The sequence below is a fragment of the Lissotriton vulgaris genome, chromosome 2_1 (genome assembly GCF_964263255.1).
Source record: "Lissotriton vulgaris chromosome 2_1, aLisVul1.2, whole genome shotgun sequence".
Classification (NCBI taxonomy): Eukaryota; Metazoa; Chordata; class Amphibia; order Caudata; family Salamandridae; genus Lissotriton; species Lissotriton vulgaris.
Genome location: NC_141687.1, coordinates 1,624,257,705 through 1,624,329,793, shown reverse-complemented (window position 1 = coordinate 1,624,329,793; position 72,089 = coordinate 1,624,257,705).

Here is a 72,089-nt window from a genome sequence, read left to right as displayed (position 1 = left end):
GATTAGGCCAGTAACATTACATACTAACCGCATCAGGAATTACACATGACTCAGGGTTACAACCACGCAGATGTTTCCACCTCAATGGTTTGCCTGCTCAATGCCGGTGAAATATCTGAGTGAAATAGCCCACAAATGAGGAATAACATGCAAGAACCGAAGGCATACTAGTAGTGTGCCTATATTCCCACAACCCAGATGACTGTTATCTGTGGTATCAGTAATTCTGAGAGCAGGACTACAGATGCAGGGCCTTTAATGGAGCCTTCTAATTATAAGATTAATGAATTCAAGAACCTGTTATTAAAACACGAATTAAAGTCAATAAATAATTGACCATAATAGGAGACCATGTGTTTCAGCACAAAAACAGGAAACACCCCCAGAAATGTATCAGGGCCTATTTACATTCATTATGCCTTGCTTGATCATCTACCACCCAGCTGTACTCGCGCTGCACCAGCGCTGCGTTTTTAAACTTTGTTTAATTATTATTTTGGGCTTGTGCCGTATTTGGGTCTTACCTTTGTTTTTAACTGTGGTCTTGTGTAGCTTCCGCGCTCGCCTCCTGCCCCCTTACTGCATTTAAAAAGTGCACTTAGGTGCCTCCAATCACCACCACTTTGGTGGGTCCGGGCTCATGGGATCTTTGTAGGCGCCATCTTGGGCTGGGATACTTCATCCTGCGGCGGCCGCCATCTTAGAGCGGACTTCGCGCGCGCAGGGTGACGTGAGAGCCTATTTAAGGCGGTCTTCGGTGGGGCTGGATTCTTGATCATCTACCACCCAGCTGTACTCGCGCTGCACCAGCGCTGCGTTTTTAAACTTTGTTTAATTATTATTTTGGGCTTGTGCCGTATTTGGGTCTTACCTTTGTTTTTAACTGTGGTCTTGTGTAGCTTCCGCGCTCGCCTCCTGCCCCCTTACTGCATTTAAAAAGTGCACTTAGGTGCCTCCAATCACCACCACTTTGGTGGGTCCGGGCTCATGGGATCTTTGTAGGCGCCATTTTGGGCTGGGATACTTCATCCTGCGGCGGCCGCCATCTTAGAGCGGACTTCGCGCGCGCAGGGTGACGTGAGAGCCTATTTAAAGTCGCTCTCTTACGCGCAGCGTGACGCGCAGGTTGACGTCCTCGCTGTGCCTGAGTCGTGCCGGAGTCCTGCCCGTCTGCGCCCGTCAGCGTCCCGGAGGCGTCGGGGCGACGGGGGACCCTGACCGGCACTACTCAGTCTGCGATGATTTGCTATTCTTCTGCGTCACTGCGGGATTTGCGGGGCCATTTTAGCTCCTGCCGCTCCGTTTTTCCTGGGCGGTTTAGGGGCAAACGTTGCTGCCCGTCCTGCGGCTGGAGGCCTGCCTTGTCTTGTGCTACTGTGCCACGTCTGGTAACTGCTGATGCGAGGCATCTTTGCATGCTGTTGAACACAAGGTCGGTGGGTCGTCATGCCTTGCATATTCATGATCTTTTGGTCAGGGAAAATCCTCTGTGCCTGCTTCTGACGGAAACCTGGCTCGGAGAGGCTTCCCACCCGGATGTCTTCGCCGCCATTCCGCCGGAATATAACATCTTCCGGCAGGACAGAGCGAAGGGGAGGGGAGGGGGAGTAGCCGTGGTGGTGAAAAAGTGCGTCTCCTGCTCAGTACTGCCCTTGATCCCTATTGGGAATGCCGAGTCGCTTGCCTTCATGATCAGATTGTCCCCGGGTCAGGCCCTGAAGGGGCTGTTGATCTATAGACCTCCAGGTCCTGTGGGCTCCTTCTTTGAGGATCTACAGACAGTTGTTTCCGAGTTGGCGCTATCCACTCAGCACTGCATTGTGGCTGGCGACTTCAATTTCCATCTGGATGTGGCGGATGACCCTGATGCGGCCAAATTGATGGATGTTACTTCTCCGCTTGGTCTCATTCCCTACGTATCAGGGCCAACACATGAGAAGGGGCATACCCTGGATCAGGTGTTTTCATCTGTTCCGCTCGTGGAGGTTCCTACCCTGCAGATGCTCTGGACCGATCACTGGTTGATCAGCTTTGTGGTGCTGGAATGCGAGCGTCCGGATTACAGAGCGCCCACCTTGCTTAAACCGGCCTCGAGAGCGCTTCATAGAGTTACTCCTGACTTGCTCGAGCAGGCACTGCTGAAACACCCCTGTCCTCTCTCGGGTGACCTGGATAGTGACACAGAGACCCTGCAGTGTTGGCTTACCGATCGGTTGGAAGAGCTCGCTCCCAAGGTTGTCCCTCGGTCCACGGTGGCTCGGCATTCTGCCCCGTGGTTTACGGAGGCGCTCCGTGTGGCTCGTAGGCAGTGCAAGGTGGCCGAGAGGGCCTGGCGCCTTGCGTACGATGGGGAGGCTAAACTTGCCTACAAGGCGGTGTTGAAGGCTTACCATCGGGACATTCTCGGTGCCAAGAGGGTTTATCTGGCTAGGAGGATAGAGGCATCTGCGAACTCCTGTAAGGAGATCTTTAATATTGTGAAGGAGTTTACGATCCCCAGCTCCCATCCGCCCCCTCCAGCTTCGGCGGATGCTTGGGCCTGTGATCTCGCTGGTTTCTTCACAAATAAGATCAAGGCCATTCAGGCCACCTTCGTGGAGGAACCGGATGGAGGGAGTGGTGAGAGGCTGGACTTTGGACTGCCGCAGACTTCGGTGGCAGTGCTGTCCGACTTCCCCACTGTTACCAGCGAGGCCTCTCTTATGCTGTTGGCCAACCTCAAATCTAGCTCGCCACTCGACCCCTGCCCCGCCAAATTTTTGGCCGGGATGGCGGCAGTGGTGAATCCTCTAGTTAACCCTATCCTCAATGCCTCCCTGAGGGAGGGGCGGGTCCCTAGCTCTTGGAAAAGAGCGATGGTGATCCCCCTCCTAAAAAAAACGGGCCTTGACACCGAAGTCCTGGCGAACTACAGGCCTATCTCGCTGTTACCAGCACTAGCGAAGCTTACGGAGAAACATGCGCATGGCGCTCTTTCTAGTTTTTTGGAAGCCAATAATCTGCTCCATCCATCTCAATCGGGCTTCCGACCTAATTTTAGTACGGAAACAGCTCTGATTGAGGTGACTGAGATCATCAGGGAGACTCTTGATGCCGGCGGCAGGGCCATGCTGGTCATGTTAGATCTCTCGGCGGCTTTCGACACCGTCCCCCACAAGACGCTTCTAACCAGGCTTTATGACATCGGCCTGAGGGGGACGGTGCTGAGGTGGTTTACTTCTTTTCTGGAAGGCCGCCGCCAGACGGTCTGGGTCTCCCAGAGCTCCGCCGAGATGCCGCCATTGGGAGTTGGGGTTCCACAGGGTTCTGTGTTGAGCCCCACATTATTTAACATCTTTATGTCCCCTCTGGCGGCCTTGGTAGAGGCGTATGGGGCCCAGATCGTCTCCTATGCCGACGACACGCAACTCCTCTTCACATGCGGGAAAGATCAAGAGTTTGTGGGAGAGAGAATCCGGGACTGCCTTGCGCTGGTCTTCGACTGGTTCCAGCGGAACGGTCTGAGGGCCAACTCAGGAAAGTCTGAGATTTTATTTTTTGGTTGCGTTGCCGATCCTGATTGGCAGCATTGGTGGCCGTCCGACATGAGTCCTCCTGTACAGTCCTCAGTGGTGGCCAAAAACCTGGGCGTCAAGCTAGACAATCAGCTGTCGCTCCGCACTCACATCCTTGGCCTGGCCGGCACTTGCTACGGATTATTGAAAATGCTCCGCAAATTTTTGCCTCTGCTATCTGAGGAGCATAGGAGGATTACAGTGCAGGCTCTAGTCGGTTCGAGGCTAGATTATGCCAATGCTCTTTTTCTTGGCCTTCCTGACTACCTGGTCCAGCGCCTTCAGGTGGTGCAGAACTCTGCCGCCCGGGCGATCTTTGGTCTAGGGAGACGAGCTCGAGCGTCTGGGTTGCTCCAGTCGCTCCATTGGCTCCCCATTAGGAAGAGGATCCAGTTTAAATCCTTGACCCTGATGCATAAAGCTCTGCATGGTTCAGGAGCGGGATACCTGCAGAGGAGACTGACTTTTTATCGTCCGGCTCGCTCCCTCCGTTCGGAAGCTCTTTGCAGAGCGGTGGTTCCACGGGTGAGGAAGGCCCGTGCGGGAGGGCGGTCTTTTGGCTGCAGAGCCCCCCAGCTTTGGAATTTGCTTCCATTTTCTCTGCGGAGTACTGTTAATTTGCTCCAGTTTAGGAGGGGCCTGAAGACCTGGCTTTTTAACTCTTAGTCTGTTTTTAACTACCCATTGTCTTTTTTCTGTTCTGTTCTGTTTGCCTGTTTTTAGCTGTGTTGTGTTATTTCAATATGAGTTGAGGGTGGAAAGCGTCGGGACACTCCCTGTGAGTAGCTGCACGCTATACAAAAGCTCAATAACATAACATAACATAACATAACGATACTTAGAGTTTGTTTGATTAAATGGCATGACTTTCAGTTCCTCGCCTATACAGGCAAGGAATTAGGATATGCATCAGCGCCATAAAAAGAATTCCATCTTTCTGACATGAGATTCACAGTTGTGTAGAAAGTTTTACAGTCATGGATCTTTGGATTGGATGAAAATAATGCCTGGTCTGGCTGGCTGCTTTTCCTGCTGGAATGGCGTCAGTATAAGTAAGTCTGTGCGACTTTGCTTGATCTCCTTTCTGGAATTTACGGGACATTCCCAATAAAATACACAAAATTACCTGAAATGCTTTTTCAGCACTATGCTCCATTTTTTATTCAACGTTCTGTTCATTCTCGTTATTTCCGTGCTCCCAAGAAAGGTTATTTTTTACTCTAAAGACATCCTAAACACGCAACGTGGTGTAATTGCGTGTTGGACATTTCACCCAGCAAGAGTAGCATGCAATACCGGAAATTACCTGACATTCCACCAGCATTATTCAAATTTCGCTTGGTCCTAGTGTTGGGGTCATTGATATTTGTTATGTTTGAGGATTGAACAGACGCTGGATAGGAAGCCTACAAAAGAGTGTGGAGGAGTTGACAGGGAATCAACCCCGCTCATAGCCCAATATCGGCAGCACACTTCCCATCACACATACAGCAATCTCCTGATGAAATAAACAGACAAGACACCTTTTTCGTGGAGAAAATTGCGGCAGGTATGCCAACATGATGGGTTACCTTACAGGCGATCCAAGAGCAGGCAACCCCTCGCCGCCTGCCCACCTGAAGAGCCAAAATGCACTGTGGCCCTAGCCAATCAGTGCTTACCAATTTTGGGGGAGGGTTTACCCCCTTCCACCTGTGGACCGCCAGTCCACCCATCTACTCCCGCCCCCTGAGGGGGGCAGAGCGTACCAGGCAGCCCCTGGTTGCTCAGGTTTACAACCGCCCATAGGACTAACGGGGCACTGTCGCTCCTCCAGTGTCCAACACGAGGATCATCTGGGGATATGTGGCCTTTGCACCCTTGTTGTGCTCCTGAAGAGGGTACCCCTATGTACCTTTCAACCTCTGGATCGCCCTGTAACTACGCCTGCAACACAAAACAACAAGTTAGCAGCCACTCCCACTCCCTGTATAACGCGGGATAAGCGATAGGGAGGGAAACCGTGTGTAGGATTGCCAGGAAAGAGGGCGCCAGGTGTGCAGGAGAGGCACTTATACCTGGCTCCCCGCCCACCCATGCGCTGGAAATGACGTGGGGGCACGCCGGACCCCCCCCCCCCCTCCCCCGGGAGTCCCAAAACAATGGAATATTGCTGTGTGCCCTCATGTCGCACTAAGGCGGCCGCCCTCTTATGGGGGTTCCCTGCGTGGACCGCAGGCAGCCATATAGTGGTTGGTTTTGAGGTAGTTATGGGGCAGCGAGGTGGTGGTAGTAGGACAAGAACGGAAACCCTCAGTGGCAAGAAATCTCTCGTGCTGAATCACTTCGCTCCATATCGTCTGCCAGATTTAAACCCTGGTGACCTGGTGAAGCCATGAGCCTGCCCCCGTCTGGTCACGCCAGAGGCTAGACGCCGGCACAGATGCCGGCTGTTTCGTGGTCTGTTAGGGCTGTGTCGACTTTCACCTTTGCGCAGTTATTAATCATGCAACGAGGCCTGGAGAAATGATTTCCTAAATTTGACATCGCAGTACTTGGGTCGTCATTCCATTCATCAATATTTATTGCTCTTCATAATTTCAAGGTCTGGTTCTCTGTTTAGGAATTAATTAGCAGCAAATTACTGTAGGAGTGTAAACTGATTAAAACATCCACACGGACATGCTTTTGGTGACCTCGGGCTCTGTGTGAATTCTTTTTTCTTTGCAGAATCCTCGGGCTCAGTTCCAACTATTGTTCAACATCTTCAGAAATGTTTATCTGTGGTTGTCAAAGAAAGCCTCTTTCTTGTAAAGCAAAGCTGCTTTTACGTTATGTCAGTCTGAGCTTTTGTTTCCAATCATTGAGGCTAGAAAGCGATAATTCATTAGTTAAACACGAAATGTGTTTTCCCACAACTTCCGTTTGTGGCTTGAATTTGGGCTGAAATCGTTGAATAACTGCCAGCATGACTGTGTTGTGTAGATCCTAATGTAAAAAGCGTCATTCAAAAGTGCAATGAACGTGTCACAACTTTTCTAAATTTTCTTCCCCCCCAGAGCTTCTATTAAAGCCATAAGAATGAAAACAAGCATTTACAATGCAATGGTTTCGCCTTTGGAAAAGTTCGAGCTATTGGCATTGCTCATGACATTTTTTTTTTTTACTTATAAATAAATGGCATTGTTATTTACATTGCCAACGGCTGACACTACAGGTGCAGGCACACCCGTCCAATGGCAGAAGTACTGAGGCTGCCATGAATCTAGAGTTCTGTACTGCCATTTACCAACCTGTGTTGAGAGTTGAGAGGTTAGATTTCTAAAAGTGAAAGTTGAAATTGCATTGCGCCTCGTTAGTCTTCCTCGCCAAATGACTAACATAGTGAGCTTCAGCTCCACGACAGAACCCTCCAAAGTAAAAAAAGCCTCCCATCCCCTCCCAACATTGCCGACCAGTCACCCCTGACCTCTATAAGAGGCGGGCCGGCCCAACCAACAGTCTGTTTTTTTTGTTCTGCGCGATTCTCTCCAGAGGCGCTGTTCAGGTAAGTTGGACCTGCTCTAGCTGGTCCATGAGTTTTGGGTTAGAGGTCCTGCCTTAGCGGACCCTGGTTCCTGGAACTTAATTCCCCCCCTTCTTCTTTCCCCCGGTCCTGTGGGGCCGGTTGGGTGCTGCTATAGCGTGCCGTGGGTTTACAGGGGGGGGGGGGAGCGGCCGGAGATGTGGTTTCATTCCTCTTGTCTTCTCCCGGTCGTTAATTTATGGGCCCTCGCCCTTTTTGGGCTCTGGTGTCCGGCGCATGCATGCCCCTTGTCTGGGGCGGCCGCCGTTTCCTTTTTTTGTATATACGGGTCCGGCCTGTGTTTGTGTGTGCTGCGCGTCCCGGTCTGCCGCGTTTGTACGGCTTGGCCGGGCGCGTTTCCGACTGTATGCGGTCTCTGGCTCTAACGCTGTGTGCCTTCTGTAAGGGGAGCCCGCGGGTGCTTCTTGAAGCGCGTCCCTGCTCCCGCGTTTGTGCGGCTTGGGCGGGGGTTTTCTTACCCGGTTTTCTGGGCGCTGCGGGCTTCCCTCCTGCCGGTCTGGTGCTGGTTTCGCTGCGCTGGACGCTGCCGCCTTTGGTGGGGTTTCCTACCCTTCGACCCACGGCTGTGTGCCGCGCTGGGATTGGTCCCGGGCGCGTCCCGCCCCTTGTGGGCGGGGTTTCACGCCGGGTGCTTGTTTTGTCTGAATTACCTTCAGCTGGGTTCCCGGCTGGCTATTTAGTCTTCCGGCGTTCTGGGTGTCCCTGTGTTTTCACCTTGGTTTCTAGCAGGGTGGTGTGTTGTCCTTGCTGTGATGGATCAGGATTCTGTTGCTACGGGGTCAGGGTCTGACTCCTTATCTGCTTTGCCTTTCACTGCACAGTCCCTGCAGTTGATGATCCAGTCTGCGGTGGCTGATGCCCTTGCTCAGCGTGATGCCCAGGGCCCTTCCTCTCCGAAACGTCTTCGCAGGGACCCCGCTCCTGTGTCTGATGCAGAGGGGGAGGAGGAGGATCTCCATGGCCGTTACATCCAGGGCCAGGAGCTTCGTGATGTTCTTTCCCACGTCAGGGATAACTTGGCTTTTCCTCCTCCTGCGGCGGAGGATGTTTCCGAGGATTTCTTTGTGCAGTATCAACGCAAGGCTCCGGACTCCATTCCTCTGCATGCGTCCATCAAGAAGGTAATTGAGGGGGAGTGGTTGGATGTGGATAAGCAGTCTTTTCCACGGTATCTGTCAAAGCGTTACGCTGTTGATGAATTCTCAAAGGATTTCCCTCAGACAGTGAAGGTGGACTCTCTGGTGGTAGGACTGTCTTCCCAGGGTTCTATCATTTCGGAGGACGCCTCCCCTTCTGACCCTGTGGACAAGCGTGTGGAAGCTGCTTCTAAGCGTTTCTATGCAGCGGCTAATTTCTCCATTAGGGCCTCGGCCTATTTATCTTGCACGGTGCAGTCTTTGTTAAAGGACTTCCAGTCCCTGGGTGAGCTCCTGGATCAGGGGGCTGATGTTGTCCCCACCCTTGCCTTGATGGAACAGCAGACGCGCCTCCTATCGGACATCTCCTTTGACACTCTGGGTGCGGCGGCTGCCGCTGGGGGTGCTGCGATTCAGGCTCGGCGTCAGATCTGGCTGGGCATTGGAAGTCGGAGGCTGCCCAGAAGGCTTTGCTCATGAAGATTCCGTTTTCTGGGGCTAAGTTGTTTGGCCCTCCTCTGGAGGTTATGTTCAAGAAGTCTGCTGAGGACCGCAAGTTGCTGGCTCCCATCAAGTCGTCTGGGTCCGCTTCCCTGGTCGCGGCCGTGTTTTCTCCTCGTCATCCAGGGGTAAGGGCAGCACGCCCTTTCGAGGGAAGGGTCGTGGCCGGGGCGCCCCGTTCTTCAGCAAATCCCGGTCTCAGCCTGCGGCTGCCGCTTCCTCTTCCGCCCCTAAATCCTGACTTTCGGCCGTCTCCCTCCGGGGTGTTCCCAGTGGGGGGCCGTCTCCGCCATTTCGTCCCAGCGTGGGAGGGGTCGGTCTCGGATCTTTGGGCTCTTCGGATTGTGAAGGAGGGATTTTCCATCCTCTTCTCGTCCCCTCCTCCGGATTTTTTCCTCGCTACGCCCCTGCCTTCCTCCCTGGTCAAGCGACGGGCCTTGCTGGCCGGAGTTCAGGACTTGCTTGCCAAGCGGGCCATCCGCCCGGTCCCGCCTTCTCAGAGGGGTTCGGGCGTCTACTCCATCCTTTTTCTGGTAAGGAAGGTTTCTGGGGATTTTCGGCCAGTTTTGGATTTGAAGTGGTTGAATTCTTACATTCCACATACTAAATTCAAGATAATCTCTCTGCAGGAAATTCTGCCTCTTCTGGTTCAGGGCGAAGTGGTGGCTTCTCTGGATCTCCTCGATGCCTACCTCCATGTCCCGGTCCATCCGGCTTCACAGTCCTTCCTCCGGTTCTGCGTTGGGGGTTCCCATCATCAGTTCCAGGTACTTCCGTTTGGCTTGTCATCTGCCCCAAGGGTGTTTACTAAAGTCCTGACTCCCCTGGTGGGAATTCTTCACCGGGAGGGGATCAGGGTTTTTCCTTACCTGGACGATTGGTTAATCTCTGCCTCTTCTTTTTCCAAGGGGATTCTGCACGTCGGACGGGTCTGCGAGGTTCTCTCCTCCCACGGCTTCCTGATCAATGAGCGGAAGTCCCATCTGTTGCCCACTCAGGACTTGGCCTTCATTGGGGGTCGGCTGGACATGGTGCTGGGGAAGGTGTTCTTGCCTCTGGGTCGCCGGGGCACTTTGTGGCGGAATCTGGGGTCCCTTCTGGCTCAGGGATCCGCTCCAGTTCGCCTCTGGCTAAGGGTTCAGGGCCTGATGTCGGCGACCATCAATGTTCTCCCCTGGGCTCGCCTCCACCTTTATCCCTTGGTCAACCATCTGCTTTCCTTCTGGGATCCCCGCTCGGAGGATTACGAGTTCCTGGTCCTGGTCTCCCCTCAGCTTCGTTCGGAGTTGGGTTGGTGGTTGGTGGAGTCTCACCTCTCCGAGGGTCTTCCCTTCTTGGTTTCCCTTTCCCGGGTGGTCACGACCGATGCCAGTCTCCTCGGCTGGGGGGCGACCTTGGGCTCAGGGTCGGTTCAGGGTCGCTGGGATCTCCTCCAGTCAGGCTGCTCCTTGATCTATCGGGAGTTAAAGGCGGTCCTCCTGGCTTGCCTTCATTTTGCTCCATCTCTCCGGGGTCAACATGTCTTGGTCAGGACGGACAACCAGGTTATGAGGAGCTATGTCAACCATCAGGGGGGGTGCAGGGTTCGCTCCCTTTGGTTGCTGACTCAGGAGTTGTTGTCTTGGGCGGAGTCGTCGGTCCTGTCTCTTCGGGCTGTCTATCTCCCGGGGTCCGACAATGTGGAGGAGGATCGTCGGAGTCGGATTTTTCCGTCTTTGTCCTGTCTCTCCCTGACTCCGGTGGTGTTTTGCCGCCTGGTGTCTCGCTTCGGTCTACCTTTGGTGGATCTGTTCGCGGACGAGGAGTCGGCCCCCCTGCCCAGGTTCTGCTCTCTCCTCCCGGTTCTGGGGGTCTGGCGTGTGGATGCCCTGTCTTTTCCTTGACCCTCCGGTCTCCTGTACGCTTTTCCCCCCATCCCCCTGGTCGGATGTATGTCGTTACAACGCATACTTTTACTCCGCGTACCATTACAACGCGGTATTTACAACGCATACCGCTACAACGCATAGCGCTTTGGGGTGCTGGATAGTGGTAAGTATAATTTACTATTCTAACTCCAGTCCCCGTGGACCCTAGGGAAGGTGTTGGATAGTAAATTAAACTTACCTCTTATCCTAGAGCGCCCCCCAGCGCAATGCGTTGTAACGGTATGCGTTGTAATGCCCGCGTTGTAGTGGTAGTGCGGAGTAAAAGATGCGTTGTAACGGGTGAATACCCCCTGGTCCCTCGGGTCCTCTGCAAGATTCGCCTGGACAGGGCCAGGGTGCTTCTGGTGGTTCCCGGCTGGGTTCGCCGCCCCTGGTACCCTCTCCTTTGCGAGCTGGCGGTTCAGGCCTACTGGCCGATTCCGGATCTTCCTCTTCCTTTGAGGGGTCCCCCGCTCCCGGGGTCGGTGTTGCGCCGGCTCCATCTGCAGGCCTGGCTCTTGAGCGGGTGACGTTGCTTTCCCGTGGTTGCTCTTCTGGGGTGGTGGATTTACTGCAGGGCTCTCGCAGGTCTTCCACCTTGTCCTCCTATGCCCGACACTGGTCTTCTTTCTCACGTTGGTGCGGTCTACAGGGTGCGGAGCCCGCTTCCGTGGATCCCTTGCGGGTCTTGGATTTTCTTGCTGAGGGGTTTTCCTTGGGTTTGGCCCCTTCGTCCCTGAGGGCCCAGTGGGCGGCCTTGCGGGCCTTCCGCAGTCCGGATTTCGACGGGCTGGATTCTCTGGTGGCTCGTTTGCTCCGGAGTTGTTTTCTCCATCGCCCTCGGACGCTCTGCCTGTCTCCCCCTTGGGATCTCCCCCTCGTTCTGCGGGCCCTTCAGGGTCCCCCCTTTGAGCCCCTGGCCTCGGTGGCTCTGCGGTTTCTCACTTTTAAAGTGGTTTTCCTGGTTGCCATTGTGTCTGCCGGTCGGATGGGCGAGCTGGGTTCGTTCCTCCGCTCTCCTCCCTTCTTGCGGGTTTTGCCTGACCGGCTGGTTCTCCGTCATGACCCCCGTTTTCTTACCAAGGTTCCTTCCTTGGTGAACCGGTCTCGGGAGGTGTCATTGCCTTCTTTCCCTCCCGACACGGATCCTTACCTGTCCTTGCTGGATGTCCGGTGTGCTGTTTTGGTTTACCTTGAGCGCACGTCTTCCCTTTCCCGGTGTGATAGCCTGTTCGTAACGTTTGGTCCCGTTCATTCTGGCCACAAGCCCTCTCTTTCCACCTTGAGTCACTGGCTTAAGCAGGCTATCCTCCTTTCCTATGCTTCACTGGGTTCGGTTGTTCCGGTGGGAGTCCAGGGTCGTTCCACTAGGAGTGTGTCTGTCTCCTGGGCCTCCTTCAAGGGTGTCTCCACTGAGGAGATTTGTCGGGCGGCGACGTGGTCATCCCCCCACATGTTCATGGAACATTACTGTGTTGTCCTGGGTGGTTCTGTTCCTGGGGATTTTGCTGGGGCCGTTCTGAGTGCTGGAGCGGTGGCTCCTTAATGGCCCTTTTGTTTCTTGATTCGGGTTTGCTGTTATTCCTGTTTTCTTTCTTTTGTACTGAATAAACCTTGTGTTGGTTTTCTACTTCACCGTGTGGTGTTGTTCTTCTGGTGGTCAATGAAGCCTTTTGGCTTGGGTATTTGCTCACTATGTTAGTCATGTGGCGAGGAAGACTAACGAGGAGGTAATGCCCCGGTTACTTACCGGTAATCTTCATTACTCCGAGTATAGTCTTCCTCGCAACATGAGTTCCCTCCCCCCCTCCCTGTCTGGCTATCGGCTTCATTTTTTTGTTTGGTGGTTCAGACTGTTGGTTGGGCCGGCCCGCCTCTTATAGAGGTCAGGGGTGACTGGCCGGCCATGTTGGGAGGGGATGGGAGGCTTTTTTTACTTTGGAGGGTTCTGTCGTGGAGCTGAAGCTCACTATGTTAGTCATGTGGCGAGGAAGACTATACTCGGAGTAATGAAGATTACCGGTAAGTAACCGGGGCAATAACTGCCAGCATGACTGTGTTGTGTAGATCCTAATGTAAAAAGCGTCATTCAAAAGTACAATGAACGTGTCACAGCTTTTCTAAGTTTTCTTCCCCCCAGAGCTTCTATTAAAGCCATAAGAATGAAAACAAGCATTTACAATGCAATGGTTTCGCCTTTGGAAAAGTTCGAGCTATTGGCATTGCTCATGACATTTTTTTTTTTTACTTATTAATAAATGGCATTGTTATTTACATTGCCAATGGCTGACACTACAGGTGCAGGCACACCCGTCCCATGGCAGAAGTACTGAGGCTGCCATGAATCTAGAGTTCTGTACTGCCATTTACCAACCTGTGTTGAGAGTTGAGAGGTTAGATTTCTAAAAGTGAAAGTTGAAATTGCATTGCGCTTAGAGCAGCAGGGTGTCCGGCAGCTTTAGCCTGGGAGCCGCCCCCTCTCACCCCTCAGCGCCAGTACACAGAGTGATGAAAACACATTGTACTACTGAAAAGGGAGGGCTTGGAGTTATTAAAGAAATGGATATGCCCAAGACTATGAAAGATGTGTGAATAAATTGTGGCTTGCAGTATAATGAGATCGCAAATTGTTGGTCTGTGCGTGGAAGCTTTCTCTGATGCTTTTCCTGCCTGTCAGGTTGGCACAGCTTTCGAACGCCACTAATCTGCGTGAATATTAAATGGGTAAACATGATCATCCTTTAATATTTGTTTGGATTGAGTCCTTCTGTTGTTTTAATAAGTGGAGTCTTCTAGAATGCTTGTTATCTGTCTGCTATGCAAACAGGATTTATTATTCACATCGAGCGGATTTTCCTTAGTGTTGTAGCTCCTGGCAGTGTGCTTTCGAGTTACTGGAACTGACTTTTTTTTTTAAATAAAATAGCTGCAGCATCATAGGATATTGATTAACAGCCCTTTCACTGCAGACCTCGTTATCTAGACAGTTTATTGCGGTTTGTTTCTGCATCCAGTCACAAACCAAGAATAGGCCATGGGGCATTACCGCTCCATACATCTATCGAAGCGCTTGGAAGAGAGCTGCCTGTCACAACAGAGTGATCATGAACCCAGGCAATCTCTGCCTTACAAACACTCGTGTTCATCATCTACGCATTCTCACGCGCACGCACTCTTCCACTTACCCACCCAAGCACGCCAACATACTTTCATTGATGTAAACACTCGTGCACCCATGCGCTCTCACTCACATCCACAGTCACGCACTCGCACTCACTCATGCATCCAGACACTCACTCGTTCACAGCAGGGCACTCACTCAAATGCGGACATGATCGTACACTCACACTCTAGGGCTGACAGACACTGGCACATGCTACCTCGTGGGGGGGGGGCGGGAAAGACACGGAAGCGGAAGGGGGGGCGGGAAAGACACGGACAGCGGGGGGGGCGGGAAAGACACGGACAGCGGGGGGGGGGAGGAACGCACTCACCTGGACTTCTTCCGGCCACTCTAGGGCTGACAGACACTGGCACAAGCTACCTCGTGGGGGCCGGGAAAGACACGGAAGTGGGAGGGGGGGGCGGGAAAGACACGGACAGCGGGGGCGGGAAAGACACGGACAGCGGGGGGGGGGGAGGAAAGCACTCACCTGGACTTCTTCCCGCAGCTGTGGTCGGCATGAAATGAGGAACCCTTATATTTGGGACCAAGGTGCACGGTAATGGATGAATGGTTTAAGTGCAACAGTTACTACGAGAGTGCCCCAGCACAGAGGGAGGCGGCCAGTAGCCAATATGTTTTGCAGGTTCCAGGGATGAGATGCTTTATTGCAAGCCTATGTAGAGTCACACCTCTAGAGAGCAGAAGGTGCTAAAAGTAGTGTTTTTGTAAAATGGCTGAAAAGGCACTTAGAACTAAAGATCGCATTTAAGAGGGTTTGCAGGCTGCTTTAGGCCCATTACTTGGAATCAGAGGGCCGTAGGTCAGGGCTGGATGCATTAACACAACATGAGGAGTTGCTGTAGAAACACCCTAGAATATATACTTATTAGGTCACAATAACAAACTCACTGCTGACTTGGATATTAAATTTAGTAAAAGGTTACAATGCAGCATGCTGAGTAAGTGTTTAGTCATACCTTGGCTGGCCTACCAAAAGGTAGTATGCTGCCCAAACAAATGAAAGATTGAGAGTATACAAGTGTGAATCAACAATAAACAGTAAAACGTTATGAAAGTAGATATCCTCCAGTAAAATTGAAGCCCGTTCTTCATTGAGTTCTTAACGGTCCCAACAATGCATGCATCACTGTTCAGGGCATAATATGTAGCACGGTGACTTCCACCTAAACTGTAAAGATAGGTCAGAATCAGGGGAGTGGAGTGAGCGCGTTGTCAACTCCGCATCACTACCCTAAGTCCAAAATAGTAATTTGTGTAGGCCAGGGTTCTTTCCTTTGGTGGTAGCGTCCCAGAGAGCACAGTACCAGAAACAGAAAGGCATGACTTCTGTGTGTTAATGGTGTTTTCAGAGTCATTAGCAATATTGCCCGTTTCCCACTGCATCCCATTTGTATATATGCCTGTATATAGTATTTACATAGCACGAACCTTGCCAAGAGTGCCTTAATCCAATTACCACATTACCACATGAAAACCAAATGACAATTATAGCAGGACTGGCCTGTAAACAGAAGCAGCCAGGGGTAGTGTAGCGTTTTAACTGGTATGTGGAGAATAAAAAATGATAAGTAGCACTGACAGAGCCACAGGCAATCAGCAGTGCAATCCAGTTCTTTACATAGTAGCACAAGAGTTGGGGGGGAACCACGGTCAGGAAAGGGGTGCAGTGGTGGAGACGTGCGGCACCCTGAACTGCATTCATACGGACTGCTTTAGGGCAGCACTCCGTGTTTTAAGAAGGGCAATGTAGTTCTGCGCCCACTGCAGGGCAGTACGAGGCTGGCCTGCATTTCTGGTAAACACGTTCAGAGACGAGAATACATTCTGGCACGCTCTCGGCTCAATGAAGCAAGGAGGCTTGTTTTGCTGTCTGCGGAGCTCCCTCCCTTCTGCAGAGCTGGACACACCTCCCTGGAAGCACACGAGCCGTGCGACTTGAGCCGACAGTGTGCCAGGCAAACACCGCACGCATCAGTCCAAGGGCTGCCTTAATACGAAAGGACGAGCCCTTTCTTCGGGAAATGGGAGAGAGCAATAAGGGAAGGACAGGGACTGGAAAAGCAATCACTCTGCCCCAGCGTATTCGGTCATTTAGAGGCCCAGCCTGGGCTCGTCAGCACACGATCCAGACCAGAGTGTGGGCTCGGATCTGAAGGGCAGAGCAGCACGCTGTCACCAACAGCAAAACAAGTATTTACGGACGGACAGCGGGGGGGGGGCGGTAACGGGCAAATGGACAGCGGGCGGGGGGGGCGGGAAGGGGCACCCGGACAGCGGGAGGGGGTGGGGGCGGAATCGAACTAAAAATGGCGCACAAGTAATCATGAAGCTCCCCACATCCACTCGATCTCTGCCCGTTCACGTTGTTGCCGTGGTCCCTTCTGTAGGATGTTTACCCGAACAACTCCTGAATTATGCCGCAGATTTGAAAGCAGCCCGGGCCGGCGTCCTCGACCCCCTCCCTCCCTCCCTCCCTCCCTCCAGTGCATCTATCTATTCTTCCCAGGCACCCTCGCACCCCGGGCCGGCGTGCGGAGATTGTCTTTAATCCACTGCAGGTCCCGGACGGGTGTTCCCTGGGGAGCGCCGCTCTGCCGTTCAGCGGGAGAAAAAATTTCTTTTTCGAAAATTCTACACGGGGAGGGGGGCGGAACGGACACACGGACAGCGGGGGGGGCGGGAACGGGCACAGGGGTAAACTTACAAAGTGAAAACACATTTATAAACAAAATGCTCCTTACCTGATTGCCTCGTGGGAACTCGAATCTTGCAGCTAACTCCAACAACAAACACTTGTCAAAAGAAGAAAACAGGCCGACTCCCAAAAAAAAAAATAACACACATCCACCGCCGCGATGACGAACACAAGTGGGTGGAGAGGGAAAAAATTGCGGGAACGCCCCCGAATCTGGTCCGGCCTTGACGGACAGATCCGGCTCCCAATGGCTAGCCTCCATTTATGGAGCTAGCCAATGGGAGCCGGGGGACGTTCCTGATGTCCTTATTGTAAGCAATGGATTTCGCCTGCGCCGAAAAGCTGCGCAGAGCGCAGCCTTCGGCAGGCGAAACCCAAAAACTGACCCCAAGAGGTACCCACGACTCTACGATTGTCCTTCAGCCGCCATGATCTTTATCTTAATATATGTTTCATTGTATCTTGTTTATTATTATATATAGTTATTATAACACAACTTATGGTATTATATGATATAGTATGTACATTGTAGATTTTTTACACCTTCCTTCACTCTTTTGTTTCTTTCCTTTTTCTCCTTCCTTCCTTTTCTTCTTTATCGATTATAAAATATAAAAGGCAATTTTGAGTAGTACAGAACAATTATGATATTGTTGTAATTGGCTTACACTATATCTCCCAATATTTATTAACTCATTCTTTTTTTGTACTTTTCTTATGGCATTATTTTCTCACATAATGTTATATTTTTCATTTTATAAGGAAACTCTGTACTTGAGTAGCTTATTCTAATAAAGCTTTTTTAAACAAAATAAAATTCGAAACTGGAACAGAAAAACTTGTCAATATAATGTCAGTAGAAACAGACCGCCTAGGGGAAACAGAGAGAAAGAAAGGCCACCAGCAAAAAAAACAAGCATTTGCAATGCAATAGGTCTCGTATTTACGCGAGTTTAAGGTATTGGCGTTGTAAATGACAATCCCTTTATTTTCTGTTTTAAAAAAATGATAATAATACGCATTGTCTTTTACAATGCCAATAGCTTAAACTTGCGTAAATGCGAGAACTATTGCATTGCAAATGCTTGTTATTTTTTTCTGTACTGGATGGAGGTCGCACTTAGTCACTGAAGGTGAGGGACGAAGGAGACAAGAGATGGGGAGAGGAAGCTTTGGGGGCACAAAGAGTGGGGTGGAACTAAAGATAGGGCGAGTGGGAATGGGCATTTAGAGGAATGAGGGTATCGATCGAGTGATGAGGGGAGTGGAAGAGGAGCAAGGGAGGAGAAAAGGCAATTGAAGTAAATGGGGAACAGGAGGAGGAACAGGAGTAAAGGGGGGAAGTGGGGAACATGATGGAGAGGTGTGGATCTAAGGATGGTGGAGGCCTGTTAGAGGGGCGCAGGTGGGGCGTGCAAGCAAAGGTGAGGAGGTGCACCACAAGGGATAGGAATAAACATGAGAAGAGAAATGAGTGAGGATTAGGGGGAGGTGAGGGGTTAATGCATAAGGGGTGGGAGCAGAAGGGGGCTTAGAGGGGCGCAGGTAGGGGTGAAAGCAAAGGTGTTTAGAGAAGGAGCAACAGGGAGGGACAGAAGTTAAAATGTGTGCAGGTAGAGGTGGACACGCCGAGGGGCGATGGGGTGTGTGTCATGGCAATGAAAGGGATTGGGGGACACAAGCAGAGTGGTGGAACCAAAAGGAGACGAAAGGATGAGGGACAGGGGTGGATTTTTGAGATAAGGCGAGAAGAAGGGTACCACCTGCAGGATCACAGTAATGATGGGTTGAGGGAGTAGAGGGGTTATTGGGGGGGATCAAGACCTGGGAGCTGCCTAGGTCAGACATTCAACAGCAGTTCTTTCATGATTATCCTCTTATTTTAGCCCACCCTACATATACCACACGCTCGCTGCATGGTATACGAAGCCATTAAGCATATGGAAAACAGATGTGCTCCCTCATAGTAATTAAAAAAAGGCACTGAAATAGCTGGAAAACCATAATTGCACAAGGTAAAAAATGAGCAAGTCAAGTTCTGCAAACGAGGTGCTATCAAACCACTGCAACCCATTCACTGAAATATAAATCAGACTCTGTGACAGAGGTACGTACTTGAGGCGAGTAAAACGTGTGGTCCGTCGTTTACCACCATGCATAATGGATACTTAAGACGTCTCTCCAAGATGGAGCTGGCTCAGTACGCCGATACGTTTGCACGAGGATTTCTTTGCGGATAACTTTGATGTCATTTACGAAAGGAAGTTTTGAGGGTAAGAACTGGGGTAAACCCTTGTTATATGAACAATCTGGTAAAGCGTGCTATGATAAACAATATTGGAGGCTGCACTTGCTCCTTGGGTATCCAATGTGATCTGCCGCATATTTTATTTGATTGCCTGAAGTTCCTGGACTTACGTATTATGCTTTTAAAACCAATATTCATGAAATATGAGATTAAAAAAAGGACCCAGGCTGTGACACTGATGACCGAAATGGCCTATTTAGATATTTCCGTGGCCATGGGGAAATTTATGCAAGAAGTGAAGGCAGTTTTCCTGCAATTTAGGTAATAGTGGGTTTTTAGATTGAACTTGTTTTTAGGATGTATTTATGCGTGCTAATGAAATGTTCTTTTAGATGAATTTTTATTAATGATATTTATTGTTTGTGGGCCAATGGTCCGAATAAACGTGAAATAAACTGAAACTGAAACTGACTTTGGTGTCAGTTACAGGTACGCGCCCCGTACGACAGTGTTTTAAGAGATTATAAGCTGATGGCAGTGCTTATTTATTCACGATATTGCAGACGAGTATTTGGTGTATGCGCTCCGTTGGATAATGCATGCAAGAGATTACTAGTTGATGGCAGCGCTTATTTATGTACAATATTGGAGTTGAACACATGATGGCTGTAATGGTTTATATGTTGCTCATTTAAAATTAGAGCTGCCAATTGACTTGCGTGTTTTGGGTCTCCTTTGGTCTTTAGATAATTATGTTTCAAGAAGCAACCTTTGACTTGGGGCCGGTAAGTGCCTCTGTAACTATGACACCTCCCTTGATCTCGGGTTTCCTTTCCTGATGCACTAATAGCCTGACCTAGATGGGACTATAGCATACCAAGAATTCCTTCCTCTTCTATTAGAGATTAGACTGAGGAGTATGTTCCATTAACAGTTCAAGATAGGTTTGTGACAGTGCTCTCTACATTCTTTGAATCCCTTTTCTCTCATCTCTAAGATATGTGGCTGACAGCGATGACTCTTAACCAGTAATATTAAAGTTTGGAAGATATAGGTTTTACCAGAAGAATGGAATGCTTTAAATTTTAGGGATGGATTATTACTCTACTTTGTGTGTATTTATTTAATTATGGATACTTTTTAGACTTGACGTATGGAGGATTATCCTTCTGTTTACTCTGTGTGCATTTACTTAGTGTATACTCATGCGCGATTACCTTTTATATCTAGATTAGGATATATTGCTACGCCCACAAGAAAGGATATACGTTCACGCAAAAAGAACAAACCACACACCATTATTTCACCACCATTATTCCCCACAAGACTTTTCATCAAAATACCTCATGAACTGCACAATCACAATCAACCTTTTCAACCCCCCTCCCCCACCCCAGAGGGAAGGATAAGCCCGTTCCAGACTATCCCAACCCCCAAGAAAAAACGCCACCCAGGAAAAGCAAGTTTTCCTGCCCCCATGAAAATTTTAGCAGTAAAACAGAGTTAATGTGTATTAACAGAACACCACAGATTTTCACACCAAAAATCAGCCGACAAATCCCTCAACACCATTAAAAAGTATGCCTGGCCCATTTGCGATAGATTTACCCCATCTTCCCTAAATAGATGATATTCCGCACCTGTGATATTATCATGAGAAAAAACTTTATCCTCATTGCAGAACAACATTTTTTAATTTCCCGGTTGAGTTTCCTGCGAGCCCTCTCCAAAGCCGTGTAATTACGAGCTCCCCTCCAAAAGTGCCTGTAAATAAACTCAGTCCAAACCAAAGTTGTACCTACCCAATTATTTTTGATCACCGCCAAGTCACATTTCATTTTCTTCAAAAGGGAAAAACCAGACAATGGTACAAGATCATTTTCCCCCAAAATGAATAATTAATTATTATTTGGAGTTTATTATTTGGAGTTTTATATAGCGCGTAGTTACCCTCGGGCATCCCAGCGCTTGGAAAGGCAACAACCAACAAACCACAGAGCCAGATCTAATACATTAAGACGGAAAAAGATGTGTCTGGGATCTGGGAATCCTCTTGCAGAAGACAGCTCAGAAAGCATGGGAAATAACCCCTCCCACCTCATACCACTTTTCCCTTCCCACAAAACTTCATGTCCCTTGCTAGGCAAACCAAGTGATCAGCCGTAAATTTGCTGTTGGGCGAAGCTAGCTGACCATTTAACAAAAGAATGGCCCAGTATCCATGTCCGCCTCTTTGATGATACTTAACCTGTAACATCTCCTAGGCAGGAAAAACAAAATTAGTCCGTATTTAAGTAAAACAGTCACATTATTTTCTCACATAACTTGTGCATCAATCAGTTTTCCATCTACTAATCCTTTTAATGTCATCCCAGCCCCACCCCAATCTAAACGCTTCAGTAGCTGCCCCTATATGAAAAGAGTGTGTCCCAAAAAGTGAGGATTTTTTACCAACAATAACAAAGCTTGACGTAAAACTGCCAATAAATGTGCACTAGAAATTTTGTTCCCATCACTATGGGTGAATGAATATGTCTCCATGTTGCAAACCCGCAGAAATGACGAAAGCCTCCCATTTCCCCAAAGGACAAAAGTCTTGAATACCACTACCATTTAAATTGACCAATTTGCCTTTACCCAGCTGATCGGTTTTAGACTTCCTCAAAAGGATCTTAAGCTTCCCTCCTTGAACCTGAATATCTACTGCCTGAATACCCCTCTGATCCCACAAACCCATCAGCTCAGAAACTCTAAAAGCGCAGAAAAACAACCAAATCATGCAAAGTCTAAAGCGGAAAACTTCCCACAAGTCATAGCAACAAGCTGGTAACTGTTTTAAAAGTTTTTGCAAAAGGGGGAAAGTAATTGGCTCGCGTAAAGGCGAAGAAACAGAACGCTCCCTCCCCAGGCCCTTCAACATTGGTCATAACAAGACATCCCCCATCAACTCCTGTCCCCACCACAACTGACTATAAAAAGAAATGCCAGCCAATTTTTCTGAAATTGTTGTATTCGACAGGCCCAAATTAATCAAATGCAAAAATAACTGTAAAATAACATATTTGTTACCCACTGTATAACGATCCAAACTGTGTAACTTAACATAACTTAAAAATTCCGTCCAGGCTTGACGATAACTTCATCTGGTAGAAGGGGCTATAGATTTTTCAACCAGATCAACGATTCTCATTCCCCCAGCTCCCAGACATCTTGCGGGATCGTAGTTTTGCAGCTGTCCACCCCCGGCGCCAGATTGTGGAATTTCTGCCAATTGTATTGAGACAACGCATCCGCAATTGAATTATTAATGTCGGGAATGTGCCTCGCTCTAAACACAATATTTAAACTAAGGCTCTGAAACATTAAAAACCTCAAAAGGTGTAATACTCGCGCATCCTTTGCCTTTTACTTGTTAAATAGCTCACCAACGGCCATATTATCAGTATGGAAAAGAACACTCCGTCATTAAACTAATCCCCCAATACTAACAAAGCCACAATGAGAGGAAACAATTCAAGGAAAGCTATGTTTTGACCTTACTTGAGCCAATGAGGAGGCCATTTCTCAGCAGACAACGCCCCTCCCAAAAAATGTCAAAACCGTGTGCCCCAGAAGCGTCTGAAAAAATCTGAAACTGCCAAAAGGTGTCATCCTCCACAAAAAAAAGATAAACTCCATTGAAACCCTTAAAAAATTGCAGCATGAACTTCGATTAAAGTTCCAGCAGGATCCCGAAACTGGCAGTACCCAACCCACCTGCCCCAAATTGGGCGGGGCGAGACAGAAAGGGCCGGTAAGTAATTGGAAGCCCGCTTGCAATATGAGTCGTCGGGGGCGGTTGAGTCGAGGACATCCAATGTAGCCACAGTTCCTGATCAACCTCCTCCCAAGGTTTGTCGTGAAAAATATTGACTCTAGCTCTGAACTCTTCATCATAGCGGAGCCATGCGAAACCACCGAACTGTAATTGAGCTTTGCGAATAATATCAATGTATTTAAACATGGCCACAGCCCTGGCTCGATGCATTTCACAGTAGACGCTTGCATAGATTAAAAATGCAGGCGTCCAATTTTCGATATTTTTAGGAACTCTGTGACATCTAGAAAGTTCCCATTCCTCCTCTTTGGACCCCTCCTTTGCTTGAAGGTCCCTAAGAAGGAGTTTAATAACGTCAACAAACTTGTGGTCCCAAATTCTCTTCTTTGTTTTTTCAGCCAGATGTTTCCCCAGAGGCATAGCTAAACCCATGTAAGGGAGTTTGTTATGTATAGGATTAGTGACAACCGAATCCTGCCCCGAAGAGGATTTTGTCCCATCCAAAACCTGCTTATCAGTGCTTGTGACCTTATTTGATTCCAATGCACCTGTACCTCATCGCACCTGTTCCGTTGGTTTCGCCACCACCTCTTCCGCCCCCAAACCCACAACTTCATTCACTGATGCATCACCAACACCCACTGAATGCACACTGTGCTTGCCCGTCTCAGGTTGTGGCCACGAAGACCACCACTGAAGCCTAACTGATGTTAATTGAGCAGCACGCTTCTGGAACTCCTTTGGATCATCTCGACGCTGATGACCATGAAGCCGTTCTTGCTCCGCTGTATTGTACGCTCCTGACTTCTGTAAAACACTACAAACAAAGTTTGACCCGACCCCTTCCTTGACAAAACTTGTTCTTGACCCCTAGGTCTTGAAACCATATGCAAATTATGAACCAGAAACCCTTCATTTGAATTTTCAGCCACCATCCCATGACCAACATGTTCCTCAGGTATAATCAAATCAGTTTTGCTACCACTCAACATTTACCCATCTCCCACCCCGCCATCATAGAAATCCCAATTGGTCACAGGCCGCCACAGCAAAATCCGCATTTGATCCGCTCTGTGTATTAACCTCCTTACCAAAAGCTGCAACCTGCTTCGTGTTCGCAGACTTAGAAACACCAGCCGCCATCTGAGGGACCATGGATAATGAAGACTTCCTGCCGCTCGTGCCAGAAGACGTTCCCGACTTACAAAATTCCCGAACCTGTGTAGAAGTGTCAGCTGCAGATGATGAAGGAGTAGCATGGTTCACCCAAACCCATTGCCCACGATGCGGCCCTAATGCAGAGTCAAAACAAATCTGTGAGAAACATGGAGGAGGGCGAGATTCAGGAAAAATTGTTTCAAAGCCTGCATTATGACCAGAAGGGTCCAAACGTGAAGAAGGATATATGCTGTGCGACATTAAATCAACATCATCCATAAACTCTTGCATATCATCATCCACTGCTGTCTCTGTTAAATACAAACGGGAAGTGGTCAAATCGTCTTGAAAATATAAGCTGTCTTCGTTTCCAGGTGGGCTTCTAGGAACCGGAGACAAAAATACCTCAGAAACAGCTCCCTCCACTACAGGACCCAGCACCTGAGCACTGTTATTATTCGATATACTGTTAATACCAGATGACAGAATTTGTACCCCATCACTTTCTTCACCACTGTTATTATTATTATTATGTTTCTTATATAGCGCCTGAATCGACCCCCGAAGGGGTATCTCCGCGCTTGCCTTGGGAACCCGTCCTGGCTTTTCCCTGTGAGATAGCCCCTACAGGGTATCCCCAAGGTGAAAGCCAGGCATCCCGCCGCGTGGGGGCCGTTGTGGAGATTAAGCAAGCTTAATGCCCAGAGTTGCAGAGTGTGAACCCATGTTTAGGTCAGGCACCGAAGTGAGAATTATCAAGTCCATGGACATTTGAGCTCAAGACCCTGCAGCGTCGGGAATTGAACCCTGGTCCCGGGTGTGACCTCTGCTTCAGGGTCTGCCTGCTCTAACCAGTGAGCCACACTTCTCCACTGTCACTGGAATAGTCCACCAAAACCGCAGAGGTTGCCTCAAAAGAAACAGGAGGTGCTATATCAATGGAAGACTCTCCTTCATTCAACTGTGCATTCTGTGTGAGTACCTTGTCACTGAGATGTGCTCTCTTTGCTGCCAAAGGAGAAGCCGGTAAAATAAAAACGTCTTCAATCCCATTAACATGACCCCTCGCTCAACCCACCAGTCGCCCGAAACTTTGACGCAGTAAGGCTCCTGGAGGCGGCACCACCCCTCCCCTGCACTCTCCCCCTAGCACAGCCCACACGAGTTGCTGTTACCGCCCCCAACTGACCTGATTTCCTGTCAGGGAGTGACCAACAGCATGAAGCCTGAAGCCTAATGCCTCCATTCCTATGCGCGGCACATCCTCTGCTCTGGAGCTGCATGGGCACCGCCTCAGCGCGACCTTCTGTCACTTGAAAACAAATCTGTGAAGGTAAGCAGGCTGCCACAGCATCTGATACACCTTGCGCTGAAATGCGCTTCGGGTGTCTCCCGGCCGCCGCCAGAACAGCTGATACACTGGGAACTAACAGATCATCCCGACCTGCCTCATAAATGGCGCGGAGCGCCTCCTTCACAGCCGCTGCCTCTGCCATACTCCCACACAACAGCTTGACAAACTTTTGTGAGGAGAGAAAAAAAAACAAGAAAGGCAGCAGTCACTAAAAAGGACCGCCTTCCTAATCACCTCAGCCTAACTATTCCCCGCCACCCGTCCCACCGAGAACCTTCGTTATAAGCTCCGCCCACTACTCACCTGACGCCCTCACATGCTGTGTGGCCCATTCGACAGCGCGAGTAACCCCAGGCGGACACCGGCTCACGCCGCGACCCCCCTGGGTCCCCATTAAGATTGTATTTATGGATTACTAGTTCTTCTGCCTACTTGGAGAGCGTAAGTTTATCATGAGTTGATTCTTTATGACCAAGGAGTGACTCTGTGATGTCTAGACCTTATACCTGTTTTATTAAAAGCAAGGATAATTGGATAGGATTGTATGCCCCTTGGCTACCTAAGTATTTATTTTATATCACTATATCTGAGGATAAGGACTTGTGTATTTTTGACTTACTAGGAATTCAGAGAAATCATCTTGACGCTAGCTTCTATTTTCGATACTCATGAATAATTGTTCTTTTGGTAAGTGGGGTGAGTAATTCTTTATTGTGTAGTTAATTAAAACAATTACAATATATAAAATACCACAGTGTTTGAAAAGCAGGATATTGACACTACTGTATAAAAGATAAAGTCTATAAAATCAGATGTCAATCTAGCTTAACGATATGCTTGTTGAGGGCCGTTGCTCTGCCACAATGAAAGGAGTTCTTGTTTCATGATCAAGTCTTTCCCAAGGGCCTCGTTTTTTCTCAAAATGGGTGATGAATTTGACTGTTCTGCATATCAATTGTGGATCCATTGAACATAGGATTTGAACAATTGCTGACTGACAGGTGCGTACTCTGTGTTCATTGAACTTAGATTTTAGCCAACACCGACGAGCTTGGTTCATGGCTGAACAGATACAAATCAAGTGAATGAAGTCTTGTTTACCTGCACCACAAAGTTCGCATTCTTTACTTTCTTGGGGCCTCCATTTCGGCTGATCTGCACTTGTTGGAAGGTTGCCCAACCTTAAATTGAGGTATTTGCGCTTAATAAATGGTGAGAAAGCAAGGTCTAAATAGGCTGCTGGTACAGGCTTTTTATATGAGTTGATAGTCATCCAGGCGTGGGTTCGATGACTAAAGGTTAGCTTATCGTTAAGCAGCGAGTGTCTTTTGGCAGTCTTCTTAACCACTTGTTTGAATGATATTACTGGAAGCTTGGTTTCCCAGAGAGTTGCCAACTCAGTTGTTTCTAGCGATTGTCTTAAGTACTTAGCGTACTCGGAGTTCGGACTCTTTTGGATTGCTTCCCACATGGCGCTGTAGACTTCATTTTCCTGATTCCTCTAAACATCATACCAAAATTTGATGCTCTCATACTTTTTCAAGAGCACTTGTGATTGCAAACCAAATTCAAGTCTTACTTGTGCCGGTGATGTGTTGCTTGGTAAGACAAATACACGCTTGTAGACTTTGGTTTGTATTTTGTCAATGAGTATCGCACTTTTGCCATGATGTAGCACACTCCTGTATGCTATTGTTGGCAGTAACTTTGCTTTCATTGTGGTTAGCAAAAGGGAGACCAATGAGCCTTTGCGCTCGATTGCTAAATTGGTGAAGGCATGTAATAGGGTAGAACCCTTTTTTTCAATGTCTTTAAAGTGAGTAGAGAAGTTGAGGCGCTTATCTAGTTGTATCCCCAGATACCTGTAGCTATCCACCACTTCCAGCTTAACATTGTCTATTAGGAAACTTGGTGGGGCTTTGTGGCTTCGTGTTATAACCATTATCTTGGTTTTCTTGCTGTTTATTTCTAGCTGATTCTGTTTGGTGTAACTGGTCCCTTTGGTAAGTGTTACTTACACTTACAATGTATGAATTGAGGCGCACAGGTGTTATTTATTACTAATAATCCCTTTATAATTTCTGGGTCTTTTGCAAGGTGCACTAGCATGCTTGATTTCAAACTCTTCACTATGGGAATACACCTGCACTGCTGTGGTGACTTCCTTTAAATTTTTTGACACATGGTTTTAGGTTCTTTGGTTCTGTTTAGAGATACATAGAAATATAGCAAGTCGCCCCGTTTTTGTAGATCATGTTGTATCCATGTCTGCATCATTGAATGCTTTTCCTATTGGACTTATGGAACTTTCACTATGGGAGAAGGGTCTAATTAATGCCATATGTTTTATTTGAGTTATGTAATGTAATTAGGCCATTCTTTCTTGTTTTAGCACTGATGAAGTCCATGCGAATAGCCGCGTGGACCAAACACGTGTTGGCATGGTCTGTGGCTTGAAGTCACTTTGTTAAGAAGATGGATATCCTTGAAAGATACCTTGCAAGCTTGGAATAAAATAAGAAGAATACATCCAGGACTGATATTTGAACTTTATTTGTTGCTTCTATTTACATGATATTTGCTCGGGCTACTCAGTGTTTAATTTGTATTTATGTGGGCTTTGATATACAGCTTACAACGTGAGGTGGTCATTGTATGGTGACCCTTGAGCATCGGCATTTATTAGGATACCTATGGGAACTACTATCATCCCTCCCCCGCGCTAACTTCCCCTACTACCTGTTCGGTTTTCGATCTGTGACGGAGGTGTCCAAGAGAGCGGGTATCAATGGGGTCAAGGGTTATTAGGCCGGTTACTCATTACGCAACAGGTGATTAAAGGTGTGCAGAGGAGCCAGGGCCCCACAAGTGTCGGAGATCCCCAGCCATCTACAAATGGAAGGATCTCCGCGCCTACTTTAATGTACCTAAGATCTGATCTAAAAATAATACCCAGCGCAGCTTCAGCTGTGATGATTTGGGATGAGTTTGTAAAAGTTTGAAAACATTTGGGAGAAGCTGGGGAACTTTTGGGAAATGTTAGGAACTATTGAGAAGTAATGTTAAAACTTGAACGAGCATGTAAATGCAGCCGGCCGGGGTTTTCTTTTTGGTGTTTGAATTACTATTGAACGCAGTGGTGCGTAACAAGAAATGTGGGACTATTCAGAAACATAATGAATATTGTTTAATGCCCTTTAAAATAAGATGGCAGACTAAAAACTAGGAATTAAAATAGTCAGAAGTTTTGAGGAGAAGCGTCTGAAGGCTGGGTGGTTCGTCTATGTTTGTGAATGACTTGGAACGATGGGGAACCTCTGTAGAGACAAATAAGAGATGTGAACGGTGTGCACCTGTTACAACGCATTTTTTACAACGCACTACTGTTACAACGCATCCATTACAACGCGGATACTGTTACAACTCATGTTTTTACAACGCATTTTTTTACAACGCAGGTACCTTTACAACGCATACCATTACAACGTAAGTATTGGTAAGTCTATAGTTATTTTTTAAATGTTATATGTTTGGGGTAAAGGGGTATTTTTAGGGGTTAGGGTCAGTTTTGGGTTTTAGGGTAAAGGGGTATTTTTAGTGTTCAGGGTCAGTTTTCAGTTTTTGGGTAAAGGGGTATTTTTAGGGTTCAGGGTCAGTTTTTAGTTTTTGGGTAAAGGGGTATTTTTAGGGTTCAGGGTCAGTTTTTAGTTTTTGGGTAAAGGGGTATTTTTAGGGTTCAGGGTCAGTTTTCAGTTTTTGGGTAAAGGGGTATTTTTAGGGTTCAGGGTCAGTTTTCAGTTTTTGGGTAAAGGGGTATTTTTAGGGTTCAGGGTCAGTTTTCAGTTTTTGGGTAAAGGGGTATTTTTAGGGTTCAGGGTCAGTTTTCAGTTTTTGGGTAAAGGGGTATTTTTAGGGTTCAGGGTCAGTTTTCAGTTTTTGGGTAAAGGGGTATTTTTAGGGTTCAGGGTCAGTTTTTAGTTTTTGGGTAAAGGGGTATTTTTAGGGTTCAGGGTCAGTTTTCAGTTTTTGGGTAAAGGGGTATTTTTAGGGTTCAGGGTCAGTTTTTAGTTTTTGGGTAAAGGGGTATTTTTAGGGTTCAGGGTCAGTTTTCAGTTTTTGGGTAAAGGGGTATTTTTAGGGTTCAGGGTCAGTTTTTAGTTTTTGGGTAAAGGGGTATTTTTAGGGTTCAGGTTCAGTTTTCAGTTTTTGGGGTACAGGGTAAAAATAAATTAAATTTAATTTTAAATTAAATTATTTAATAGTAAATAAATTAAATTAAATTACATTGCATTTTTTTGGGGGTTGAGGGTCAGTTTAGAGTTTTTGGGGTACAGGGGTACAGGGTAAAAATAAAGTTATATTTTTTTTTATTTTCAATAATTAATTTAAATTATATTTCATAAAATTACTTTAATTTATTTTTGGGGTTTAGGGTCAGTTTTCAGTTTCTGGGGTACAGGGGTACATGGTAAAAATAAAGTAATATTAATTTAAATTTAAAATAATTAACGGAAATTAAATTATTTAAAATTACATTAAATTATATTTTTAAAATTAAGTTACTATTATATTATTAATATTAACATATACTTACCAATACTTACGTTGTAATGGTCTGCGTTGTAAAGGTACCTGCGTTGTAAAAAAATGCGTTGTAAATACATGCGTTGTTACAGTATCCGCGTTGTAAAAACCGCGTTGTAACGGTATGCGGAGTAAAAGTCCGCGTTGTAACATCATATATCCGATGTGAACATGTAAGAAGCAGGACTCTTCCTTCCCAGAGTGCTCCCCGAGCGAGTGCTCATGCCAGAAGAGGAGTGGGGTGAGTCGGCCTGCCGTGCCTTGAAGATGGCGTTGGGAGAGATGTGCGTCTGCTCGGAGCCCTCCTCCTGCTCCGCCTGACCGTTCTTCACAGATTTCCGCCTGCAGGGCTGATACTTGTAGTCCGAGTCGTCCTTCTTGTGCTGGACCCGCATCCTTTTGGCTTCCTCCACGTAGGGGCGCTTCTCCCCCTCATTCAGTAACCTGAGGGAAAACTAGACCAGAGAAAGGTCAGCTAGCCGCTGGTGGGCGCTACAAAGGCAAGCACACCATGCAACAGCACTGTCCGTGATCCAAGTGCTCAAAGGACACTGCAGTTAGCAAACACAGACGAGTTAGAACATGCTCCCTCACTACCCACTCCCCCATAGTTACCCAGACATTACATGCCATGTTCTACGGCGTCTTGAAACAGCCTTGTCAGCATGCAGTGCTGCACGGCTAACTTGCATATAAACAAGGACAACTTTTGAAGGCTGTTTGTTTCCAGTGTTTGTTATTCTACTTCTGTCCACACCCTCGAACACAAATGCCCCTTAATCCTTCCTACACCCAGATGCACGCTCCAACTTCCTTCTAGTATTTATCTTTCAAACTGCACAGGGAAATATTTTGCAAGGGTGCAGTAAAATCTGTTCCGCGGGAGGTGTGGTCTAAAAACACTACGCTTGGTTTCCGCTCACCCTGAGGACCCTCCTCGCATACAAGTCTGCAGTGCAAGACAGAGCATGCATTCTTTCTTTCTGTGTTCTTTATTAACATTCTGCATGGCGAGTGCGGACTGCCTACCTCCGCCACAACCTCCACCCCCACCTTCCTGCACACTGCGCATGAGCGAATGCCTCGCTCTGGCTGAACGTGTGCCTGTTCAAGTGTATATGCCGCCCTCGCACAGTCTGTAGAGTTTACAAGCGCTCGCCATTCCCGCTGTTTATTTTTGCATCACGCTTTCACTTTTAGTGAAAGTGCGATGCAAAAATAATCACACTGTGCCCTGTCTTTATGGGGCCATGTGTTTCTAATTAGAAACACATGGCCCCATAAAGATAAGAGAGTGCTTTGCAACAGACGCAAACCAGGCAAGCCAGTCCGGCTCAGAGGTGAAAGGGCGTCAACCAAAAACCCTCATTTCCATTGGCAGGCCACCGTTTAGCATAAACGATTACGCTAACCAATGGAAATGAGGGGTGGGGCTTCAAGCCCTCTTCTCAAACTCCTTGTTGACAATAAATCTTGGTGAGCAATCAGCGCATAGGCTGCAACACTAGGCGAGACCTTAAAATGAAACACTGAATTGAAATGGTGTGAGCAATGCCATACGAAAACAGAAAGTTGATACCTGCAACCCAGTAAACGTAATTGTAGGTACCATATATGCATTGCTGTCACTGGCATGGATCTAAAACACTGTCACCCGGAAAGTGGTGATGTACAGCAAGCTGCATATGTGGATGACAAGGGTGTTGGAGGGTGCAGTCTGTGTTTGACTGTTGTCAGTACCCCATTCAGAGGGCCACAGGACAAGCAAGAGCTACAGGGTCCAACTGTGGGTTTGAGACACTTTACTCCAGATGCCCCAAATCATGACCACTATGGATCCTGAGTTCCTGGGCCAAGTACCGCTTCAGTATTTGACTCTCAGTGGTCGAGCAGTGAAAGATTTCATTGGGGAGGTAGGCACAGAGGGGTGAACACAGGTTGACAACTCAAAATACATTCAGCAGCAGCAATAAATAATTGTCCAGTCGAATACTTGATTTTATGAAAAAAGGTGTATTTATCTACCAACACATAGTAAAATACAGAATTTACAAACAATAAATACAGCCGTCTATGGTCAGGGCTCTAGTGTTTATACAGGCAGGCTTCAGAGCCCCACTCCTCCTCACTAGCAGTAGTGGCTATTTCCCATTCACTATGAGTGACATTCAGGCTAGGACCCACTAGTAGTCCTGGTCTTAGGTGTCCCACTCTTCCTCTTACTAAAGTCAAAAGTGTTCCAGCACTGACACACTATATCACAGGCAAGTTCGCCAAGGGCTGTCTGGCCCTTAAATCAGTCTTACTCGCACCTGCAGAACCTGTATGACAGGAGTCTCCGAGTGCGCAAACTTTGCGAGGTTGGAAACTGCAGCAGCTGTTTCCAGTGAGGTTTTCACATGCTGCAGTTGGGCGTCCACAAGTTCCTCACATGCGTTCCTGCAGAGGTAGAAACCAGCGCGGTACTTAATGCTACTATGATGCTGGTAAGTTTCCTGGAATTCTCCTCAGAAGTTGAGGGGGTGATTCAAAGCTCCTGGTTCTGGTCCCCAGTTGGGTCCAGGGCCCGCACAGGTCACTTCGATGAACTTCACCTCTTCTCGATGACAGTTTCGGCCAGACCATACCCCTTGCCCTTTTTTCAGAAGCCGCCCAAGTGTACAGGGTCACAGTCCTCACTCTGTACATGGGCTGCAGACTGATTGGCCAGTACTTACGTATTCGTAGGCACTGTAGTGATGTGAAAGATTTTAAGAAACAAGCCCAAGATCTAACAGATAAGTTGCGCACTAGAGGTTACCCTACCAAAATCCTAAAACAAAGCTGTAAGAGGGCCCGCAAACAAAATCGGGAGGCCCTACTGGAAGACTATGCTAGGGACTCTGAAACTGAAACTCCATTGACCTGTGTGACGACTTATAGTAATATCTCAAATGCGGTTAGTCGTTGCATTGGTAAGCATTAGAAGATCTTGAACAGTAAGGGACGGGAGTGGCAGAAACCCCTGTTCTCTTACAAACAAGAGAGAAGTCTACCTGATGCACTTGTGCATACTCGTCCAAAAAACATGGATAAAGTACATGACAATAGTGTTCTAAACACCTGGGGCTTGCCCCCTGTTGTTGGCCATTTTCCATGTGGTGGATTCAGCGTCTGTCACCTGACGACTGCCACCAAGACATTAAGTTTGGAAGCAGGAAAGCTCTGGCACCTTAGGGGACACACTAATTGTAATTCTACAAATGTCATTTGTTTAATCACGTGTCCCTGTAACCTCAAGTACGTGGGAATGACCACAAGGAAAATAAAGTTACGCATCTGCGAACCTCGGATGATTCCAATTCTAGTGGTTCTAGTGCTGGGAGTATGGGAAAGAAGCAACGTGGCAGGGGTCGAGGCAGAAAGACCCTAAATACCCCACAGTGGTTTCCCTATCAAAAAGAAGGAGGTGGGGGTTTCCCTCCCAATCCATATAATCAACCGCCTTTCCCCCCATATGGCCTGGTACCCACATTTTGCACTTCCTCCTCCACATTTTCAACCAAACATGTATCCACAACATTTTTTAGGGTTTGGTCGGAGGGGACGGGGCAGGAGGAGAGGTATGAACCAAGTCCATTGGGAAGCACCAGAGTCTGTGGGCGACAACACATGGAGCAAGACCCAGGAGCAGAGGGCAGGCCCCAGCAACTCGAGAGTCTAATCACAAACTTGTCATCAGTAAATCTAAATCCTGATGAAACAGCAGTTCTGGAAAAGGGGTTGGGTTTTATCCCAACACCCCGTTTGGACCGTTTCAAATTGCTCTGTGAGCTCAGTGATTTCTGTAGAAAACTCAGACTAAAGATCTTTTTTGAACACCAGAATCAAGGTGTAAGTCAGACTACAACTTGTCACACGCATTTCAGAAAAATGTCTACTTTTACACCTCTTTCACACCAGCTTCCCGCGGAACTAATTGCCTTTTAACAGGCGGTGTTTCATGAAGTAGAAACAATGGAAGAACCTATACCTTATAACAATCTGACAGCAAACCAATATAAATCCATCGGATCCCTTGCTAAGAACCCCAACATTGTGATCAAAAGCGCTGACGAGGGGGGTGGCATTGTTATTCAAGATACCATTGCATACGATCAGGAGTGCAGACGCCTTCTGGATGACACCAGAAATTACTTGGTTCTTGATCAAGATCCCTCCCCCTTCTTGAAAGTTGAAATATTTGAACTTGTAATGACAGCGGAGCGCGATGGTTTCATAAGTAAGCATGAAGCTGACTTTCTAACGATTTCTGAAGGTAGGATCACGTACTTTTATTGTCTACCCAAAACTCATAAAAACCGTCTTCCCCCACCCGGAAGACCAATTGTTTCGGGTATAGGTTCCTTATTGGAACCTCTTTCCAAGTACTGTGACTTCTTCTTTAAACCACATATTCAGGCCACAAGTACCTACATCAAGGACACCAAAAGTCTACTAGCCATGCTTTTAGCTGTCAAGATGCCAGAAGAGCTGTGCTTTCTAGTCTCTCTAGATATAGAGAGTTTATATACCTGCATCCCACAGGATGCAACTCTTAAAGTTTTTGCTGATGTCTTAGACCAGGGTATGTGGGACTATACTACTTCTCGCACTTTCGTCATGGATTATGCCACACTGGCCCTTAAAAGGAATTTTTTCTAATATCAAGATAAGATTTACCCTTCAGAAGACAGGGAAGTCAATGGGCAGTACTTTTGCTCCAAGTATAGCAGGGTTGTATGTGTATAATTTTGAAAAAACCCACATCTTGGCAGCAGCGAACCCTTATGCTCTCAATGTGATCCTGTGGCAGAGGTACATTGATGATGTGTTTTTAATCTGGCAAGGGTCAGAGGAAAGTCTTTTGGCCTACTTCGATTGGGTTAACACCTGTGACCATCATTTGAAATTTACTCATCAGTACCACCCGGAATCCATTGTGTTTCTTGATGTCATTATTACCAGAGTAGGAGATCATTTGACCACAAAAACCTACTACAAGCCCACCAGCAAAAATAATTTGCTTCATTTTTCGAGCTTCCATCCTCGCCCCTTACGAACCAACCTCCCATTTGGCCAGTACTTACGTATTCGTAGGAACTGTAGTGATGTGAAAGATTATTAGAAACAAGCCCAAGATCTAACAGATAAGTTGCGCACTAGAGGTTACCCTACCAAAATCCTAAAACAAAGCTGTAAGAGGGCCCGCAATCAAAATCGAGAGGCCCTACTGGAAGACTATGCAAGGGACTCTGAAACTGAAACTCCATTGACCTGTGTGACGACTTATAGTAATATCTCAAATGCGGTTAGTCATTGCATTGGTAAGCTTTGGAAGATCTTGAACAGTAATTGACGGAAGTGGCAGAAACCCCTGTTCTCTTACAAACGAGAGAGAAGTCTACAGAATGCACTCGTGCATACTCGTCCAAAAAACATGGATAAAGTACATGACAATAGTGTTTTAAACACCTGGGGCTTGCCCCCTGTTGTTGGCCATTTTCCATGTGGTGGATGCAGCGTCTATCACCTGACGACTGCCACCAAGACATTAAGTTTGGAAGCAGGAAAGCTCTGGCACCTTAGGGGACACACTAATTGTAATTCTACAAATGTCATTTATTTAATCACGTGTCCCTGTAACCTCAAGTACGTGGGAATGACCACACGGAAAATAAAGTTACACATCTGCAAACATCGCAGCAATGTACGGTGTCGCAAAGGAACAACAAAACTAACTACTCACTTCTTGGAACACGGACACTGTCCTAATGATATCAGATGGACAGTTATAGAACAAATACAACAGGGCAGTGAAAGTACCATCTTTGAAAAAGAGCAAAGATGGATTTATCGTTTGTCCACGCATTCACAAGGGTTAAATGATGATATACCGTGGGGCTCTGTGATGCGACGATAGATCAGCCTGTTCTTTAACCGTGTTTATTGATATAGCTGAAGTGAGACTGTCCCATTGTTATTTTCGAGTTACTTAAGAAAGGGCAATTTTTCTTGACCTCCACTATTATTTCATCTTCAATGGTTATTTACATACTAGAGGTGAAATGTTTCAAGGTATTCCATATCAATTGAGGCTTCCACATGCAGACTCCACATTTATGTCGATGTTAGGGTCTGTAAAACAACAAGAGCACTTACGACAGACAAATCTTCCAATGAAGACATTCTGTTCCTGGAATACGTTATCTTTCATTTAAAGATGTAGGTTTAATGTCGCAGTCGTATTTGTGAGGCAGTAATAAAGTTTTCTGCAAATTGAATACGAAAAACAAGGGGAATTTGTGTATGATTAAACCCTTCGCAAATCATGACGAGCTCAGCTCGTCATGCAATACACTGGTCGTGTGCTTATGACGAGCTGAGCTCGTCGTGAATAATGGAAAATCAGAGAATGCAGCGCCGAAGGGGAAAACCTCTAGCAGCCAAGGTGTTAAGTATCTGCCCCTTTAAGATACGGGCACTCCAGAACGGCAGTCACTTGATCGTGAGTAACGCAGTGAACGTTGTTGACGCGTTTATTTAAACAAGACGCCTCCACGGGTCCAGTGTTTACGGGCCGTGGATGTGCGCCGAATAGGTGCTCCTGTGGGGAGTCGTTCAGATGAAAGTAAGTGACTTTTTGAATGCGAGTGCGGGTGAATTTGTCAGCGTGGTATTTACTTGAAGCCTTGGTTCTGAGCCAACACGGTCGAAAACAGGGAGAGTGATATGCTTTTCTTTCCTGGTTGTGTTTTCGCAGTTTTTCTGAACTCGAAGGTTTCCCCTGCCACGTGCCTAAGGGGCAATTCTCCAGCTATTGTGAAGTGAGTGGTCTTTTTATGGCGTTTCGTATTCTTTCCTGACTGAAGGTGTATCTAACCATTTGGTACTTTTAACAGGCATTCTCAAATAAAGAAATACTTTGGGCCGTTTTTACATTGTAATTAATGTTAGGCTCATGAAAGTTAATCAAAACACGGCCAATGCATGTCTAGCGGAGCGCTAAGAATATTGATCAAGCGCTCCTGTTGTTATTGCCACAAATGGTGTAGCAGTTCCATTAGATTCAATTGGGACTGATTTTACTTAATGATTTTGTTCATTTAGATATGTATTGTAACTATACATGTTAACTAAAGAGTGTCTGGAAGAACCTATGCACTGGGTGGGTTCTGCTATGTGCATGCGGCTTCGGTGACCTTTTGGAAGCTATCCCACTAGCAGTTACAGATGTATCTGTTGAATGATTTACATGTACAAAAATTATTTCTTTCAGATTGATCATCCCTCAACTGTGGAGGGGTTTCGCGCGGAAGTTTGCGTGCATGACATTACAGATAAGTTTGTAATTTTAATTCTTTTGTTACCCTGCCCCTTATGGATTTGGCGCCTTAGTGAGCGCTTCTCATGAGCCTAGAGTTTATGTGGTCCTGAGGAATGCTGAGCTGACGTTAGGCTCTTGCAAGAAACATGTCGACCTTTTAGGACATTTGGTTCAAATTAACTCAACCTCTTGCATGTCCGACTTTGCACTATTGTTTTTAATAGAGTTAGAACTACCCCTATATTAAAAGAATTTTCTGGTCTGGGGAGTAGTCTATACTCTTTTTAATTGTGCACCCTTTTTTCTGCTACGTAGTATCTCACGTACTGACAATAAGGACCTAATGAAGACAACTGGCAACCAACTATCTAGTTGATGCCTGAGGGTTCATTTTCCTCAACGAGGTTTCTTTACCTCACTCTTTTTACATTCTTTGGTATATATCTTCCATTCTATGGTGGTGGTAATTATCTTTTTATCCCTCCATTTTCAGTTTTAGTCTGAGCTTGTCTCTACTTTTTGGGTACTCTTATGTTGTTTTGATATATTAGCTCGAAGGGGTACAAGAGTGGCCTATTGACCCTTTCTCTCTTGTTGTTGGTTTATGATTGGCACAGCAACCATCTTCACAGTGGGCCCACCTAGCATACAGAGCTACTGACTTCACTCCGTACACTGGCTACAGCACTATCAGCATGGCAGTGATCTTCATGGTGGCTCCACATGGTAAACTGGGTCGCTGACTTAAAACCCACACAGCAGCAATGGCCAACTGGAAGCTGCACTATTCATGGCTCACTTCCTGGCGGACCTCCTCTGGCATACTGGGTTCGCCAATATTAACCTGCATACGGACAATGACCCAATCAGTACAACATCTGTCTCCTAACACCTCAATACCAGGATCCAGTTCGCCAGGATCCCCCACTGGACCAATTCTCTCCAACGCTCGCCTCTTCCTCACAGGGCACATTGGTCTTGGTAAGAAGGCAGGCACTGGTGCTCCAGGGCCAGGGGATCTTGGATTCCTTGGTTGATGTCCCCTCACCCAGCTGGGAGACTGGCAGGGCTAGGCCCCCAGTTCTGGTCGCAAACAGAAGTCTTGCTGAGCTTCTCTTCCTTGCACGATTGGCTGCTTGACAGTTGACTTTTTTTGGGAGCCTCTAGCTCCCCTTTGTATAGTTCATTTCCAGACACCAAATATGGTTTAGAGTCTGAGTCTGAGAACTTTATGCTGGGCGTCTGCTTCCTTCTGAAGTGCCCTATCTTCTACCCTGCCCTTCCTCTGAAATTCGGTCACAGAAGGAGTGACTTAAAATCTGATAGCCCAACAACACGGGCCGTGGGAGTGACTGGAGGTTCACACCTGTATGTCAGCCACAGTGAGATGTGTATTGCAAGGTTACCCCAGGGCCTCAGCGCTACTCTTTATAATTCTCGTATCTCCTTCTTTAGATGTCTCTGAATCAAAGAGCATCATTTGAAGTATAGTGAAGAGCTAGGCTCTCCCTTCCTCAAGTGCGTCCTAACCAGCTCACAGCATACAGCAATCCACAAATCAGTCATATGAGAGGAGCTAGTTCTTATACCTCCTCATGTTCCTCCATTTAGCCCTGGGTCTCCCAAAATGGAACCCAGAATCTTTCCCGTATTGTACCACTCATACATCAATCGAATATGTATATAACACGCACACCCAGGACCGCACTACATCATCCCTCTATTGCACTATTCACAGGAACACATGCACCCAGCACATGTATAACATATACACACTGTGCATTACTAAACACCAAATAAATGTAGGGAAAGGGTGAGTTAAGCACATGGAGCCAGAACTATAAATAAGTGAGCCTGTAGGCCTCACTTCAGTGGCACAGGTAAAAAGGCCTTTTCATTCCTACTGATCACTACATGGTATACTGTCACCAACACACTGTTGCTACTTAACTCCTGGCAAAGGCAATAGACTTTCACCATTACAAGGGTACGCTTGAGGCACCCTTCCCTATTCCAAAAAGACTGCAACCCATAGACAGGCCTATGTCATGGCACACACATGTGATCCTTGTTCACATATTACAGCACAAATCTGCATCAGGGATCCAGACATCATTACAGTTGGGCCACTCAGGATAGGGGTGCACATCCATCACCTTGTGAGGAACTTTTCCATCCCAATAGCAGTTGTGTTGTTTAAAGACCATGACATAACAGCTGCATGTAGACGACAGTCTATAAAGTAGCTGAGGTAGACATTACACAGCAGTTTGGGAGAGGCCTGGTGGTTTGTCGGACATGAATGCATGATAGGGGTCACCCAACATGTAAATGAGGATAACAGATGTGCTCCTATCATGGTGCAAAGAGCAGTAGGCACAAGTATGTTCAAGGGATTGTGTTACGCAGATATTTGAAATAGCTGGGGTCAGTTGCTTGCTCGGAATGCTCTTGCTGTGGAACAATGTAGCTGATTTCTTTGTTTGTAATCATACGCAGTCATCGGTCCAATAAGCTATAGGTCCTCTGTGTGGGTCACAAAACATAGGGTTGGGCTCCGTAGTAGCTTTATTTGGATGGTCATGCCTACAAAATGGGTCCATCACATGTTTATGATGTATGGGAACAGCCAAGTCTCCAGTACTTTGCAAAATGGCAGATTTTAATGGGGTCCCTTATCAAAGGAGAAGTGAAGCTGAAAGTTCTGCACTCTTGATAGAGACAACTAAGCCCCCAACTTCAAATGTTCTATACTCCGGTATTTTGGTGTGAAGGTTCCTCCAAGATCACAGAATTTGTCATAGACAATGTGTACAGTTTCTTTGTCAGAAGGTTGTTCCATGTAGAGCACAGTATGTGATGCAGATGGCTTTGAAGGAGACTTTGCTTAAAGTGAGAAGCAAGTGTAGGACACATAAGACTATGCTGATGTGGCCTTTTAGTTGCAGATGTAGAAGACATTTTCAGCAGTGTATCTTATCGCCTGTAGCATGAGAAGCAGGTGTCAGGAAGAGCAAGGTAGAGGGCTTTGGAAAAGTGCGAGTGTAAAAGCACAGAGCCAATGCTTTTCTGTCCCTAGTAAGGGACACTCAAGAAAGACAAGACTCTCCTGAGATTCTCAGATGTTGGAAGGCAGTCTGCAATCTTGCGGACCACATTAATCTGGCACCTGACATTACACAAGGATAGGAATTGACTTCACTCCAATTCCTTTCCTTGTGTATGTCGGTGCAGGCAAGGTGCCAAATTCTTTGGGAGCAGAAAGCCAACCTGACTCTGGTGGATGTCTGGCCAAGGCATCGGGTAATACCCCCATGCCTAAAGGGGATAAGGGAGTGGCAGAACGCACACTGGACAGCGTTGTTATTTTTTTTTAATGGTGGAGGGGCTAGCCTGTTGACAATTGAGAGTTATCGAAGCAGCCACCTTCCTCATACAATCGATGCATCTGACTTTGGAAAACTCCAGATCTTGTCCATAAGAGATTAGCAATTGGGTGTTGTTGGAAATGGCTATTTTTGCAGGATCATCCTCAAATCTTTTCCTTCCTCCTCCTACTTTTGCTGAATTAATTTTAGGTGGCCTTAGGACTCTGCGAACCTTACCACTGCTAGCCAATGTTAAAGTGCATGTGCTCCCTAGTAATGTTCACTACATGTGCCCAGGGCCTGTAAATTAAAGGCTACTAGTGGGCCTGCCCCACTGATTGTGCCCCCTACTTAAGTAGCCCTTGAAACATGTCTCAGGCTTGCCATTGCAGGACCTGTGTGTGCAGTTTTAAAATGCCATCGCAACTTTGCAAATGTAATCTTTTGCCAAGCCCAAACCTTTTTGTTTAATACATATAAGTCACCCTAGGGTAAGCCCTGGACAGCCCAGATGGTAGGGTAGAATGTATTTAAAAGCCGGACAGTATGTGATGCAGATGGCTTTGAAGGAGACTTTGCTTAAAGTGAGAAGCAAGTGTAGGACACATAAGACTATGCTGATGTGGCCTTTTAGTTGCAGATGTAGAAGACATTTTCAGCAGTGTATCTTATCGTCTGTAGCATGAGAAGCAGGTGTCAGGAAGAGCAAGTTAGAGGGCTTTGGAAAAGTGCGAGTGTAAAAGCACAGAGCCAATGCTTTTCTGTCCCTAGTAAGGGACACTCAAGAAAGACAAGAGTCTCCTGAGATTCTCAGATGTTGGAAGGCAGTCTGCAGTCTTGCGGACCACATTAATCTGGCACCTGACATTACACAAGGATAGGAATTGACTTCACTCCAATTCATTTCCTTGTGTATGTCGGTGCAGGCAAGGTGCCAAATTCTTTGGGAGCAGAAAGCCAACCTGACTCTGGTGGATGTCTGGCCCAGGCATCGGGTAATACCCCCATGCCTAAAGGGGATAAGGGAGTGGCAGAACGCACACTGGACAGCGTTGTTATTTTTTTTTAATGGTGGAGGGGCTAGCCTGTTGACAATTGAGAGTTATCGAAGCAGCCACCTTCCTCATACAATCGATGCATCTGACTTTGGAAAACTCCAGATCTTGTCCATAAGAGATTAGCAATTGGGTGTTGTTGGAAATGGCTATTTTTGCAGGATCATCCGCAAATCTTTTCCTTCCTCCTCCTACTTTTGCTGAATTAATTTTAGGTGGCCTTAGGACTCTGCGAACCTTACCACTGCTAACCAATGTTAAAGTGCATGTGCTCCCTAGTAATGTTCACTACATGTGCCCAGGGCCTGTAAATTAAAGGCTACTAGTGGGCCTGCCCCACTGATTGTGCCCCCTACTTAAGTAGCCCTTGAAACATGTCTCAGGCTTGCCATTGCAGGACCTGTGTGTGCAGTTTTAAAATGCCATCGCAACTTTGCAAATGTAATCTTTTGCCAAGCCCAAACCTTTTTGTTTAATACATATAAGTCACCCTAGGGTAAGCCCTGGACAGCCCAGAGGGTAGGGTAGAATGTATTTAAAATCCGGACAGTATGTGATGCAGATGGCTTTGAAGGAGACTTTGCTTAAAGTGAGAAGCAAGTGTAGGACACATAAGACTATGCTGATGTGGCCTTTTAGTTGCAGATGTAGAAGACATTTTCAGCAGTGTACCTTATCGTCTGTAGCATGAGAAGCAGGTGTCAGGAAGAGCAAGTTAGAGGGCTTTGGAAAAGTGCGAGTGTAAAAGCACAGAGCCAATGCTTTTCTGTCCCTAGTAAGGGACACTCAAGAAAGACAAGAGTCTCCTGAGATTCTCAGACGTTGGAAGGCAGTCTGCAGTCTTGCGGACCACATTAATCTGGCACCTGACATTACACAAGGAAAGGAATTGACTTCACTCCAATTCCTTTCCTTGTGTATGTCGGTGCAGGCAAGGTGCCAAATTCCATGGCCCACCACCTGTCTATTTAGTTCCAGATAATTTCTGTACATTCAGTTGCAGATTACAGAGGTGTGAGATATGAGTGCAGTGTAGCAGGTGTTTGAATGGGGTCCCAGTTTCAGGAGGATCAGCCAGCGTAGTTGTGTCACCATAGGAACTACTTTGAACTAATAACCATTCAGAAGTATTTCCCTCTCAACAAATCCTCAGTTTCCCCACACGAGTGTTCTGATTTGTTAACTAAAGTGAACTAAGATTCAACAAATTCCATTGTCCTTGGTCTGTTCTCACTTGGGATTGATGCCTCGCCCATTTGTCAGCTTAAAAATCCACACCTGGGCACCAAAATTACACCTTTAATAATTTCTTCAAGGCTGACATGCTTATGTGCCCCAGTTGACCATTTTCCAAAAATGTATGCCTTATCCTTCTAGTAGTGCCCATTTCCAATTTCTCTGCTCAAAAATCCCTTTTAGAGCCAGTTCCACTGCCACCTGCTTGAAATAACGTATGTGTTCTTTTTAGGACTTGCAACGTGGCCATCCTTTCTCACGGTATTTTCTCCTCCACTCATTTTCTGTTATTCCACAAAGTAACTGATCCAACCATTCTTGATTGTTGCACAGACCTTTTACACAGGATTCAAGACAAGCAATGCCCTTTTCTATCTCTTATCACCCCGACCGGTAACCACTTATACAGAAATATGAGAGCCAATGGTCGAAGTGGGGAAAATGGAATAGGGTAAGTGAGAAAATAGTGACACAGGGCTTCCCTACTAATGACTTGTCGCTCGTCTGGTCAATGAGGATTGCAGAATGTAGTGGATCTTTAAGAGGATTCTTAAGTGTCTTGTCATTTAGAGAACTAAATGCAACTGCAATTGTGACTAGCTATATCTTAGCATTATCTCTGTGTAACCAACTTTTTGTAACGTTGATAGTGAAGGGCTAGTTCCTGAACTTTAAACATACAATATACATGTGCACTAGTTATTTCACCATATGCTTTGGATAAGTAATTTTAGCTTTGTTACTACACATGGTGGAAGATCATAGTTTTTACTTGACTTCTGTAAAATTGGAAAATAACCATTAACTCTAAAATCCTATTGTTCCCTAATCTTAGCAATTGCATATGCGTTCTAAAATTCCATTACCATATACTTGACATTCATAAATACCTATGCAGTGATTCACTATATAGGCCTACCAAATTCTTCGCAGGGTACTCTTGTAGAATAAAATCCCAATCTTGACTGTACAGCTCTGTTTGAAGGAACTTAGTTAACCGTTTGTTTTCATAAAATAACATCCCTTCAGCATACTTTCTTTGATCTTATTGTGCAGTTAAAACAATTCCTTAACCTCTTCAGTCAGAGGATAGAACATGCACATTCTCCACACTACATTTACATTACACTACCATTACATTACAAACCCCTCTGGTGCTGTCCTATAATGCTTCTTAGATCTACCCACTAGCCATCAGGAAATTTAAAAGGTAGGACCTGGGTAATTGCCCCCTCCAAACAAGTATCCATACATTCTTTCTTTCCCTAGGGTGCTGCTTGAGAAGTTTACAGCCAATCTGTCAGTCCCAGGGGTGGGAGGGTTGGGATGGAGGGGAGCAGAAAGCCAACTTGACTCTGGTGGATGTCTGGCCCAGGCATCGGGCAATACCCCCATGCCTAAAGGGGATAAGGGAGTAGCTGAACGCACACTGGACAGCATGGTTATTTTTTTTTAATGGTGGAGGAGCTAGCCTGTTGACAATTGAGTTATCGAAGCGGCCACCTTCCTCATACAATCGATGCATCTGACTTTGGAAATCTTCAGATCTTGCCCATAAGAGATTAGCAACTGGGTGTTGTTGGAAATGGCTATTTTTGCAGGATCATCCGCAAATCTTTTCCTTCCTCCACCTACTTTTGCTGAATTCATTTTAGGTGGCCTTAGGACTCTGCAAACCTTACCACTGCTAACCAATGTTAAAGTGCATGTGCTCCCTAGTAATGTTCACTACATGTCCCCAGGTCCTGTAAATTAAAGGCTACTAGTGGGCCTGCCCCACTGATTGTGCCCCCTACTTAAGTAGCCCTTGAAACATGTCTCAGGCTTGCCATTGCAGGGCCTGTGTGTGCAGTTTTAAAATGCCATCGCGACTTTGCAAATGTAATCTTTTGCCAAGCCCAAACCTTTTTGTTTAATACATATAAGTCACCCTAGGGTAAGCCCTGGACAGCCCAGAGGGTAGGATGCAATGTATTTAAAAGCCGGACATTTAATTGTTTAGGTTTTACATGTCCTGGTAGTGAAAAACTCCTAAATTCATTTTTCACTTCTGTAAGGCCTATATCTCCCCTAGGACAACTTTGAGATTAGCTTATTGCATTTTATAAATGTGATTTCCAAATAGTAAAATAGAACTGTTTCATGTTTGGTGTCTCTGGAATCCTAATTTATAATGCAAACTTATGGCGAACTCGAGTTTTAAATTACAATTTTGAAAATACTACTTTTAGAAAGTTGAAAATCAACAAATAAAGCCATTACTGGCATTATTGAGCAACACATTTAATTGTTCCTTGTGGTCCCGAAAATCACTTAACATGATCAAATGTCTTCCATCACATCCTTTTCATCAAAATTCTCAAGATATTTTGACTTACCACATCATATACTTTGGAACACAAAACTAACTATGAAGGTCAAACAGAGATCTTTCTAAAACCCACACAAGTTTAGGAGTGCTTCTGTCAAATTCATCTCAACATCAAATGTTATAAAAGTAAAAGACAAAGGCTTGCAAAGACATTTTGTACAAAAAAAGAATAAACCTTAACATCTGTGAATTGGTAACACTCATTTACATCCCTGTCCTTAAATTCAAAAGGGAAGGAGTAAACTTTGATTGTCAAGTTTGTCCATACTCCTACAGTAAATGGTGGTGTAGTTTCCACCTTGCGGTAGGAATCTCGCACTTGTGGACAGTATATACATTGGAATGGAGCGAGACTGATTCTATGCACCTCCTCAGGATATCTTGTCCTCAAGACCAGCTAGCTCACAGTGCCACCATAAGTCCCCCAAAACCTAGTCAGGCAGCAAATGGTTTCTGACAACCAATGAACACTACAACCTTGGTCTACCCAGAAGCATGCTAGCATATCAAGAGCACTTTTACTCAGTCACTCGTGCTCTAGTACTCTCCGAGAAAAATACAAGAAATACTCAGAGGGACATTTTCAATATTGTACTGAACCAGCGTGATTCTTGTATAAAATATATGTGCTGCAATGATCAACAGACAGAAGCATAGAAAAGTTACTTAGGATCATGGATACTCCACACTTATAGTGTGTGATTCGTATTACTGTGTCCAGTTCTATAATGAGTACCTACATCACTGGTGCCAGAATGGATTCATAGATTCAAAGCAATGCATAGTTAAGAACAAGCTGCTTTGGGAAAAAGTGGCAAAGCTGAAAGATTGCTTGCCATGAACTCATGTCATTCATACTTGATGATGTTCATGTTATAGGGAATTCCATGGCTGATGAGGCTACAAAAGTAAAGGTTTGCACTGCTGCAGTTGCTGCAATCAGTTGTTCTTGTACGAGGATATACAGAGACATCATGTTAGCTGTCACTGCTGAAGGTACCAATACCCTCCTGCTGAAATGAGCACAAAAAATGCAATATGCTCACATTTCAGGAATGGGGGGTAGAGTAATACCAAGCATAAATCCCAGACTGGGGTTGATACTAGCTAAACCGAGGTCACATGCGGGTTTGGAAGCTACAATTTCTATACTACAGCAGCAATATTGGTGGCGCAGTCTCTGCAAACAGACCAAGCACTTTGTACTTAAATGTGACATCTGCTAGCAGATGAAGGTCTCCACCATAGCGCGTCCACCAAGAAACCTCTGCTGATTTCAAACAAACCATGGGATTGTGTCTATTTGGATCGCTGTGGTCCCTTACAATCAGATGAGGCTTACAAGCACATCTTGGTGGCAGTAGATTCCTGCACTAGATTCCTGTTTGTATGGCCACAGTGATTGGCAGATGCCCTAACTGTTATAAAGAATATGTGAGTTTTTATCTGGCCATATGCAGTTGGCACATTATATTCCGACCAGGTCCAGTGTTTAGCTCTCAGACTTACAAAGAGACCATGGGAAGTCTGGGTGTGACCTTGAGCTATTCAGAAAAAGTCAAGGGTGGATGCACAGCCGTTTAGTTATCTCAATTTGTGAAGATTAGTTTCTCTGTGGGTGGCGTTGTTACCCCTAAAAACGCCTTCGAGTAACTGAGAAATATGTGATTCCAGTGGGTCACTGGGACCATCCCCTTGGGAACACTATATTATCTCCTCTTAAAATCAGAGGATTCCACATAGTTTATTCAGTTTATGTTTTCATTTATTTGTAGATGTTCTCTTTTTTCAACGGATATTCATTAAAGCATATTAAATGACTTGTAATTTCACATTTTTCATCAATGAGGCATCATTATTATACATAATATCCAATGCATTTCGGGCTGCCTTTCGTGGAATCCTCTGATTTTAAGAGGAGAAAATAGTGTTCCCAAGGGCATGGTCCCAGTGACCCACTGGAATAACATATTTCTCACCTTGAGCTATTCCTCATTCTATCATCCTGAGGGAAATTAGAAAGTGGTGAGGAAAAATAGTGACTTAAAGCAGTCTTCAGCATCAAGGGACTATGCTCGGGTTGCATTTGGGTCCTTAACCTATAGGGGGTCCATAGGGACTCAAATAACATGTCAAGAAAATCCCTGGGTTGTCGGATTACCTAGGAGATCCTGTATTAGGTTAAGACATGTGCCCCAGTCCTCGACAATCCCAGCACAGTGGCGGCAGAAACACCATTTGACATCAATGAACGTTTGGCTGTTTTACAGGAACTGAACGATTTATGAGATGAACAAAGCAACATCCATGTAAAATGTACCCCCACTGGAGTAGGGAAGGTAGTGTCGGCAACACCTGGCTGGGACGTTCGTTTGGGGATCTGGTCAGGGAGAAAATTGTGGACAAAAAAGAATTTGGGCACCTGTGCGTGTTCTGGCTGGTGAAGGTACTAGAAATGTTCGTCTTCTGCCCCTTGGAGTCGAAAAAGACAAACAGTTGTCTCTACTGATCTGATCAAGCCACACTATGTGGCTGAATCTCAATAGTAAGCTACAAGGGCTCCTGGGTAGCTATCTGCCTCTTCCTGCTACTGTTAAGGAAGTTCAGAGGAAAGCCTTGATATCTCTGGATGCACCTTCCCTCGCACAAGAGACACAAACAAACAACAACAAAGTGTATCTTCTACCTGTTACAATGACATTAACTGTACAGTCAACTAGTATAGAAACGCAAATTTCAATTAGGATACAAGAATAAAGTCTACATAAACGTACCACAGGTCAAGTCATCCCCTGGTTTTATTAATACTGCTGAGCTGCCAAAAATAGGTCGGATGGCCTTCGGCGTCATCATCGACTTTGATGACTTCACATTAGATGCAGCTGATCCACTGCCTCCATGACCACCACCTCTCTATTTCAGGCTTAAAGTGCGTGTTTTCTATCTTAGGCTGAAAAGGACATATTTTGTTTCTCCTTGGTTACACCCTTGGATTACAAATGGATTACTTTTCCTGGTCCTCTGGATTGGGGTAGTGACTGACTTTTTCCTGCTAATAAATGGACATGATTCTTAAATTCTCTGCATCACAACTGGTTTACTTGGTACTATATCCACATGCATCATCACACAGTGAATAAAGAGACATGTCCCTAGTGAACAGTACAGCAGTCCCAGGTCCTGAGGGGATTGGGTATCATATGATGCATATGGCTCCACTGAACTGCTACAAATTCCATATTTGTTCAAAATGTCTTTAAATGATGTAGTTTCCATTAGTGCTGTTTCTGATGACTGGGACAGTAATACAGTGCATCAATTTCTAGACGATCTAGCGCATTCAGCTGTGTTTCCCCTGATAAATTATGTGATGGTACATCTTACTATGATGACATGTCCTGTTTTTACATTATGGTCATCATTTCCTGCATAAAGCCAGTGTTATATGTGCTGCTTATAATCACACTCAATGGGATCATTGCCCTACACCACCTCGAGCAGTTCAAAAACATTTGCACAGACGGTTGCATATTTTGTTGGTTATGACATATCTGACCTGGCCTCATATTAATTTAGACTCACAGCAACATTTGCCTGCAAAGAAAAATATGCTAACAGACACCAAGCTGATATATTCTGCATCCTTTCTTTCCGAGATGTCTGTGCAGGGTTTTGACTCCTGGATGTACACTATCGATGTTAAATCCATTTGGGGGACAGGAGACTGGCAGGTTCAGTGAACTGAGGCCTTGTTTGGAGCATGCCTCATACCACAACAAATAATTTTCCTCAAAAAGACTGTGCAACAAACATCATGTCTTGGAATAGCTAAAATGAAAGACTTGAACATACAACAGATTTCCACATTTGCACGTTTTACCAATTGGCAACAGTTTTTACACTACAGTGAAGATACATTAGATGCCATACTACGTCATGGCACGTACAATTTTTCTGATCCCAATTGGAAGGGATGGTTTGTTTGGCTGCTGAACATTAATGGGTGTCAGCCACGATTCCTAGGTAACACCAAGAGTTTAAAGGCTAACACCCTGACATGCTTTACGTACATTTTGAACTCTCGGGGGTAGTGACAACCTACAGTGTTGGGAAGTTTTGCCCTGATTGGCCAGAAACCTTGACATTGTCTCAGGTGAAACAACACTTGTTCTTTTGTCTGATGACCTCGATCTCAGGGACTTTTTATTATGTCCCCGGAAGCAACGTCAACAGTGCATCTTGTATGCAATATACATTGAGATATGGAAGGTTTCGCAGAAGGATGCTGTTGGCAGTCTGCACGAAATTGGCAAGGTTAATTTAAAAAACGCTTTGACAGTGGTAAACAATGGTATGACCACCTTGTCCTCCAGAATATACTCTTTAGGCAACATAGTGTCATCTGTATTAGATATTGTACAGCAGGAGATGTCCGCATTACAACATGGGGAGTCATAGTTTAGGTTTATTATGCTATTGGGCTGGACTATTCAAACATTACACTTCGCCATGTGCCATTGTGACATATTAACATCACTAGTCTGTTTCCCCATATCAACTGACAGAACAGCAGATATTCATGGCACTAATCGATGCTAGGTACACCATGTTACACATTGAAAAGCTAGAGAAACTAACTTTCACAGTTGCGGAAACGCCATCTGGATATTGTACAATCTGTGGGAATATTAATTTGCCAGCTTCGACATTCCATTTTACACCATCAAGTAGGCAGAAATGAAGATCAGCCCTAGGGCTTGTTTGCTTCTACTTAGGGACTTTTTTTCTGTTTAACTGTCTCCATTTAACTGTCTTGATAGAAAACGACTAGTAGAGCTCAGTAAAATATCAGAATTGTTTCTGCTTGTTCAACTGCCTCTGCTTTACTGCCTTGATAGAAAACGACCAGTAGAGTCAGTAAAATACCAGAATTGCTTTCTGCTGAGGGACTTTCTTTTTTAATTTTTCTGGCAACTGCCTCTATTTAACGTTCTTGATACAAAAACGACCAGCAGAGGTCAGTAAAATACCAGAATCACTTTATCATTCTCTAGATTCCAGTCCATAGAAATTGTCTTCTTTCTACAAGCACCCATAGACAATATTATTTTTTAATCTTGGATTTTCAGTGATATCACCACCGTAGGCCCTGATTTTTATTAAAAACAGAGCTTTGGACTATACCCTTTCCCACTGAAAGGAAATATTTCTTTCCATGTGTTCCCATACCTGGTGTGTCATGCAGTTTGTTGCTTACTTTCCCTCCATGTAAAAGAACAGTAGATGTTTTAGCACCCAGGCTAATGTGCTGCATAGCTAAATACATATAAGATCCCAAAGGTGAGACCGATTGCATTGCAAATGCTTGTTTCATAATAGCAAGTATTTGACTAGACAATCCCCTTATTATTACTATTGTTTGTAGATTGAGTTGTATGTGTTTCACCTGCAGTCTCCTGAAGAGCCTTGGTCTGCTTGAATCATCGACCACTGACAGTCAACTGCTGGACAGGATAGTACTTGGTCCAGCTACTGAGGACAAATAGTAGGTCATGCCCTGGGACATCAGGAGTAAAAGGCCCGACCCCCATGTTTGGTATCTCATACTTTCCCTGTGGCCCTCCAAAATGAGCTCAGAAAGGTGGCTTTTTCTGTCACTGTGATTGGCTTAGCCATAAAAGTGAAGGCTTGTGTTTTGGGGAGTAGTGCAGGAGTGCTGGGTCAGAGGTTTTTGTGGATCCCCACAGATTTCTTAACTTTCCCTCTTGGAAGTATGAGGAAAATCTTTAATTTTAGCCAGATTTTTATGTTTGCTGGCTTTTCTGGGTAAGAAATAATGGTGAGTTTCACGTAAGTCAGACCACCCGGGAGTTCTTGAGTCAATAGTTTATAGAAATGTCTGGCTTTGGTAGGTTTCTCTGTGTAGTATCCGACCCTCCACTCAAATACTGCAGCTACCCGCCTTGCTACAAAGACTGAAATTCTAAGGAAAAACTCAATGTCTCCCCTTTTTTATTTGGTCCTTTAGAGTAGAGGGTGTTTGACCCAGCCTTACTAGTGTGGTACCTTTCTTATCAGATCCACCGATTCCTCCAAAATAAGTTGACTTTTATGAATCAATTCCCTCATTGGATACATCAACACAAATTGTTGGCAAATGTCCTAAAGTACTAACATAACTAGCAAAAGAGAAGATCATTTCTTGGAATTTTGATTTCAGGCATTTTTTATCATATCCACCAGTTCCACTTTTGGAACAATTGAGGTAGAGTGGCCTAAGTAATCAAAAAAATCTGAAATTAAGAACATTTGTCAGCACTCAAGACCACTCTTTTTGGACAATCTAGGGTAACCTTGGGCCATATTATCAAGAAAGGGCGATACAATATTGCCACTTTTATCTGCAGGAAACTGCCACTAAAGCGACGATAATGGGCTTGATAATATGCCCTTGTGAATTCCCATAGAAGCCCAGGTTAACACCAGAACCTGGGCTTCTATGGGAATTCAAAAGAGGATATTATCAAGCCAATTATCGCTGCTTTAGCGGCAGTTTCCTGCCGATAAAAGCAGCGATAATGCATCGCCCTTTCTTGATAATATGGCCCCTTGTTTTTAAAACTTCAAAATGGTCTTCCTTATCTTCTTAAAATACAAGCATATCACATAGAAAGCTTTTCCCAAATGATTCCAATTCCTTTATTAGGTGAAACATAGCCCTTTGAACAATCCATGCGGCCGAGACCAACCCAAGGGACTCATTTTAAAACTGAACAGGTCAAATGTCTTATGAAAGTGACGAGAGACTTGGGGCCCGATGTAGGTCGCCCAATACCGGTCGGTAACAGCCGATTTCGGCCGTTACCGACCGGTATTTGGCTTTCGACATGTAGGTGGCTCGGAATTTACAGAATCGGTATATTTACCGATTCTGTAAATCCATATGTAGGTTGCACAGTTTGCAGTGCCACAGGCCCTTAGGAATTCTTAATTTACCACCCAATACTATTGGTGATATGCCCCATTTTACTCAAAGGTGGAATATATAGAAGCACAAAACAACACAGAAATTATTTTGTTAATGTTTGTAATGGATTATTGTAACAGTTGTACTGTGAGGTTAACACACACAGTTTGCAGTTACCTGTTTTTGTCAGCACTGGGAAGAAATACACTCTGATGACTCTACTTCTTTGTTGATGTCCTCAGCTAGCATATCTTTTAATGCACACGAAGTTCCATTTATGACAATTATAGCAACATTTCTTAATTTTTGTTTGACTAGGACAGCATCAGATTTTATCACAATTCAGTTTTGAAACCCTTTCAACTTTTCCTGGTCTCCAAAAAACTATTAAAGATCTCTACAATAATATGATTTAGATCCTTATTGTCTACATTGTGGATGACATGAACCTGTTCTGGTGAGTACAGGTTTCAAAGAATGATCTGTCTGTGCTGCTTTCTCAAGACTCGCACTCTTTTATAGGCAAGACAAATCTTGAACCAAGCCAATCTTTTTTTAAAGCTCACACTACCGGTTGAGCAATCTATTAAATTAACATCCTTCTCTTAAAATGATAATGTGCTAAGTTTAGGTTCCTGCTGCTGCTTCACTATGTCTCCTAACACCTTTTCAAACAACTCTCTCATAATTATAGTGTATTGAGACCCAGATTCAGCTATAAATTCCACACTTTAAAAAAAATAATATTGTGTTTATTGAGATTTTATAAAACATTTAGCAAGAAAGCAAGAACAACAATCTTCCGCACATTTGCCCTGGTATGACCGATGCACAGGTAAGGACCAGAAATATCTTCATACAAACCAGTACTTGGTCCTCATAACCAAAATTGCATACGTGTTATCAATCAACTTCAGTCTCCTACCTGGCTAATCTCGGCACCTTTCAATCTCACTATTTTTTTCTTCCCCACACTCTCTACTCTCCAAAACTTTAAAGAAATGCCTCTTCCTACCAGGATAATTACAGTATTTCATTTGGGGGGCTTCATTTGCAGGAAGTGACATGAAAAGTGCTTCTGTACCTGAAGCACATTATTTCATCATGGTCCCTTTTCTCTATATCACTGGGGGGCATATTTTCAATACGATATCACCACCAGAACTTCACTTTCAGTGACGTTCTGGTGGTGATATCCCCTTTTTATTTACAAAGTGGCGTTAAGCCACTTAAAGTGGCTTAATGCCATTTTGCAAATAAGGCCCCTTTTCAAGCTTCACTTAAGGCGAAAGGGGTGTGCAATGGGTGTTGCAGTGAGTGTTCCGCTGCAACACCAATTGCTTTTTGACGCTGCCCCATATTTACAAGGCTGGGGCAGTGCCAAAATCTGAGGCCAGGAAAAACCTAGTCTCAGGATGGCGATACGAAGATAAATTACACATTTCTCCTTATATTTTGCTCTTTCCATGTTGTGCTGCATTCTGCAGCACACATAGAAACATCAAAGTGCCTTTAAAGATTGTTTATGTGTTCCTGCACATAAACAATAACACATGCAGCGCAGGCACCCAGGAAACATGATGCTAGGGTGCCTTCGCTGGCGCCAGGCAGTTTTTTTAGCAACAGCGCTAGGGGATATGCAGGTGTGCGCTGTATTTTTGTAAATACAGCGTATTCCAATTTAAGAGTAACACTGCGCTCTGACATTTTATTGTAAATATCCCCCTCAGTTTGTTAAAATTACCTTCCACAAAACATACTTCAAAAGGTTGTCTTTCTGATTTGTATTCAGTTACTTCTTTTACCTATGAGACTGACTGACATTTGAGGTTGTTATGATTTCAACTGATACCAGAAACATATATGGAGAGTAAGGGATTGTGTCCGTGGACACTGGACGAGGAATACTCCTGATCCCCAGGTCATGAAATGCAAAAAACAAATGAAGGAGTATTACCCGATGAGTGGGATGAAGGCTTTTCCAAACGTGGAAACACTGTTCCTTGTTAAAAAAACCCTCACTCACCACCTAGTGGTGACTTGCTTCATCATCGGGGTCCACCCAAGTGGCCTAGCGTCACCTGGGTGTGCTTCGACACCTGAGTTGCAGTGGAGCAGGTTGTGAAGTGTGGGTGCAAACAAAAAAGGTTGGAGTGTTAAAAATTGTCCTGGTTTATAACTTTATACAAGGATTTTAATAAAAAAGCAACTGGACAATGTTAAAATAAAGGTGAGATACTGGAAGGAGAGTTACGACCTACGTATCTCAATTATGTGTATCTGCGCCAAAATTTTATATTTTCTAGGTATGGGTTGTTGGGTGAAATGGTAGAAACATGTTGACCAACACATAATTGAGATACGTAGGTCGTAACTCTCCTTCCAGTATCTCACCTTTATTTTAACATTGTCCAGTTGCTTTTTTAATAAAATCCTTGTATAAAGTTATAAACCAGGACAATTTTTAACACTCCAACCTTTTTTGTTTGCACACCACCGTGGTATGTAAGTACGAATGCACAAATTAAATTCACACCACCGTGGTATGTAAGTACGAATGCACAAATTAAATGCACTAAGAATCTGCACTACGTTACAGGATAGCAATCACTTCCTTTCCTCTCTTTTTCTCTCCACAGGTTTTTACTGACACCCTACATTTTTAGGAGTGTCTTCCCATTGGAATATTTTTCCTCTGGATGACAAAGGATTTAGGACAGGGTGAGTCTTTTAGGGGACCCACACCTCCCACTTCCTTCTCTTGGTCCTGACGAATACCGGGGATCAGCCCAAATGGTAGAAACATGTTGACCAACACATAATTGAGATACGTAGGTCGTAACTCTCCTTCCAGTATCTCACCTTTATTTTAACATTGTCCAGTTGCTTTTTTAATAAAATCCTTGTATAAAGTTATAAACCAGGACAATTTTTAACACTCCAACCTTTTTTGTTTGCACCCACACTTCACAACCTGCTCCACTGCAACTCAGGTGTCGAAGCACACCCAGGTGACGCTAGGCCACTTGGGTGGACCCCGATGATGAAGCAAGTCACCACTAGGTGGTGAGTGAGGGTTTTTTTAACAAGGAACAGTGTTTCCACGTTTGGAAAAGCCTTCATCCCACTCATCGGGTAATACTCCTTCATTTGTTTTTTGCATTTCATGATTTCAACTGAAGCAGAATCACCTTTCACCAATATTTCCTGAAGCTTCTTGGAAATACTGTTAACCATAGGTTTATCACTCATCATCTCATTCACTGATGCCCGGTAATTGCTAGTGTTTTCCAAATCCCTTTTTAAAGCTCATGTCCCTGCATTTTTATGACCCTTTTGCCTTCTGTGCCACTCGTTTCCCCCTGATTTCTGTGACCTCTTTGCCTTCTGTGCCACTCGTTTCCCCCCATTTTTTTATGACCTCTTGACCTTCTTGTGACCTTTTGCCTTCTGTACCACTCGTTTCCCCCCGATTTTTGTGACCTTTTTGCCCTTTCTTGTGACCTTTTGCCTTCTGTGCCACTCGTTTCCCCCACAATTGTTGTACCCTTTTTGCCTTCTGTTTCCTTCGTCGCCCCTCACCGCCACCCTGACTGCCCATTCACAGCCTCCGCCTCCCGCCTCCCAGCTGCTACTCCCTCCCACCTCCCCATATATGCTGGCCCTTGCGAGGCCGTGCCGCTGGCATGCCGAAGGTGCGCCTATGGCAAGCCTGTTTGCGCCCGTCCGCGCCTGGACCGCGCCTAGCGCCAGAACCCCTGGCCCCCACACCCACCACAACGACCATTGCCACTATGACGCCAGCACTCTGCAAGCTCTCAACCCCGGACGGACCCCCAACTGCTTCGAGGCCGCCCGAAACGCACACCCGGTCTCTTCACCTGCCGGAACTGCAGCTACACCAGCCACTGAGCCAACGAACCACCCGCCAAGAAAGATCTCCGCCAACTCCGATGCATACTACTGAACACCCACCCTGCACGCAAACACACAGCCGAGCTCTGGGACCTGCTCAACACAACCTCCCCGGACGTCACCTTCCTGACAGAGACCTGGTTGAACAACTCCTCTGCACCGACATCGCCATAGCCATCCCAAACGGCTACAAGATCACCCGTAGAGACCGCACCAATGGAGTCGGAGGAGGAATCACCATCGTCCACAAGAACAGCATCAGGGTTTCGACCAGCACCGACGATGGGCTCAGCTCCGCCGAACACATGCATTTCCAGATCCACAGAGACCCCAACTCCACCCTCAGAGGCACCCTCGTCTACCGCCCCCTGGACCCCACCCCCAGTTTAGCGACTCCATCGCCGACTTCATCAGCACGCACGCCCTGACCTCCACCAACAACATCCTCCTCGGAGACCTGAACTTTCACCTTGAGAACAACAACGACAAAAACTCCACAACCCTGATCGATAACCTCGCCAACCTCAGACTGAGACAACTCGTCACAACGCCCACCCACTCCGCCGGCCACACGCTTGACCCCGTCTTCTCCTCAAGCCCGCACATCTCCGTCAGCCACACCACTGAACTCCTTTGGACCGACCACTGCTGCATCCACTTCACCTTCCAGAAACCCACCACACGCAGCAGATCCACCGCCCGCTGCTGGAGCAAAATCACCGAAGACCAACTACATGCAAACCGCACTGGGGGCAGCCCCGACCCCCACCGACCACGCACGCAACCTGGGAATCATCCTCGACTCAACGCTCTCAATGACCAAGCAAGTCAACGCCGTCTCCACCTCCTGCTTCAACACCCTCCGCATGCTCCACAAGATCTACAGATGGATCCCGACAGATAAAAGAAACACAGTCACCCAGGCGATCGTCAGCAGCAGGCTCAACTATAGAAACGCCCTCTACGAGGGAGCCCCGACCAAGCTCATCAATCAACTACAACGCATCCAAAACGCCTCGGCACGACTGATCCTCGATGTACCACGACACGGCCCCACATCACCCCCACCTGAGAAACCTGCACTGGCTCCCCGTCAACAGGAGGATATCCTTCAAGCTCCTCATCCACGCACCCAAGGCACTCCACAAGACCGGCCCAGCCTACCTCAACAGACTGCTCTCCTTCTATACCCCCAACCTCCAGCTATGCTCCGCCGTCCTCTCACTCACCACCGTCCCGCTCATCCGAAGAACAACCACCGGCGGGAGATCCTTCTCCCACCTCGCCGCCAAGACATGGAACACCCTCCCACTGAGCCTACGACAGATGCAGGATCTGCTGACCTTCAGGAGGATACTGAAGACCTGGCTGTTCTATCAGTAGCGGCCCCTCCCCCCCCCCCCAGCGCCTTGAGTCCCTTGCAGGTATGTAGTGAGTTTAACAAATGATTGGTTGATTGATTGATTGATTGCTTGATTGAAGAGAGCTCCGTAATGAGTAGGCAGGCCATCACCTCACAGGTGAAGCAAAATGTAGTACAAATCCTTCACTCCGACCAACACCTACAGATGTCAGCCCAATCACCATCATAGCCGAGAAAGGCAATTCAGAAGGAATGGAAATTAGTCTTAAGATGGAGAACGGCGGCAAAAGTCACTTCAAAATCAGCATTCCAATGAATGGGAATAGTGGCTGTATCCATACAGTGCTTAATTTGAGCTGGTGGTGTCCAGTGCTGGGCACAGCACTTAATTGTCAACACCAGCTCTTGTGACAGTCTGACACAAGGTGGCACTATCTGGCTGATTTAAAGATGACCACATCAACAGTTAAATATTAATTTAATATACATTAAAAATGAATATTACCTGCCACCCAAGCCATTCTTATAGCTTTGGGGACCTGAAATGGTTTGAATTGTCACACTTGTAAGAATGTGACCATTAGTAGTTGTGTTATTACTATCATTGGCAGCATGACAAGGGCAATTTGCGATGCAAGCTGCAGTGGCCTCCTGACGGCCTGGCACTTATGTTTTTTTACAAATTAAGCACTGTATCCATAGTAACAGTAGCAAGGTTCCTGGAGGACTCACAGAAAGCTGCATGACCCCTCGAATAAACAAAGTGAAACCAGTATCTGGGTAACAAACTTGGGGATTCATGTCCGGCAGGAGCAATACCTGTATCCATCAAAACTGGTGCTACAATCAAGTTAAAAAACATCTCTGCCACTTTCATCCTCAAGTCTCGAGCTCCATATGAGACGATGTGCAGTGGCAAACTACCTCTATTTCCTGTTCGAGGAGTGAAGTCATTCAGGCCAATCAATCTTTTGTGGGGCCCAGGGTAAAAATATACTTATGGGGCCTCTGTTATTTCTCAAGATGGCCACCCAATACAATTTTTTGCATGCCAACCACATCTGAAAAGGCAAACAAAGAGGCACGAAATATCAACCATGGTTTACCACCTAAAAGACAATTTTATTACTAAGGTACAGCTGGAAAGGGGAGACCTCTCAGTCATCCCGAACGTATGGCTGGGTGCCCCGACCGCCCGGGAAACCTTTGCAGGCGGGGGGCGTGTCCCGGCCGGTATGCCCAAAGTGGCGTGGTTGGAGCACGCCCCCGCCGCCTAAGAGGGTTGTCCTAACACCCGCCCGGAAGTCCTTGCACTTTTGGGCAGGAGGGGGATGCTGCCCCGCCTCCCCGCTGCAAGTTAAAAGGCGCGGGTGTCCAGGCAGGCATCCTCTTGTTTCCGCGCTCTGAATGCTGCACCACTTGCCGCTCGTGAGCCCTCAAGGGAACAAGCTGCAGTTTTTTGAACATGGTAATCGTTGTTTTTTCTGTTTCAGTCGTCGAGGCGTATCTGGGATCCGAGAAGCTGCTGGAAATCAGGCAGAGAGAAAACAGAACGTCGGATATGCCTGGAAAGAAGAGTGGAAAGAGCTTCGAGATGGAGCGGATGCATTGCACACTGGTAAACCAAGTTTTGGCGATGGACAGGAAATTTGGTAAAGTGGACCGACTGGGTCGCAGCCTAGCGATGCTCCAGAAGAAAGTGGAAGCTCAGGCGGGGCCCTCAGGGAGACCTAAGAGGATTGTGGGGCCTGCTTTGCCAAACGTTAATCCAGGGGGGGGTAAGAGAAAAAAGAAGAAAGGGAAAGGGGGTCTTAGCGAGGTCCCGGTCCCGATGGAGGTTCCGCTGGTCCCAGTAACCCCCGCGGCCAGCCCGGTACCAGCACCGGATGGGGGATTGCCAATCCCTGTGATTATCACACCGCTGGATAAGGATCAAGTACCCCCCGAACTAGCGATACATCTGGCAGCGGTGTTGCCTTGGTTGAAGAAGGGAGCAGGGGATCCGCGGCGGTGGAAGATCCAGCTGAGGAGGCTAGGCAAATTATCGATCAGCTCAGGCAGGCAAGGGGCCCTGGGGCAGCGAATGTGCCTTCTATTCCTCTGCAGGTGGCAAACGCGGCCGCGGTCGAGAATCAGAATAAGGCGACGGACACGACCGGAGGTACGACAGAAAACGGTAAGAGGTCACTCCCAATAATGGGGGAGGGCGCAGTACCTTCAAGGCGGGAATGCCTGGCACAACATGTTCCGATGGCCACAAAAGAGATGGTGTGGGCCAATAAATATATTAATATGTTTTCATTGTTGACGGACAATCGTGAGTTAGAATATGCCAAGACCCAGAAAGATTTGTGGCACCCCAGTGAATGGAGGGCAAAAATGGCAGAATTCAGGGTGGAAGAGTCTATGATGAACTGGATCAGGGCCTTTTCTGTTTTTGTAGCAATTATGGGTGAGTGAACACCAGAACTGTTGGGAGACCTTGCGTGCTACCAGAGCAGGATCACGGGCTTCCATGAGAAATATGGAGGGGACGCATGGAAAGGGTATGACGTGTCGTTTAGAAAAGCGAAAGAATTTAATGAATCACTGACTTGGGATTGTTTGGACATTGTATCTTGGCATGCGCAGTTCACGCCGGGCTCCGCTGGAGGATCAGGGTCGAGGGCAAACGTCTTCAGGGCTTTTCAGCAGAGACATCCATAGCCCTTTCGACCAGCCCACGGGGGAGAGACTCAGTCTAGATTGGGCGGGAATGGGAATAGGAGAGGGGTATGTTGGGGTTTTAACAAGGGAACGTGTAGTAGGCCGCAGGGAACATGCAGGTTCAGGCATGCCTGCGCAGGTTGTGGTAACACCTCCCACCCCGAAACTAGCTTCCGATCCAGAGGCAATAGTACTGGGGGAAAAGGGGGGACCAAGCAGGATTGACACGGTGCCTCGGATGACTATCCCGTGAATATTTTGGACTTGACTCCCTGGCTGAACAAATACCCTGATCATGTGTCCGCCGGGATCCTGCGAGATGGCTTCTCGTGTGGCTTCAGGATCCCGGCGGGTGATTTACGGGGGGCCCCCGTATGCAAAAACCGTTACGCACAACCCGACAGTGGTCGCCACAAAAATTGCAAAAGAGGTTCGCTTGGGGCTGGTTTCAGGACTGTTCAGTGAACTACCAATGGCCAATTTTGTGTGTTCCCCATTTGGGGTAGTTCCCAAGAAGGGAGAATTCAGACTCCTTCATAACCTATCTGCACCAAGGGGGGCAATCGATGCAGGCATTTGCAGTGTGAGGTATGCATCATTTGATGACGCAGTGGTAATGTTGAATCGCCTAGGCCCCGGGGCATTGTTAGCAAAATCTGATATTGAATCCGCATTTAGGTTACTACCAGTGCACCCCCAGGATCAGCACTTGTTGGGTTTCGCATTTCGGGGGAAGTACTACATGGATATGTGCTTGCCGATGGGTTGTTCAATTTCTTGTGCCTATTTTAAAATGTTTAGCTCATTTCTGGAGTGGGCATTCTCAAAGGCCTCAGGGCACCAACATTTGATGCATTATCTCAATGATTTCCTGTTCTCGGCCCGGCGGGCTCTCAGGACTGTGCACGGGCATTGCAGGAATTCTGCGTGCTCATGCGGGGTTTCGGGGTTCCGTTGGCGCCAGGTAAGACAGTGGGTCCAACTACCTCCCTAGAGTTTCTGGGTATTGAACTAGACTCCGTGGAGGGTTGCTTCCGTCTGCTGGCGGAGAAGATCACCAAATTCAGGGCCTCCTTGTTGCAATGTCTTCGGAACGACAAGGTGACACTGCATCAACTACAGCAAACAGTGGGACAGCTGAATTTTGCACTGAGGGTTATACCGATGGCTCGCCCTTTCTCCCGATCCATTTCCCAGGCCATGGTTGGCCTCAAAGAGGGGCACCATCATACGAGGCTGTCGGCAGAGGTTCGCCAGGACATGCTCATTTGGCTGGCATTCCTGGCGGATTTCAATGGCCGGGTAATCTGGAGCAAAGCCTCGTCAGCAGAATTAGGTTTATGGACCGACTCTGCGGGCAGTGTGGGGTTTGGTGCGATCCTGGGTAACCGATGGTCGGCCCAGAAATGGCCAGCATGGTGGGAAACAAGTGGCTTGATGAGCAACATTGGTTTCCTGGAGTTATTACCCATTTGGGTAGCGTTGTCGGCCTGGCCAGATGAGTTCCGAAACCGCTCGGTGATATTTTGGTCTGATAACATGACTGTGGTTGAGTGCATTAACCAGCAGGCAGCACGCTGCAAGTGGATATTGCGATTGCTGAAAGAAATTGTGTTAAAATGCTTGAAGCTAAATGTACAATTCAGGGCAAAACATGTGCCAGGAGTACTGAATAATGCAACTGATGCGCTCTCTCGTTTCAAAATGTAGGCATTCAGGGATTGTTTACCCTCAGCGGAGCTAGTGGCAGCGCCATTTTCCGAAGCATTATGGCAAATCGGCTCCCCGGACTACAAAACCTCGTGGCAGCCAGTTTAGTGCCCAGGACAAGAAAAGCTTATGAAGGGGTGTTCCGCTCATACTGCGCCTTTTTGGGCCCTGCATGGGAGCATAGATGGGGTCAGGAGGGGTACTTTACCCAATTTTTAGTGGCACTTCATGAGGAGGGCTGGTCGGCGGCTACCGCCAGTCGGTATAAGGCCGCCATATCGTTTATGGCTCAGCTCCAGGTGATCAGGGACCCGACGGACTCCTTTATAGTCAGAAAGGCGCTGCGCGGCTGGCGGCTGGCGGCGCCTAGAGGGGTGCAAAAAGGATACCAGGCATCCGATAGGATTTGACAGGTTGACCGCCTTGCTGGCTAAACTAGAGGAGACATGCTCCTCACCTAGTGAGGTTGTCCTATTCCGGGCAGCATTTGCGTTGTCATTCTATGGGGCCCTGCGGGTAGGCGAAGTAGTGGCTGCCAATAAAAGGGATAGCGAGGGCGGTCTGCGCAGGGACCACGCGCAAGTGAGGGGGGATTCCCTGCTAATCACGATTGCCAGGTCAAAGACAGACCAGGAGGCTCAGGGGAGTAGCATTGTGTTGCAGAGCGCTCCGGGTAGTCCCTGTTGTCCAGTGAGGCACGTTGAGGCCTACCTAAAACAAAGGGGGGCGACGTGGGGGGGCCTTGCTACGGCATGCTGACGGCACCCCGTTAACAAAGTTTCAGTTCCAGAGGGTGCTGGTGATCACGATTGCAGCTGCGGGCTTGAACCCGAGTGATTTTGGAACGCATTCGTTTAGGATAGGGGCCGCTACAGAAGCAACGGCCCGGGGTCTGCAGGCAGACAATGTTAAACAGTTGGGGCGCTGGTCTTCAAACTGTTTCAAACGTTATGTGCGGTTGCACATGTTGTAATTTACTGAAGAAGTGCACTCACGCTTGTTGTCTTTTGTTTGGATTACAGTTTCAGAGCCTGTGACGCAGGGCGGAAATTGGGACCGGCCCAGTGTCAGCTAACCACCACTTCAAGAACAAGGAATATAAGATGTGTGGTCTGGGTCGTGGCCCACTCATACGTGTGGCGTGCCGGGGACATATTCAATACAGGTGATGCGATCCACACATCTGAGGAATATGGTTTCAGGGTGTCCTTCCATGGGAAGGGCGGTTTGTGTATTGACCGACTGCAAAGTTTTTTGGAAGAATTGTTAGGGCGGCACAGGTCACCGCCATCAGTAGTCATAGTGCACATTGGGGGCAATGACTTGGTGAGGTTGGGCAGACGGGCTTTAATCGAACACATACTTTCAGCAGTTAGTTGGTTAGCAAAGAAACTCCCGGGGTGCACGACAGCTTGGTCACACATGATTCCGAGGAGGGTATGGAGGGGTCGGTGGTCCACGACAGCGTTGAACCATTCGGTAAAGAGGGTCAACAATAAAATGGAGAAATTGTTTCGTTCTACCCACCTTCAAAGTATACCTCACGGGTGCATCTGGGGGGACCACTGTTATTCAGACGATGGGGTACACCTGTCCAGGGTGGGGAATGACATATTGATAGGAGACATGATAGCTTGGCTAGTGGGATTGAGGAGACATGACCTATAGGAGTTGTGGGGGGTGCCAGATAGTCAGTCAACTGTCTGGCTAGTGGCGGTAAGGTCATGATCGGTAAGCAGTGATTTCAAGGTCCCTAGTGGGGGCGCCACCCATTATGGATGGGAGCGCCCGGAGGGAGGCGGCCATTGGCCCCTCCCACGAATTTCCCGGGGGCCGGATATCTGCTCCGGCAGAAGAGTGTGCGGGGAAAGGGGGGGAGTCCACGCTGTCCTTCTTATGGTTACCCCGCACGGGAACTGGGACGACTTTAAGATGGCGCTGAGTGGAAGGGGGCCCCGAGGACAAGGGAAGTTAAGGTTGGCTATGAGGGTAAAGCCCTCTGCGCAGGCGCCACTCACACGAGAGGGCGGAAATTTGGTGATAGGGATCTGACACCGGTTAAGCCTTGCCGTTGGCCCCTAACAATAGAATGTACAAAATTTGTATGCAATGCATTATGACATGATGTTAGACTCAGTTAGGAAAATCTTTGTATCAGAGATTTGTTAAGGTTAGCCTGGATACCTGTCTTCATCAAGTGTAATGAAAGTTGAATTTTGTACATGATAAATGAAACGTTTTAATTTAAAGTTTTAAATGTTGTTTCATATTTTATTAAATACGGCCGGGGGGTCGCGAGGCCCCCCTGACTTCCAAAAGTTCAAACTGTCTGTCTCCTACCATTGGGATTGGTGGTGGAAGGGGTGGCGGGCATCCCGGTCCATATGGAAAGGGGAGACCTCTCGGTCACCCCGAAGGTATGGCTGGGTGCCCCGACCACCCGGGAAACCTTTGCAGGCGGGGGGCGTGTCCCGGCCGGTATGCCCAAAGTGGCGTGGTTGGAGCATGCCCCCACCGCCTAAGAGGGTTGTCCTAACACCCGGCCGGAGGTCCGTGCACTTTTGGGCGGGAGGGGGATGCTGCCCCGCCTCCCCGCTGCAAGTTAAAAGCCGCGGGCCCAGGCAGGCGCCCTCTTGTTCCCGCGCTCTGAAGGCTGCACCAGTCGTCGCTCGTGAGCCCTCAATGGAACAAGCTGCAGTTTTTTGACCCACCCACCAGCCCCTGTTGCAATAGTTTAGGAGTAATTAACGTTGTGATTTGCAATTGATTGTGATGCATAAAACGTCTTGTTTAGGCCGTTTAATTTTCTCCACTAGTAGGTAACTAACTGTTGTATTTATTTAGTCTTCGGTCGGGCGGTAAGGTCATGATTGGTGAGCAGTGATTTCAAGGTCCGTAGTGGGGGCGCCACCCATTATGGATGGGAGCTCCCGGGGGGAGGCGGCCATTGGCCACTCCCATGGGGGGGTGGCACCCATTACGGATGGGATCGCCCAGGGGGAGACGGCCATAGGCCCCTCCCAGGGGGAGACGGCTATATGCCCCTCCCACGAATTTCCCGGGGGCCGGATATCCGCTCCGGCGGAAGAGAGTGCGGGGAAAGGGGGGGAGTCCACGCTGTCCTTCTTACGGTTACCCTGCACGAGAACTCGGACGACCTTAAGATGGCGCCGAGTGGAAGGGGGCCCCCATGACAAGGGAAGTTACTGTTGGCTACGAGGGTAAAGCCCTCTGAACATGCGCCACTCACACGAGAGGGTGGAAATTTAGTGATAGGGATCTGACACCGGTTAAGACCTTGCCATTGGCCCCTAACGATAGGATGTACAAAATTCGTATGCAATGCATTATGACATGATGTTAGACTCGGTTAGGAAAATCTTTGTATTAGAGATTTGTTAAGGTTAGCCTGGATACCTGTCTTCATCAAGTGTAATGAAAGTTGAATTTTGTACATGATAAATGAAACGTTTTAACTTAAAGTTTTAAATTTTGTTTCATATTTTAATAAATACGGCCGGGGGGGTTGCGAGGCCCCCCTGCCTTCCAAAATTCAAACTGTGTCTGTCTCCTACCATTGGGATTGGTGGTGGAAGGGGTGACGGGCATCCCGGTCCATATGCAGCTGGCACTCGTATGTTATTCACAAAGGCTGCAATGAGTGAGACACACACTGAATGATTAATGTTCCAAGCAAGAATTCCAAGAAATGTATAGATTTAAAGATTCAGGTCTGGGATGAACTGTAAAGTGAAGAGTGGGCTTTGTCAATACTTCTATTCTGGCATAATAAAAAGATGATATTTTGCTAGCATGGTATTAATATTTATAGTTGTCTGTTCTCAGCATGTCAGCCTACCGTTCGAGCTCCTCACTTGAAAATCTTGATCCAGTGCTCTACGCAGACAGGGGGCAGTGAAACGTATTACTCATGCTGTAGATGTGAGCAAGCCAGCTGTATGAACATGTGTACACCCAGATCCTGATAGGAAAGACTGTAGCAGATGTTGCGGGGGAGGGCAGGCAGTTTCCTCGCATAGCTTCATTTATGCAGCATGCTTTTCTAGAGGCACACTGCAACAAAGCCTCATACTTTGGCATCTTGAGAAAAGAGCAACTGACTGGCTTAGAAATCCCTCTGTGCCGCTAAAAGGTGTCACTGGAATGAAACTGGGACACAGCAGAGCCTAAAAGAGATACTTTGCCACATTTGTTTGTCTCTTATTAGAAAATTGCAACGTTGGAAGCTGCATTGAGAAAAACAATGGAGTGCTCAGGGTTTCTAATGTCCGGTTGAATGCCGGCGCTCCAGCTTTCCAATGTGTGTTAACAGCTTTCAATTCCTTCGGGCTCCATGAGGTCTTTGTTTTACAAATCAGAACATTATGCCCTCTAGTGGCTTTTAATGTCCGGTAGAGCCCGCTACTGTGAGCTCTAAGGCTATATTCGTGTTTCTTCAGGCCCTCTCCTTGGTAAAAGAAAAAAAACATTGATGTTAACCTTGTCTGCCAACTAATTAGAGACATGCAGGGCCATCAGTATTGTAGGGCCCTGAAAATAACCCCCTGTCTGTTTCCCTCTTCTGAAGACCCTGAGTCCACCAGGTAAGTTGCCCACAGATTTCCACCCTTCTATCCGCTCCAAGTAATGCCTTTTTCTAGATAAGACGTTTTAAAGACTTTGAGTATGGAGGATCCTACAGTGTAGCTTAGTGAATTGGGACTCACAGGCAAGTATTGTTTCATCACTCTAAATTCCAATCCACTTTGGGCCAGTTAATTCGACTGGGCTAGCCAAAACAGAGACTGAAAAGCTGAACCTTGTGCTATATGAAACTGCTTGGCTAATTTGTTTGAAACAGGATCGATCCTGCGCATAGATTCCTATGGTAGAAAGTCTGGCTCTAGCAATGGTGAAAAGGGGGACCGCTGTTGGTGAAGCCAACTTTTTTTGAAGAGTCTTAGGGCAAAAAATGTGGCTGTTTTAATTTTGTCGGTGTAACTTATGAAATTTAAAGCTATCCCACTGCTCAATCCACAACTCAAGTAGTTTTAGAATGACACTCTCTCAATTTCCATTTTCTCTTATAATTGGGCACCAGCTTTACTGGTTATTCAACTAAATTGTAGAGTTTCATTAACCTTTCCCGAAAGTCTATATTCTCTATTATATACTTCAATATCAGTAATGAACTCTTTGGTCTAATTTTTGGCTAATCATATAATAAACACACTGCAGGACCAGTACGTGTCTCTGGACCAGATATGGTGGAAATGAATACGCTTCGCCCAGGTAAAGCATCAAAATAACTTGATACTAATATCTTTAGGATTAGACTAAGATTTACGGCAAGGGCTATGTTCAGTGCTAGGATTAGGCCCAGGGTTAGATTCAGGGCTAGGGTAAGCCTTAACGTGGGGTTAGATTTAGGGCTAAGTGTGCAGCAATATTTTTTGTATCTTGTAAGTGTTCTACCATTACATTGTTTACAGTTATGTTGCATAATTATGCCAAAAACAATATTTTGATATAATTTATAAATCTTAATTATATAGTGGTAGAATATATGGCATGTACTGAAAATACATATTTTTATTCATATTTTTTATTCATTTAATTTGTATAGCGCAACAGCTACCCACAAAGGGTTTCCCGGCGCATTTGAAAGATGAATAATTTTAACTGTGAACAAGGACCAGCTTAGATGTTGAACAGCCAGGTTTTAAGGGCTTTCCTAAAGCGCATGTAGTTGGTCTCGTTTCGGGCTGAAATGGGCATAGAATTCCATAATGTGGGTCCCAGAAAAGAAAAGGATTTGCCACCCATGCGTGAGCGTCTAATTTTAGGGACTACAATTTTTTTTGCTGCAGAAGAGCGGAGAGCACGAGAGGGGCAGTATGGTTGTACCAAATTTTGAAGGTATTTTGGGGCTTTTTTGTGGAAATGTTATGCATAAAGCAAAGCGATTTGAATTTAATTCGATTCTCAATTTTTAACCAGTGGAGATCCCGAATATAATTAGTGGTGGGGATTGTGTTAGGGATTTTACATAAAAGTCTGGCTGCAGCATTTTGAACTGTCTGCAGCCTACGAATCGTAGCTTTCTTTGCCCCTAGATACAGTACATTTCCGTAATCAAGCCTAGATGTAATTAGTGTGTTGATTACAGTTTTCCTAGTTGATTCTGGTAGCATCCAACAGATCTTTTTTAGCCATTTTAAAATGGCAAAGCAGTGGCGGATGTTATCACTGCTTGTTGATGCATATTAAGAGAATCATCAATAATGATGCCCAGATTATGTGCTTGCATTACTGGGACTGAGAGTAGGCCCATTTCTTGTGGCCAATGTTGGGGGCCCCATAATTTTTGTCTTTACCCAGTTTCATCACTTCGGTTTTCTCACCGTTTAGTTTAAGAACATTTTCTTGCATCCATCCTGCAATTTTCACAAGCCCTTGTTTAAGTATAGAGGGATTGTCCTCGTCTCTAGAAGAGAGTGAGAAGAGCAGCTGAGAATCGTCAGCATAGGAGTACATTTGTAGCCCAGTTTCTTCCACTGCCTTTGCTAGTGAGCACATATACAGATTAAATAGTAGTGGGCTTAATATAGAGCCCTGTGGTACCCCATACTGGAAGATCAGGACATCCGAGCAAGCAGAGCGAGAGAAAACTTGAAAGGTACGTTCCTCCAGGAAAGATTGAATCCAATTTAAAGACGATCCTCTGATACCTAGTGAATATAGTGTCCTCATTAATACAGTATGTGATACCGTATCAAATGCGGCACTAAGGTCCAAAAGTACCAGTGCCACCCTTTCGCCTCTGTCCATCAGGGAGCGGATATTTTCAGTAACTCCCAGTAGTGTCGTCTCCGTAGAGAACCCCGATCTGAAACCTGACTGATGGGGAGGCAGCAGGTCTTGGGCCATGATATATTTGGTTAAGGTGTGGTGAACATGTTTTTCCAAAATCTTTGAAAATATGGGCAGCAGAGAAATGGGTCTAAAATTGGACGGCAAGTTAGGGTCAGCTCCAGTCTTTTTTAGCAGTGGATGGATCATGGCATGTTTCCATTCTTTTGGTACAGTTTGCTCTTGTAAGGACAAATTTAAAAGGTCTGTGATGGTAGCCACCGCCTTCTTGTCTAGTAGCTTAAGTACCGAGGACGGTAACGGATCATTTGGTGACCCAGATTTAATTGTGCTAAGTAGCTCAATGAATATGTCCGTGCTGAGTTTAGGCCAATTTTCCAAAGTAATGCTGGGGCCATGGAGGAGCAACAGATCAGTGTTATTGGGAGACTTAATGCTTAGGGCGCTATGTGAGGAAGTATCTGCTCAATAGCTATTTTTTCTGAGCTTGTTCTATCCCCTGATATATTTTATCCACTTTACTAACAAAAAATGTGGCTAATAAGTCACATTGCTGTTTACTTAAGTCTAGTGGAGATTGTGATGTTTTAGAGCCTGCCAGCTCTTTCACCATTTTAAAAAGATCTTTTGACCGATTTAGTGCTTCCATAATTGTAGAGCACACAAAATTGGCTCTAGCCCTGCTGCAGAGTGCGTGATATTTATTTAGTATGGTCTTGTACTCCCTTTTTGCTTCAGATGAGTACGTTTTTCTCCACATACGCTCAGAATTTTTAAACTTAGATTTTTCCAGATTTAATGTCTCTGTGAAACAGGGGGCAGGGGGTCGATGTTCTTTACATTTTAATTTAGTTTTTGGTAGGCAAGTATCTATGGCTGTCACAAGCCATTTCTGTACGGCTGTGGATAGAATGTGGACCGATGATTTAGAACAAGGCGTAGATAAGCTTAAGAAGGTGTTCAAGGCATCAATATCTAATTTCTTCCATTTTCTAATATACTGTGGTTGCTCAGGTATATCCTTCGCTCTTGAAGTAGCAATTTGGAATGAAAATTTCACTAAATAGTGGTCTGATCAGCAAATTGGTAACGCTGGGAGAGTTGTAATTTCCTTAATATTGGAAAAAAATGGATCAAGTAAGTGTCCAGCATTATGTGTGGGTCCAGTGTTCATAAGGTTTATATTAAGGGATGCTAGGTCAGCAATGAAATCTACGGCTTTTGAGCAGTTAGGATTTTTTAAGTGCAAGTTCACGTCACCAATAAGGGAAAAGTTTGATGCCTTCATGACTAAAGGACCAATGAGTTCTGGAAGGGCTGTCACCCAGTTTGTCGCCGTTTCTGGTGGGCGATAGATGAGTACTCCAGTTAGTGTGTAATTGGGAGTGAGAGCAAGTTTAAATACAGCCGCTTCACAATTGAAACATGGTAGTTTAGTAAATTCACAGTTGTATTCTTTTTTTAAAAGAATGGCAATCCCTCCCCCTACTTTATTTATCCGATCTAACCTAACCACTGCATAGTGATCGGGTAATGCTTCAGCCAAATCTGGCCTTGAACTTTCTTGAAGCCAACTTTCCGTTAGAAACATGGCTTCAGGTTCTTCGTCTGTTAGAAAGTTAAAGATTTCGGCTTTATGTTTCGGTAGAGATCGGCAGTTCAGACTGATGAAAGAGAATGTTTTTTCTTTGGGTTGACTTAAAAATCTTTTGTTCTTGTATCTACCTTTAGTGTTCCTAATATCTTCTGGGGTCACCGAAAAATTGCATTCTTGACAAGTTTCACTATTACCACCTAAATCTAGCAGGCTACATTGTTTTACCTGTGGAGTTCGTAGTACTAAAAGCTGCTCCGAGCTATATTCAGCTGTCGGACGTACATTAATGTGGGATAATGTTGTGGTTGTCGTTACATCTACTTTTGCCTTACCGGCAGATTGTAGATGGGTCCTGGCCCGGGCCCGGTCTTGGCGCAGACGGGCTAGACTCTGGCGTGACTCCGGCGCTGATACGGCGCGTCCGCTGATCGCGTCTGCTGCGCAGAGGCATACCGTGCTTTCTTATATAGGGATGACTGGAGCGCTAACAGTTGCAGCCGCCACCCACCCAAGATGCCAGCTATCGGGGATCTTCGCCCGGGTCTCGGTACTCAGCCCCAAGATCGGCTGGGACCGCCCAAGTGCGAGGGAAGAGAGTCGAGCAGCCAAAAATAATGGTGAGTGCTCGGGAAGTGCAAGTCAAATATTTTAAAATCGCCGCAATTAAAATATGTGTATCACATGCTATTAGTCAGCAGAGTAAACGATAATGCAAATCAAACTATTTCTAAATCGCCGCAAATAAAATGTGTGCTTCAAATGCTATCAATCAGCAGAATACACAGAGTACACAGTGCGCAACAGTCTACCTCCCGGCTTCCGCCTCAGGAGGGGTCCACTTTTAGTCAGTCACACAGCAAAATTCTCCAGCCAATATTTTCCTTAAAATGTACCATGATTGTCTGAAACTCAATATTGTCTCATGCATGACCCTTAGCTATCATCTTCATGCAGGCTAAAAGGAAGAAGTGTCGAAATGTACCTTAGTTCTAGGTTGCAATTAGTAGAAATCCTTTCTGAAGTGAATTGGCTATGACACAGTGTTTTTTTATTTGAGATTCAATGGCTCCCAACGAATATCACGATATACTACATATTTCATGCCTTTGCATAAAATGCCTTTGTCTATGCCTTCGAAAGCATGAAGTGAATAAAACAGGTATACATGGGGGGGTCTAGTCAGGTGGACCGACCAATAAACTAAAAAGGATGGTAAATATTGTCAATTGTGTCAAATGCTGGTTGAAATCCTGTCTGACGACAGGGGACCAAATCAGAGCTCGCTGCAGATTCGTCCAACTCTCGCAGTAGTATCGTGGCTAAGAGTTTGGCCTCAATGTCAAGCATGGCAATTAGCCATGGGTTGTGTGTCGTAAAAGTGGATTGGGGTACTGGTTACTTGAAAAATATAGAAAACGAGTAGAGAGAGCTAACCCTAGTGAAGGGATATAAACAGCAAGACATAAGGAAATTTTACACAGTAGCACCAGTGGTGCTAATGGGCTTTTGCAGATCGATCACCGGATGCAATCGTAGCCCTCTGCCTTACTACAAGCCTTAGGAGCAGGTTAAACTGGTACACAGTCAAAATATCGAGTCCCTGATGTCGACTTGCAGTAATATCGAGTCTCAAATATCGAAGGTAAGAAATATCGATGTTGTAAATATCGAAGTTTAAAATATTGTTTTGATCTATTGTATTTAATATCGATGCAAGTAATGTCAAGATTAGAAATATCGATATGAAAACTATCGAAATGTCAAAATATCGCTGTTTTATTAATTATAATTTTTAAATGTTTAATTGTTATGAATTCTTTTTTTATAGTTTAAAAAGTTTAGTGATGTATTTAAAAAATTTAGGAGCGGGATGTTGG